At 35.3% G+C, this 72089-nt stretch overlaps 2 protein-coding genes across 2 annotated transcripts; both read left to right on the top strand.

Moving 5' to 3' along the window:
• Nucleotides 1-27824: 27824 nt before the first annotated feature.
• On the top strand, nucleotides 27825-38282 carry LOC148167744 (uncharacterized). The gene is made up of 2 exons (XM_088045355.1): nucleotides 27825-27930; nucleotides 34187-38282. Exons 1-2 carry the CDS (start codon nucleotides 27922-27924, stop codon nucleotides 37649-37651), a joined length of 3474 nt encoding a protein of 1157 aa, XP_087901481.1. The 5' UTR covers nucleotides 27825-27921; the 3' UTR covers nucleotides 37652-38282.
• A 15281-nt stretch (nucleotides 38283-53563) lies between these two features.
• On the top strand, nucleotides 53564-61711 carry LOC148167743 (uncharacterized). The gene is made up of 2 exons (XM_088045354.1): nucleotides 53564-53667; nucleotides 57319-61711. Exons 1-2 carry the CDS (start codon nucleotides 53659-53661, stop codon nucleotides 61078-61080), a joined length of 3771 nt encoding a protein of 1256 aa, XP_087901480.1. The 5' UTR covers nucleotides 53564-53658; the 3' UTR covers nucleotides 61081-61711.
• Nucleotides 61712-72089: the final 10378 nt, after the last annotated feature.

Genomic DNA, 72089 nt, shown 5'->3' with positions numbered 1-72089 from the left:
GAAATTAAATGTAAAGATTGTGATCAGAAATATATTGGGCAAACAAGAAGGTCAATTTTAAAAAGGTTCAAAGAGCATCAAGCTCATCTCAAATTTGGAAGGTTTGAAAAATCAAGCGTTGCCCAACATGTTTTTGACAATGACCACCACATTGATGAAAGTTGTCTTCGTTTAATTAAAAAAGTAAATAATTGTAAATTTCTAGACATTTATGAATGGAACAAAAATGTAATAATGAACTCAGACAACGGCCCCATCCCCTCCTCCTCCCTCTAGTCCCTTCTACCTGCGCCAAAGGGTGCGCGTCGACAAGCTTTTAGTATTGTAAGGACGAATTATTTGTTAGTTTTTAGTTTAATCATCGCTCTGATGATGATAGCATTGCTATCGAAACGCGCGTCAGCATTTTTTGTCAAATTTGGTGTTTGGGGAATAAATTGTAATTTTTAACTTCTAGGTTGCAATTTCTAACTTTTAAAATAGCTTGTAGCTTCTAGATGGCGATCTGCAAATCTAAATTTTGGCTTGCAGCTTTTAGGTTCTAGTTTGTCCATTTTAGCTTGCTGAATTCCATTTAGAAGCTTCTAACTCTTTGTTTCAAAATTGTTGTTATTACCTCTAGCAACTAATTTGTAGCTTCTAGTTCTTGCCTTTAACATTGTAGGTTTTACCTTCCAGCTTGGAGCTCTGAACTTTATTTTCAGCATTGCTATCGAAACGCACGTCAGCATTTTTTGTCAAATTTGGTGTTTGGGGAATAAATTGTAATTTTGATAATTTGTCAACAACACCAAAGTTAGATGTACAAGCCACAAACAACCTAAAAACTATAAACAGCCAGCTAAAGAAATAAAAACACAAATTTAAAAATTAGATATGTACAAGAAGGTAGAAGCTAAAAAGCCCAAAAAAGAATTTTGATGTTATCGTATAAAATCTAGAAACTCCAAACCATCAGCTTCAACCTAGATTGCAGTGTCAGTGCTACAAGTCAGATGAAATACATTAAGAAAGACGATTAAAGAAACATAAATACAAACACGACAACGAAAAAACAGAATTCTTTTGAAAAAAAAATAAAAAACGAAGAGAAAGATGACCTTAAAAACGTGAAAAAAAAGAAGACATTGACGAAACAAAGAACGAAAGAACAAGAAGAAGGCAGCTGTCAATTGTCAACTTACTTTGTCATTTCTTTGAATTCGTTTGGAGTGGGCGCCAGTAAAACTTCCTTCAGACAATCCGAACAATACATATAACGGTACCCTGGCACAGGAACATTTTCGGTTTCATCCCCTTCATCAATTTGACGCAAATACGGATTCTTGAAAGTGGTCCAATCCCTGATCAGTTCCCAATTGACTTCACAAAGAAACTTATCATATTTTAACCAGGCAATGGCTCGGTCTCGCTTGTCATGAACATGCTTCATGCAATTCAACATGTTAATTTGTCTCGTGGTGGAAATTTTGTTAAGTTCTAAAAACTCCAACACTTTCCTGATGGTTCCGCCGTTGACGAGGTTGAAAATCATGTAAAGCCCGATTACGTAGAACTTGGCGATATTCCACTCCTTATCATTACTCATTTCGTTCATGTAAGTGATTAGAAGAACCCCATAGGAGCCCTTGAGCCCTCCCCACACGCAGAGAAGCATACTTTTTAGATCCATCCCGTACCCAAATTTGCTAATCAAAGGTGAAAATATCAGAAAGATGATGAAGCGCACACATGTGTACAAAAGGTACGTTCCTAAAAGTAACGCGTGGTTGCTGAAGCTCATAAACGGCGCCACGTAGCAGGAAGTTGACATGGCGTACATGGTGCAAACTATTACGTTCAATGTGAATCCCATGGTTTCCCAGAACTCCAAGAGGAAGTACTCGGTTTCCTTGGTGAGGAGGGGGCGTTCTTGACATAGCATCAGACCTACGATCATCACGCAAATGTCGCCACTAAACGAAATAAATTTTTCTGTAAGGCTGAAGGTGATGAAAGGGAACGTAGTCATCAAGACTAAGACGCTGAATTTGTTATTGCACATTTTTCGGACCAAGTAGCGGGCGACGTGTCCAAATAAGTACCCGCAGATGATGCCTACGAACAGAAATACATAGTTAAAGGCCATTTGAATCTAATTTTATTATTATTATTATTTATTATTATATGAAATTTCGGAACTGAGGCTATTGCTAGCCTATTGAGTTCCCAGTTGATATATCAGTAAGCGTACTAACATAATTTTTGTTTTTCAATCCCATGTAACTGCGCATTATTATTATACGCAAGGGAAGAAAAATATATTTTATTTGCTGAGGACTTTATTTTATTAGATTATTTATTATTTAGTTTTGAATTGTTTTAAAGAGCCTGCGCAGACTGTTTTATCTTCAAGTTTGTTCCAGCTGTCAAACACTCGGTTAACAAAAAAGGAGCCTCTAATTCTTCCTCTATGTTTCTGGTGGTGTAATTTAAACCTGTGACCTCTTTCTATTTTAGCGCTCAGCGTAAACATATTTTTCAGGGAGTCATAATTAGAATCCTTAAATATTTTATAAGTCCAAATTAAGTCGTTTCTTTTTCGCCGGATGTCCAGAGATTGCAAATTAAGTCGCTCAAGCCGGTTTTGGTAAGACAATCTCTGTAACCCACATACTTTTTTCGTAGCTCGCCTCTGTACTTTTTCTAGAAGTTCTTGATCTTTTTTCAAGTACGGACACCAAACAACGTTAGCAAATTCAAGAATTGGTCTTATATGCAGCTTTAATAATTGTGTAAATGTGGACGCTGTTAGATGTATGAAGGTTTTTTAAAAAGGTACCATCTTCTATTGGCTTTAGCCGCAGTTTTAGCGACATGTGGGGACCAGGGCAAATCTCTAGATATTAGGTGTGTATTCACCTTTTTTACTAGCGACGTGTTTAAGATATAGTATAACGTATTAGGATTTCTAGAACCAAGATGTACAACTTCACATTTTCCGGGATTTAGCGGGATTAGCCAATCTTTACACCAATCACTCAAATAATCTAAGTCGTTCTGAATCAGATCAGCTTCCAGCGGAATTCTTCCAAAAATTTTGGCATCATCCGCATAAAAGCAATGGTCCGATTTCAGGTTAAACATTAAATCGCATATGTAAATTATAAACAGCAACGGCCCGAGCACAGAACCCTGCAGAACACCAGAAGAAACAGAATAAAATTTTGAGACTGAATAGGGAGAATGCCAAAAATGTAACCTATATGTTTTGTACCAAATTTTGTAGAATATATGTCAAATACCGCAATGGAAGCAAAAATTTTTGAAAAATACAAGACGGTGTTGCCAAAATTGGCAAAAGAAATTTAAATATTCAGGCGGGAGTAAAACACTTTTTCATTGGTTTGACGTCACATCTCAACTGCACGCTCCGCCTACTGAATGCAGAACATTTGTTTAACCCCAGCGTTGCAATTTATGGTTGTTTTTGCAAAAGAATTTATACACAATGGAAAAAAGCCGACACACAAAATTTTTTATCAAGAAATCCTAACTTTGCGGTGAAAGTGTCGCGGTAACTACATCTTTCTTTAACTTGATATGTCAGTTTACAATAAATGGTTGGGTTTTTATTATCCAAGAGAAATTCAATTATAATTATTATGTTGATGTTTCTTATTCAACCGGTATACTTTTACACGTTTATTCACATTTTTGCCTTGCATCATTCTCGGTCGGCGGTGGCATTTATCGCATTTACCGCATTTAACGATAATTTCTACGAATACACAGTCAGATTTATTATTTTTTTCTCTCTTATAACACCTTTGTAGAAAAAATATGGTTTTTACATTTTGATCTATTCTGATTTGATTGAATTTTATTTATGTACGATATAATAACCATCTATTTTTTTCTATATTCGGAAATGATTCGTATGAAGAATACGCTCTCCGTATTCGCAAGAAAATTTATAATTCAATAATTTGGTAGAAATTAAATAGGTGGTTTACTGTATTGGATTTTTTATAAAAAGACCAAATTAATAACAATAACTGATCCAAAGCTTTTGTTGTTTTTTTAATTTTTAATTTCTATACAATTCACTATACAGTATGTCCCCGGATTGAGTTCACAAGAGAGAAAAAAAAAAGTTATTTTACATTTTACAAAAAAATGACAGCGAAATAACATTTTTGCTTAATTCAAAACAGATAAATCTGCAATTAAAATTTCAAAATTATTAGTTTGTATACTCTTAAGAGCGGTCGCTACCTAAAATCCTTATGGGCAATGCAATGTAAACTAGAGCCATCATAACTCAAAAACGGTTTGGACTAGAAAACTGAAATTTAGAATATATACTGTCCTTGTAGTTATCTACAAACTGCATGCGTTTTTTTATTGATATCGCCCCTGGAACGGTAATTACACTGCATCAATTTTGGCTGAAGACTGTAACTTTGGTTTGCGTTGTTGTATCAAAAATGAATCCAATCGGATTGTAAAGCAAGTCGTTCTGAATACAACGGTCCTAAGTTTTATAAAATATTCTAATAATTAAGCGAGTATTCGTAGCGTAAAATTTTAGATTCTAAACCGAAGCAGAAATTTTGTAATTTACAACCAGCAATTGCCGGCAAACCACAGAAATTAGTACTTCTCCAACAAGCACAAAATTTATGGTGGGGTCAGGTAGTTTGACGAAACCAAGAGGTCCAGCTGTTTGTGAAATAATAGCTCTTTCTTAGAAATAGCAATAGGAAAATAATAGAACGGTATTTTCATCTTTGCACTGCATTATTGGACCACAGGAAAAGTGTTAAAAAAAAAACTCTTTATTAATAAGGATTTCTGTACTAGGATCAACAGCCTATTTCACGTTCCTATGCATTTGTGATACAGAACCGGAAGCCAAAATTTGTTTTTTATCACCAATAATTTTGTCGTCGCGACGCTTTAAAAATGTAGTTTGTAAGTTTTAGCGATTTTTGAGGCATAGTAGAACCAAACACCCACTCCCATTTTTCAAAATAATGCTCACATGGCGTAAGTTTTTTATTGTAATCAAAAAAAGTACCTTAAAAATCATTCGCAATACATTAGTCTATAATATTTAGTAACATTTTTTTGTTAATTTCCATTATTTTAGAATGCGTGACTAATTGATTGTTAAGTTTTCCACTATGCCCCCCCCCCCCCTCTCCTAGATATAAATGTGTTAAACATACCTTTTGTCATTTCAGATTTGATTCAAATTGTTTTTAAAATATAAGAAAAAAAGCTTTTTTATCAAATTAGTCAAAATTGGACACGAATACACCAAACGATCCTTTAGTTCGCTTTAGATTGTAACAAAAGCCGTACTATTTCAAATGCAAATGACCTCGACGAATAAATGAAATGATTTGTGAAATTTGGAATAAATTTTGTTTGCAAGTGTTTCGTCATGACATTGAAAACTAGCGTTTTTTCTCAAATTTAAAACACAATTTGCATAAAATTAAGTTATGTTAAGTTATGTTAAAAAAAAGAGTTAGGGAAAGTTTCCACTAAAACTCGAAATTTCACTTCTTGGACGTCGCGACGCCAAACTGACAGTAATAAAAAAGCGTTACATTCTGGAACTTAATCAACCACAAGCCGTAAGCATTTGAACAAAAGGCGCATATTTGTTTTCCAACTAATTTTGATTTTTTTTTAAATTTAAAAAATATAAATTAGGCAATTTTGTGCTCTCATGTTACTTCAATCAGTTAGTTGCGGTTTTGATCACTTCTTTCATTATTAAATATATAATATACCTCGAATATATGACGCACCTTACTTTATAAAATGCATCTTACTTTATAAAAAATTCCGCTATTTTTAAATGGCATAGAAACAAATCGGCGTCTAAGCAGTAACATCCGCAAACTCAGTTGTGAAAATATTTTGTTACTACTTTTTCTCAGATAATTTTTTTGTTGGAAATTTACTAGTGGAAATTATTTTTTGCATTTTTGAATAGATCTAACCTTAAGCGAAGATTTGATACCAATTAATCATTGATGAAAATTACTTACACTGCCAAAAAGCAGTTTTTTTGCGCTCCCGTATGATTTTGTAAAAATTGAGATTGCGGTAGTTGCCGCTTAGACGACGAAATAAGAAAGTGCATCTCTAGGTTCTACAATTTGCTTTGAAAAATTTATTATGTTAAGCTGATTGTTTTATGGCGGTTATTAGACCCAAGCTCTGGCCTGGTCATTTTTGTGACAGCTCACTGCCGAAACCGAAATCTGAAGAGCGGGCTGGGTAGCGACCGCTCTTAAGGCGAGTGCCAAGACTCGTCGCTGGTCAGAATTCGAGCTGAGCTGTCACATCGGGAAGGTTGTCGAGCGGTACCTCTGTTTATAGTTCAGCCAAGTTGGTCTGAACCACCATAAAATCATAAAAATTAGACGGCAACCGCAATCGGACAATTTGCGGTATTTTGTCATTTATGACGAGACATCTGGCCTGTTTAGGGATGCTGTTCTTATCGCAGGGTGCAAATTTGAGCAAATAAACCCTCATTATGTGCACTTGAGAATCTTTTGAAGCTGTCCCGTTGCGGTAACCCGCAAATTTTTATGCTTTTATGGTGGCTCAGACCAACTTGGCCGAACTATACAACACCCCTTACTGTGCTATCGTAAAGTGATTGTAAAATAATAAATGCTTATTTTGTCTCTGCCTGGTAGAAATACTTTTTCATGGGTAAAATAATATGAATAAAAAACTTTTATTTTAAAATTGTAAGTACATCAGTACGTTGTTCAAAAATTAATTAGTCAAATAATAAATAGATCAAAGTATTATTTAATATTAGAATGACAAACAGAAATTTTCTAAAAAAAACTAAACTTATCTGTTTTATGTTTAATTTTATTTGTTTCCAAATAGATACGTATTTGGTATGAAGGTATACTCAAAAGATACAAAATACATAGTATAATAATGTGTATAATATGTACATGTTAGTAAGTATTTATAAGAAAAGTGGTATTTACATAATAGGTACTTATTTACAATATTGACAATTAACTAGTACATGGGTAATACAAACTCAATGACGGCGGATCGGAATAGACAATCTTTGTTTCCTAGAGTCAATTAATTCCAGCAACATGTGATCAAAATAAAACTTAATCAATTTTGGTTCCATTTTTTTTCCAAAAAGTTGTGTTTTCATAAATATATTCATATTTCATATCACTTTCTTGTCCAAACCAAACACCCAGAATACACATTTTTTTTCGTGTTATTCTTAACTGCCCTTGGATTTGGTAATACCAATTATGATTTGAATTTACAATGTATGTTCCATTTTTTTCTAGTTACCAGAAGTCAACCTTTTTATTCTCCCAAAAAAAATTTATATTGTTCTCAAAGGAACAAAATTTAGTGGGTTTTTCAGTAAAAGTTGAACCGGCCGGCGGCAAAATGAAAGAAATTGTCATCACCTAGTAAAACTCCGGTCAGTTTCTTAGATAAACTCTAATCCAATATTGCAAACATCAGGTAAATTGCATCCGGTCAGGTCAAGCTCCATAGAGTCATACCATTTAAAACAATTTTGTTTCATTCAACATTTTTTATTCATTGATGAACTTTTAAATTCTAGTGAAATAAGAAAAAAATAAACATAAATAATAAAATATGTAATAAGAAAAATAATAATAAATTACTATTTTATTAAATTTCATTTTCTAAATTTTACGTCCAACACCGTGAAGTAGTCGAGAAATTAATTCGTGTGTCATTGAAAGACTTTAGTTGAAAACATGACTATAAATTAAATGAATTTTCATACTACATAGTTGTTTCTATAATTTCATACATCAAGCATTATGAAACTTCGATGTGTTTGTACTTATTAGCACTTTTAATAACGCTCTTCTAATTGTAACCATTTTATTATCCTCTGTGCGAAACAAGCAGGTAAAAATTGTAGAAGAAATCCCTTGATTTACAACTTCCAAAGCTGGTCAAGAAACCGCAAATGAGGGTACGCTTATAAATCAACCTAGTCGTAAATTATCTGCAAAGCTCAGAGCTTCGATTGAAAAATTTTTAGTTTATCTCACTCATAACTAGACCAATTTTAATGATATCGATTTAAATTTAGCGGGAAAGTGATTTTGAAAGTATTCTTTACTAATTCTAAGTTTAAACATTCACAAAAATCGGACATAAACTTCTATTTGTAAAACTACCCCTAAATTATCGAATTTTCAAGTCCTTTAACTTTTAAATTAAATGTTTTTTTCCAATGTTTGATTCTTAGTTTTAGAAGAAAATATGAATACAAGCAGTTGAGAATAAGAACGAAACTGATACATGAAAAAATAAGCGAAATATTTAGACGATACTTTACATGGGATTCTCCATAAGAAAAATGTCTTGGCACTCGCCTTAAGGGGATTCTTCCGGGGTAGGCGAAACGTTTTTTCCATATTTTAGCCACATTTTTTTGTACCCTGTCTTGAATTTTTAATACGGTGTCCTTAAAATACACTTAATTGGAGTTACAAGAAGAAACGTTTAAAAAAATGTATCTAACTATTTTAAAATATTTTTTTATTAAAATGGAAATACAAAATTATTGCTTTTTGTAAATTTTGACTCTGCTACCCGAAAGAACTTATTTTTTAAAAAGATTTTTATAAATCGAGTTAAACAAAATTTGTATAAATAAATGAAAGAAATGGAAAATAAATTAAATCAATATCTCCCAAGTTTACGGAATTAAATTCTGGTATGGTACAACACGACTTGTGTCGGGCGGAGCATAAAAGGGCCCCACAAACCTCGTTCTTGCACGACGTGTTTGGACGACGGTTTCGACTGTTGGAACGAAACGGTCGGAAAAACCGAGGTCTGTGGGCAAAAACCGTCGTGTTGAACCGACGATTTTATACCCACAGACCTCGGTTTTTCCGACCGTTTCGTTCCAACCGTCGAAACCGTCGTTCAGAAACGTCGTGCAAGAACGAGGTTTGTGGGGCCCTATTATTATAACGGCACATGTGTCCATCAGCATCCTTGTCTTTTTGCTTGCTATTCTCTTTACATTTGGGTCTCTTTTATTTAGAGATGAAAGAAATAGTCTATAACACTCAATCCTGAGTCATAAGCTAATAACACTACTGTACCGGGCCAAAATCGCTATTAATTATGAAGCTACAAATTATTTTTTTTTGTACATGTAGAGAAAACGGGGCGCTTTAAATTGAGGTAACCAGTTTTAATCTAGTGCTAACCATATGTTATTTAAACGCCAAAAACGACGGTTTTTTTTTAAATAAAAATTGACAAATCGGTGGCAAACTTAACCTATTATGATTCTTTTATTGCCAAAAGTATGAAAATGAAATCAAAATGTGAATTAAAGATGTAACGAGATATTTAATAATTCTTAAAAATATTTTTAATTTGCGACAATTGCAAACTGCTCCTTCGGTGATTTATGATGGGCAATATTTTTACCCACCTTGGTACAAAAAAGCGTTGAAGTACCCATAAGATTAGCAAGAGTCGGGCCAGGATAAAAGTGTTACCTATCATAAATCGCTTATTAGGGGTTAGTTTGCGGGTCAGAAGCAATTGTTGTAAATTAAAATTATTTTTAAGAATTATTAAATGTCTCGTTACCACATCTTTTAATTCACATTTTGATTTCATTTTATTTCATTTATTTTAGCTTCATAATTAATACCGATTTGGGGTCGTTACATGAGTGTTGATGGACCCCTAAATGTTTGTTTTACTTTCTTTTTCTTACATACTGGTTGCACCATTGCTTATTCACAGTGATTTCTGCCAAATTACAGTGCCCTGCCCACAAAAAATCTGAATACTGTTCGACTGCGAAGATCCCCTTAAGGGGATATCGAACAAATTTCAGTATAGGGCAAATTCAATGTATTTTTCCAAACACGATTACTCGAAAACTATTTGAGTAAATTGCTTTCTGTTTTTTGGATATGAATCTGTTCAACGTGCACTATGTTGAATGCTATATATAATTTTTGTAAAATGATTCTTTAATGACTTTTTGATTAATTAAATATGAAAACTTGACTAAAAGCGAAATAATTTAGCATTCCACATGCGTAGCCTAATTTTACACAATGTCGACCAAACAGATTTTTTTTAAAGTTAATACTTTTTGAGAGATCGTGTTTCGAAAATTTCATATTCAAAACATGTTATCCTTGTCTAGCAGTGACATCTCTTTTCTCTGTACCATAGAGGTCTGTATGGTAGGTAAAAATGCGGGTACCATAAATCAATTTTGTAGCCGAAGGGATAGTTTACAACTGAAGCTTTTCCATAAACACACAAAATCTTAAATTTGCCTGAAACAAGATTTTTCTCTTTCATTCAAACTGAACGTAGCTTTGAGGACAATCATTTCAAAATTTTGAACTTTATATCCGATGAATTAGGATTTTAAATTGTTTTAGAATAGTTTAGGTGATAAATATTTGCCTTTATCTTTATTTTTTAAAGAGATCTCGAACAAATTTCAATAAGGCAAGTTCAATGTATTTTTCCAAACACGATTACTCGAAAACTACTTGAGAAAATTGGTTTCTGTTTTTTTCATATAAATTGTTAAATGCTGTATACAATTTTGTATTTGTATTTTGTATAGTGAATATTTAATGACTTTTTGATTAATTAAATACAAAAACTTGGCTGAAAGCGAAATAATTTTTAGCATTTCACATGCGTAGACTTTTCAAAATTCACACATAACGTCTTGTTGTCAAAATTATGACTTTGGGGTGGTAAAAAAACTGAAAAATTTCTCGTAATTTAAAGGTTTTAAAAGATAGATCAATCACTAAAACAACAGAATATATAATTATTATTTATAATTTAATTATTTATAATTTAATTATTTATAATTATGTTCACCATTTTTTGTTACATTTACAAAAATCTTGAACAAAATTCGAAGATCTCAGTGCATCTATCAATTCTTCAATTTTTGCAATTACACAAACCCCACCTTTTCAGGAAAAATTTAATTTATTTATGAAGATAAACTTTAAATAATAATAATGAGATATTGTAAATATTAAGTTTTATGGGTGAAATTTGTAAAGTATCGGACTCTACTATCAAAGTATTTAAGATTTACTGGCCATGGGCAATAATAATTTGGCCATCAGTGCAGTCAAAACTATTAGTTATTGTCCTGACCACAAGATGATGGTAATACTAATCTAAACTACTCGGGCTGGGGTTTTAAGAAGTAGTTATTATTTATGGTTTTATTACCGTAGTAAGAAGACTGACCGTGGGTAACTCACTAAAAGAGTGCCGTCTACAAATAATAAGGGTTGAAGGGAGATGCTACATTTGACGATTGGATGTTTAAAATGTTTCATATAATTTTTCCTTTACGCAGAATTTTGAAGCAGAATTTACCGTTACAGTTTGTTAAATATCCCCTTAAAAGGATTTAATTTTGAGGAAAAGAAGAAATTCATCCGACCAATTCAAAGTAGCACCTGCAGTATGGGCTGTAGCGCGATCTGTTAAATTTAACAATTCATCATCTTGCAGTTTATTTTGGAACCAGTTGCAGTATTCTACTCGAGCAGGGGGGTCAATAGGTAACAACTCATGCATAATGCTAATCTTGTATGGATGTAAGTGCAAGTTCTTTTTAAGAATCTTTTGGCATGTGCTAAGTGGTACATCTGACTGCCGAGATAAATTTCTTAAGGAAATTCGTGGATTTTCTTCAACGCGTTGACGCAAATCCTCAACTACTTCATCCGCCACTGGAGGTCTACCAGTTGCCTTTCCTTTGTTTACATTGCCAGTTAGATTAAACATCCCGAATATGAGCTATCAGACATCTTTCCTGAACTTGAATGTCAGGGAATTTAGCCAAAAACTGATCTTTGCATGCCACAAGCGAGTATTGCCATTCGCCATTTACCAAAATACCAGATCGATAGTAGGACATTATGATGAAAGTGTTCTGCTCCAACATTGCTTATTAACTAATTCACTGGTGAATACCAAGTCCAATAATGACGGAATTTGACCCTCAGGATATCGTGTTGGCTCTTGGCACCGCTAAATTTTACTAACATAGAACTAGAGCATGCCAATTTCAGGAAAATAGATCTGATAAAGGAAATTTAGAAAAAGGGATTTCCGATTTCACAAATCATCCCGAGAGTGCCATCTAGGTCGAAAGGGCCGAAACACTTATCTCAATTTCTTAATCAGAGTTAAATTAGGTTTACGCATAATTGTAATAAACGAAACAGGGCCGAAGACCACGTTTGTTGTTGATTTGGTCAGGTATAAAATAATTAAATAATTTTCAACAAATTAACAAAAACATTTAACAGCAAACGGGTCAACTTTATCGTAGAACTTTCATTCTTTTTTGATATCGGTGATGCCTAGTTGAATACAACATAAAGGTGCCTTGCGATGGCTTCAATTACCGATATGAACGTAATAATTAAATAATGGGTAATTAATTTGCATATGTGCTAAGAGAGTGGAGGATGAGCGCGAACCGAAACCACCCTCAAGCGTCCAATAGGGAAACACAAGACAAAATTAAAATGCGCGAGCAAATCCGGCTGAGCCGTTTCTTAAAAACCGAAAATTAGGGAAGAAGAATCAGTCATTAGACGATCTTTGATTACTTCAGTCGTACTTTCGGGTGACGATCTGTTTTATCGAAGTAATTCCGTGCTAGTGAATTTTCTTGTGCCGTGCACTTAAATTTAAATTGTTTCATTTAGATTTCTGTGTGTTTGTGCTGTATTAATCGTTTCTAGTTTTTTTGTAAATTTTTTTGTTTGTGCGTAACAAACTTTAAACGCGTTAACCTTACCGAGTGGTAAAGAGTGCAGTGGGTGTCCCCATCCCTTAGTCGGAGTTACCGGGTGCCCAGCGCCAAGGTAAGATTTTGATTACAAATTGCGCGGGTTTGAGGTGTGGGTTCGCGGTTAGGAAATAACGAAATTACTACATCGGTCGAGAGAAGTCGGGGAACCACGCTAAAATTCGAATATATACAGGATCGTGGATTTGACGAAATCCCCAACGTAATTAACGATTTAACGAATTTTACACTAAACAAAAAAATATCGAAAAACCGAAAATTTGAAAAACCATAAAACCACCAGCAAAAGAATTTCGTTATCGTTCTTGAACGGCTTTAGCTAACGCAAACGTTGTTTGGAATAGGGGATACGGGGGGGGGACCTGAAAGTGCAGTTCTGAGATGAAAAAAACTTATTTATATGGGGGCTCGTGTCGTGAATCGTACGGGTCCTCGCTCTTACGAGAGCAACCTTTACTTTAACATCGTGGGAGGAAACAAGAACATTTAAGCAAAGAAACGGATCCCTCAGTTAACTGTAATCCACTGGTCATTTGTTCGCAAAGTCAGTTTGCATATTCCGAGCTTCGTTTGTCGTTCATTCGGTGTATTTTGCTACGAGTCGAATTCTAGACTTTGCTCGCGTGGGGCGTTCTTGCCAATCTTAGACCGGACTTGGACCGTCTAGCTAGAGCGTAATCTAAAAACCCGCGATGTAAACCAACCGTTAACTAAACACTTATTGCCTAAAATCCGCGGCGCCCATGTCTAAGTACGGTGTAAGTTCGAAGTGTCAAAATTTGTCTGGAAATCGAAGCGCATCAAGAGACCCGAAGTTAGGGGTAGTTGAAAAAGGTATTAATTTTGGGAAATCTCTTCAAGGTGCCCAGAACTCTGTTTAGTTAGCGGAAATCTCTTCTAGATTTCCGAAGAGGAAGTCCGCAAATGAATTTACTTGCGCCACCCCGTGTCGTAAAGGAATTAACGTAGACGCGTTGCTTGAGTTAGGCGACATAACCCCCTCTGCTCTGGCCCATATTATTGTCATTTGTATTGTTATGTTGCATGTTATTGTCTTCCGGATCTAGAATTTCGGACTTAAGATTTGGCCCTGTAAATTTAATTGATGTGTGTCAATAAACGCTTTGATATGTATTGCTGCGTTTAAATGGGTGAACCCCCTCCTTTGGTGTGTGGTGCTACTTTGCGGGAACGCTGAGGGTCCTGAATTTCGACCCCAAGCATCTTTCGGAGTCGGGAATAAAAAAGAAAAGGGGTAATTAGCTACCCCTAATCAAAATACACAACGTAGGGTAAGTGAAGGTTTGATTTACCTTCGGTGACGATCACGCGAGCGCATCCGCCAACACGGCGGGGACTAAAACGTACCCCTTTAGGGAACAACAACGGGAAAAAGGGGTTGTCTCACTACAGTATCAAAGCTTGTATGTGGAGGCCTATATAGGGTGTCCCACAACTCGCGCCCCAGAGAGCAAGGGAGGGTGCCAACAGCAATACAGATGGTAAATTTCAAAACAAAAATTGACCAAGTTTAATATTATTCGAGAACTAATAAAAAGTTAACAACCAATCTCGAAAGCTGATTCGAGAAGTGGAGTAAATGGCCATCCCAATTTCCTAGGCAACGAGAGTCTAATGTTTAACTGACCAATAGATGATAGTTTGTGTCCATAGTTACCAATTTTCAAATTCTGTTCAGCTTCGGGATTGGCTACAGTTTTTTTGTCTTATCTCGGTTATTTTTTGAGTTAAAAATTATGGTTTCAAAATTTTGGTTTAGAATTGTTGCCTTCATAAGCCATTTTTCTCTGGGGCGCGAGTTCTGGGACACCCTGTATAGACAGCCAAGTGTAAATGAGAAATCACGTAAGATATGTAAGAAAATTGACTCAATGTTACAAATTGATATTTTTAGTTTCGAAATTTTAAAATTATGAAAAAAGGACTTTCTTAACAGTATGCAAACCCCACCGCCCCTAGTTTCCCTGTCATCTCTAAAAGTAATGTAGTCGCTCAAACCCGAATTGCAATAATTGATTGAAGAATTTAACCAAGATTCAGTAAGACATATGCACGTAGGATTATTGCATTGAATATAAAGTTCTAAGGATTGAAGTTTTGACATAAGCGAGGCTATGTTTGTATACATAAACGATATGATTTTGAGATTGTTTGTTCCTGTTGGACCTTGCAAAGTTGTGTTAGCATGAATTGGTTGCTAAGATAAGATCTGATCTTTTAGGTTTTTAACAGCGGAAGCATACACTGGACACTGAGAGTCCCAGGCCGCATGACCAAATGGGCTTGCCTCAACGCCTTCGTCTTTTGGACGACTACAGTTAATACATTGAAGCTCTTGAGATGCGCGGACAGGCAAGACTGTTTTTACAGACTCTGGAAGAGTGCCCAAAACCACAACATTTAAAGCAGCGGTTAACGTCAAAAGCTTCGAAAGAATTACAAAAATCATAGCCAATTAATACTCCACCTTGAGACATAACAAGTTCGTAAGACTGCCTGTCCAACTGAATTGAAGCTTGATGTACATTTGGATTTTTTTTAGTCGGCCAGAATTTTAAAACCTCACAGTGTAAACCCAGGTTTATTGAATCGCTAATTCTCTTGAATTACGTCCTCGCAGGTTCTCACTAGAGTTTTGAGATGTGTCTTTAGGCTCAATGACAATGACCGATTTCGTCCTGTTTTTAATTTTGTCTACATACGTAACAGTTTTCTTGGTATTATTGCAAACAGATGTTAGTTTTGTTTCAGCGGTGTTAATAAACGCAGATTTTAGATGGCCGAACATATTTCGTAGCTCCTTAAGGGTCTACGAGCCTGCCCGAAAATTTCGTGTTTGAAAAGTATGCAACTTTAACAACACCTTTGATTGACAGCTGCCAAAAGGGATTACCGAGAATTTGGTAATGAGCGGATCATAAACTTTATGGAAACGGTCGCTTGACCTGCACATTTCCTAAGAAACCCAGCGGTTGGAACAATAAATTCGTGTTGGACCAAAGATGAGTTAAAATATCCGGATTTGAGTTTCTCTGCGTTTTGAGCTTGTGAAATTTCTGGTTCTAGTAGACAAAAATTTTACGGGTGTAATTTTTTTTCAATTAATGGAAAATGTATGTATAAAATCCCCAAATTTCCAGTTCCCATAGTACGTAATGGAAGAATGTTTTTTTAATTGAAAAATGTAATTTTCGTAAATGTGATCCAAAATTTTTCCTCACTGGTCGCCGGGGAAATTTTAAAATTACTTATTATTTTAATATTTTTATTTGAGAAAAACGCATTTAATTTTTTTTAACCAAACCTTTTACCTGACACATGAGTTTTTGGACCTTTTAGACTCTGTTGTTTTCTGTGATTTAAAAGTTAACTCTTCATAATAATACATCCCACTAATCAATAAAAATACTTCCCTAATTAATATTTTTTAAGCCAGAACCACTCAGGAAAAGCAAAATTGGCGTTTAATGTTATTATGCAAAAAAACTATTTTTAAAAAAATCTGAATCCACTTGTGTCTTTAATTGTACGAATTTTACACAATAATCCTTGTCTCTAATCTTACCTGCTACCGGTGGATTTTATAGGTTACCAATAAGACAATTAGCTTTCAAATATGTCGAAGCTAACACCATAATTTTCATTTCAAGAAAAGACTGTAAAACCCAAAACCTATAAATAAATACCTTGAAAAAATATTTAAATTCTTTCAATTTTTGGATACTTGTGTTTTTGACTGGGCTCGACTTGTAAATCAATGTACTTTTTTAAATTTCTAGAGTTTTATCGATTAAAGTTCAATGTTGTTTTTTGATGTTTTTGATGCTAGAAATACGGGTTTTTGTTGAAAAAAATGCATAGAAAATAGGAAAATGACTAAGAAAACTAGGCATAATAATCTGAGTTAGAATATATCATATATTTAACTACTTATTGTTTCAACATATAGTGTATTAACTTAAAAAAATGTATGTTTGAATAAAAAATAAGTACCTTCAACTTTTAACTTTTTTAAAAACAAGGGAAAGTCTGAAAAATATACTTGAAAAGGTAAAATCTCTAATTTTGAGTGTTTTTGAAAGGGAAATTCGCTTCGCTCATGGAGATTTTGTCCGAAATTTGTTTGAACGAAACCGTATTCATTTTTGTTCTGAAGTAGCCCAACAGAAAAAACAGGGTAAAAAGACGAATTTTAAGTATTTTTAAATGGTAACTTTTCTTGGCCGAAACCGTATTCACGTTTGATAAAACAAGATATATTTCTTAAAATTTTGACTTTTTTAAAAAGGGTGACTTCGAAAAACCGGGCGAATTCTTTAAAAATTTTAACTTTTTAAAAACTTTTGAAAACCAGACTAAAAGCATTAAAAACAAAGTGTTCTGAGAGGGCCTACTAGTACAAAATTCAAAACAGGGTAAAATCTTTGAAAACAGGACAAAAGACGAATTTTAAGTATATTTAAATTGTAACTTTTCTTGGCCGAAACCATATTCATATGTGTGCTGAAGTGGCTCCATAGAAAAACTGAGCAAAAAAGGCAAATTTTATCTTTTAATTAAGAAGACTGTTAAAATAGGACTAAACTGCTTAAAAAACAAAGTATTTCGAAAAACCGGACAAATTCTTTAAAAAATGTTAATTTTAAAATATACCTTAAAAACGGGAGTCTTTTCACGATTTTTCTGCTTTTCTGTTAACCCTTGAAAATCGGGGTGTTTTCCTTAAAAAGTAGCTGTGTTCTCAAGGGGCCATCTTAGTAGTTTAATTATACGAATTTTAAAAGCAATTAAAAATGTATTTCGAAAACCTATAAATAAATATCTTGAAAAAATATTTAAATTCTTTCAATCTTTGGATACTTGTGTTTTTGACTGTGCTCGACTTGTAAATCAATGTACCTACTTTTTTAAATTTCTAGAGTTTTGTCGATTAAAGTTGGTCAGTTGCTTTTATCAAACTTGCACGTCAGCAGTTTTTGACAAAATTTGGTGTTTGGGAATAAATTGTGTTTTTGATAATTTTTATCAACACCAAGATTTGAGCCAACAATTTTATTAAAAAACGGTGATGAAAAATATTAGGAATAGTTCCGAAAGTAAAAATGTAATTAGCGGTTTTAAGTCAGAATTATCGGATAAAGTTTTTGAAATAGAAAATGTTCCCAATAATACACATTTTATAATTGCGGAAAAAAGGTCTTCTAATTTAAAACTGGAAAATACGAAATGTAAAATTAATGCGTAAATAACAAAATTTTGTGTGAAAAACAGTGAATTATACCGAGTCCGGCAACATAATAATCACCCTCAAAATCGTTTTTAGTTTCAAAAATAAATATTTGCAATTTTGCATTCGCTTTATCAAGCTTAACAATCTAAAGCAAAAATTTGCGATGCGTTAGAAGAGTAATTTTTAGCGATGTTTGAGTTTTTGCGTAAATACTCGCGAATTGTTTTTTTAACATAACTGTGACCAGCTTCATCTTAAATTTAATGTAACTGAGCATAAATTGCTGTTTTAACAAGTTAGTTTTCAAAACTATGACGGACAGTGGCAAACTACATCAATTTTTTACAAGTCACTTCAATTTTGATTAACGTTGATTGTTGCACTTTTTGGATACTAAATAGAAATAGTTAATTATTTACATTGAAAAATAAGAACTTAGGGCCCGATTTTAAATCAGTGGCGTAAAATTGCGTTGTCGCAGTTGAAGATACCTTTGCTCCCTACCATCGCTAAAGAATTATTTACAATGTCAGGATTAATATGAAGGTTTACTGCCTTAATTACTTAAATATTTTTAACACATTTATATTAAAATATATATATATATTGAATGGTTCCAAAAACCCTCACAAATAGATAAAAATTACACTTTTAAGGCGTCGCGACGCCAAAACTATCGGTGATAAAGAACAAGTTTTTGCGTCATCTTCTAGAGCTTCTTCGATTATTCATTAGCGAATGTAAATTTTTAAAATTTTACCTCTGTAAGACAATTTTGGGGGTGACCACAAATGTTGCCGGACCCTGTATCAGAGATAATAAAATATTATTTCTCAATACACTAGCTACAAGTACCTTCGATATTTGTTGCCGAGAGCGACCAGTTGGGTCTTTACCTGCTTTTACCCGATAGCAGTTTATTACAATTGGGCGGAACGTCAGTGACCCCCTAGTGAGCGGTCGTAAATCATGAGATTTGCATAAGATGATTTGCGTTAGTTGTACTGTTGGTTGCCTATTTTTGATTTGTTTTTTTATTAATAACTTCAAAATTATAGCATAATGACAAAAACAAAAATGTCACCTCCATAGAGGTTTTAATTCTCCACATGTTGGTATTTTTTTTAACTTCCTAGGTTGCTTCATATTCCTTAAAAACGAAAAATGGGAATTTCAGTTTTTAATTAATTAAAGTCAAATTTTTCACTTTTTCAAAATTCGAAGATGTCACCTCCATAGCTCTACCTGAGACGCATACATACAGAGGTCGAGCGATTTTTCAAAGTCCAAAATGCGCTTCAAAAACGAAAAATCGTAAGCCATATACGGGTATATGCGTAGCGTAGACCCTTAACCACTCTTCATTCTTTCTAAATTCCCTAGCTTCTTCCTTCAATCTCTTTAGTTACTTTCCATATTTTTTCATATCAGACTTTCTAGATTTTCTCAATAAATTATTATTATTCATTTTATTTAGTTTCTTTTTAAATTTTTTTAGTTCTGCAGTCTTTAAATTTGAGCTCTTTCTAACTCCTATCTACTTTTTGCTTTGGATTTTTTTCACTGAAGATTCAATATTTAGATTGTTCTTCAATATTCTGTAGAATCTGTTCTTCTTAGCTTTTATAGATTCTCTTGACAGTTTTCCTAAATTCTCTTGAAATTTTCTTAGTTTTATTGAAATACTTTTCCGCATATTGTTCTCAATATTTTTATTTTAAAATAAATTTAGGCTCTTTCTAATTTCTTTACATCTGCTGAAAGTTAAATTCTCCTTAGATTCTGTAGAGTACTTAAGACTTTCTGAATCTTAGGGTTTCCTCTGACTCTTTTAAAGTCCGTAGATTTTATAGATCTTTAGATTTTACACAACTTCTCTCAATTCTCGTTGGATTTTTAAGATTCCTGTTATGTATTTTTATAAGATCATTTATTTTACACTCTAGTTCGGGTACAGCTTATGGATTGTTTTTAATTTCCATCTGATTTTTCTTAAATATTTGAAATGTTCTTCAAAACGTGTTTAAATTTTCTGTATTGTAAATTTTATGTTCTAAATTATGCATCATGTTCCTCTTAAATCCATGTTGGTCTATGCAGTTTTTAAAATTTTTCTTTGATTCTTCCATTCTCAAACTTTATTAATATTTTCCTACTCTTTAGATTCTGTCAAAATTCTCGAAATTTTCTATAGAAATTCTGATTCTCGTTGTTTTTGCCACAAAGTTTCTCATCCAGATCTTATTTTGATTTTCTCTGGACTGTACATAAATCTTTGACTTTTTTAGATTCTCTTTAGATTTTCAGACTCTATCCATGGCGTTATGCCACGATCTGTAAACTTTTAATACTTTGATACTTACTGAAGGCTGTGGTGCGGATGAAGAGGCCCACGTATTGATACCAGTGTACAACATATTCACAAGTGAGTATGTCTTGGTACAAGAAGATCAAATTGACCACGTTGAAACTAAACAGTGCTTCGGCTTCTAACAAAACTCCGACCTGTCGAGATCGAAAGCACTGTTGCCTCAGCAATTGGGTAATGGTCTTGGGGAAAATAGGTTGACAAGCCATTCCAAAGGTCATTCCAAAAAGTAAATTCCAAGACTTATTAAGAACCAATCTGCACAATCCACCAAAGATGACTGCCGTGAGCAAACTGACTACAATGATTGTAAGACGAATTGAAGGTATTTTTATATCACGATTGTACCTGGGATGCCTATGATGACAGCTTGAGGAAGAATCTTCAAAAAGAAGGTAATGTCTAAACAAAACGCAAGATTGAAAATGACAGCAGGAGCGAAGATGTGGTACAACTTAAACGGAGAGAAATTGACTATATTCGTCGCCAGTCGAAGGACGTCGTTCCTATGCATAATGATGCCCCATAAATGCCCGATTATTACCATGATGGCACCAGGAGGAATCGTCGATTTGATGTTCTAAAAAAAGAACAGTAGTGTCTTGTTGAAACAACCGGAACGTGGCTACTTTTAAGAACCATTCAACACCAAAGGAGATCATTACTATCAATGACAACGTCACCAAAGGGGCGTAAGGGGGGACAGCAGGATGGTACGTTAGGTTGTCGTTCACTTCGTCGTTGGCTGTGCTTTGGTGGGATACTATTAGTCCGCATCCAAAGAGGATAAAAGCAGTTAACAACAACTTCTTGCAGAGGGCTTTCATTATTGATGCTTGCAGAAACGTTGACAGTCGATTGACAATTTATAAATAGATACGCTCCATTCGCTTGTTTATGTTGTTTTTGGTACATCTTGGTTGTGTGGTTGAAATTTAAAAGACCACGTAAAATTAAAAAAGAATCTGAATAGAATAAGTTATTTATTCTATTTTAGGTTATAATCTTGTTGATAAGCACCGAAATGCGGGCATAATTTGAGCTTTATTGCATAGATTAATCAAAATTCGCCAAGCAATTTAATTTGTATGGTGTTCAAACAAGCTTTGTAATCGAACATTTCTTGTTAAAGAAAATCATATCATCATTTTGTCGGTGGCACCTTTTTCGTGGTCTCACGATTTTCGTGTTCTTCCACAGTCTTGGTTCCTTTTCTTCAGTGGTTTTCTTCTTTCTTCTTGTTTTCTTCGGTGGCCTTTTGTTTCGGTGGTTTTCTTCTTTCTTCTTCGGTGGGTTTTGTGTTTCCAGTGTGGGACCTTTTCTTCTTCTTCTTCTTTCTTCTATTCTTCTTGGTCTCTTGAATCTTCTCGTGGTGGTTTCCTCTGTTTGTTTCCGAATTGTTGGATTGTCATGTTTTGCTGCCTTCTCGAAGTGCCTCCTGGCGATCTTCTGGATGACATCTTCAATGGGTGGAATCTTCAGTTCGTTGTGGATTTGTTCGTTGGTCATGAACCATGGGGCGTCGATGGCGTTCCTCAGGGTCCTGTTCTGCACGATTTGGAGTTTCTTCTTTCTTCTTTCGTCTGCTTGGTTCCAGGTTGGTGCTCCGTACGTCATGGTGGGCCTAATAACAGATGTGTAAATACGTATTTTGTTTTCAATACTTACCTTACTCCTCCGGTTGAGGAGTGGGTAGAGTTCCTGATTGATCCTTTTTGCCTTGATTTCCGCTTCGTTGATGTGCTTCTGGAAGTCAAGTTTTTGGTCCAGGGTGATTCCAAGATACTTGACTTCCGTCTTCCATGGGATGTCTTCGTCACTGAACTTGATGCTTCTTATTGGTTTGTGCTTCTTTGGTCTCTTTGTGAAAATGATTCCGTTGCTCTTCTTCCCGTTGACTTTGATCTTCCATTTTTCTGTCCATTTTTTGATTTCCTCCAGGTGGGTGTTGATCTTCTTGGCGAGTCCTGCTCTGTGTCTTCTTTGGGCCAGAACGTTGCGATGACGGTGTCCTCCGTCGTTGGAACGTCCGCGGTATAGAGCAAATACAGGAGCGGCCCTAGGACAGAACCCTGAGGGACTCCTGCTTTGCTCCACTTCTTGGTGGATTCCTCTTCATTGACTTTGACCTGAAAACAGCGATTCGAATCGATAAGTTTCCGGACGAGTCCTTGGTGCCAGACTCTGTCGAAGGCCTTTTCGATGTCCAAAAAGACTCCTGTTGTCACTTTTGAGACGTTGAATCCTTGGATGATGAAGTCTGTGATCCTTGTCGTTTGGTGGATGGTTCCGTGTCTTCTTCTGAATCCGTGTTGTTCTTCCGGGATGATTTTTCTTTCTTCAATTACTTCCAGAATTCTTGTTTGGATGACTCGTTCGGCTACCCTGCTCAGACTGGAGAGCAGACTGATGGGTCGGTAGCTGGCGGGGTCCTTCTTCTTCTTTCCTGGTTTGTGGATCATGATGATTCTTGCTTCCTTCCATGCTTCCGGAAACTTCCGGAGACCTAAAATTGGATTGATTATTCTCAGTAGTGCTTGTTTACCTACCTGTGGCAATTTTTGGATTGCCGTGTTGGTGATTCCGTCCTTTCCTGGAGCTTTCTTCGGGTTGAGGTCCTTGATGATTCTTTCGATTTCTTCTTCGGTTGCTTCATCCATCCTGTACCCTCCGGTACCTGGAGGTGATGTTGGACGTTGTGGTCGGTTTCCATCTCGAAGTTCCTGTCCTTTGAGGGGTTGTTGGTGAATTGTTCTTCCATCTTATCCGCGAAAACTTCTGCCTTCTCCCTGTCTTCGTACGCCGTTCCGGTTTCCGTTTCGAGGGGGGGGGGTTTCTTCTCTTTTCTTCCTCAGTGCTCTTGCCATTCTCGTTCGAGTTCGTGGTTCCATCTGTTGAGTTCACTCTTGTCCTGCGGTGCGAGGATTCTCTGAAACACTTTTTTAGCTTTTCTTTTTTTCTTGACGATCTCTTTGATCTCGTCGCGAACTTTCTCTGGTATTCATATTGAATCTTACTCGTTTTGGATTTTTCCATCGCTGATTGATTCTTCTCCGTTGTTGATGCCGAATTCTTCGATGGTGAAGTTTTCTTCGTATTTGTTCCAGTTGACCTTCTCGATGATCCTTGGTTCTCGCGTTCGGCTTCCGTCCAGTGTCAGCACGATCGGGTTGTGATCGGAACTGAGCTCGTCTTCCACTTCCAGCTTGAACCTTTTGTTGATGTCCTTGATGATTCCGATGTCCAGGATGTCCGGCTGTCCATGGTTTCCAGGCGGATATCTTGTCGGCTCATCTGTGGAAATAACGGTGAGTATTCGATTTTCTACGTACCTTTGAAGTTTTTTCCTTTCGTGTTGGTGGTTTTGCTGTTCCAGACGATGTGTTTGGCGTTGAAGTCGCCCATTGCGATCGTCGGTTCCCTCCTTTTGAAGATTTCCTCGAGTTCCTCTTCGTCGAGTGGTGCTCCTGGTGGCGAGTAAACCGCGAACAACGCGAGTTTACCGCTCTTCGTGGAGACCACGATTCCAGTTTGTTCCACGTTTTCATTGGCGACTGTGTTGTTGAGTGGGTGGTGCTGGATGTTCTTCCTGATGAGAATGGCCACGCCCCCTCCTTGTCTGTTTTTTCTGTCCTTTCTAAAACAATAAAAATGTTGAAATTTTAGACTGTCCTTACCTGTTAGATGGGTCTCATTTAAGAGGACCACATCTATTTCCTTTTCCTTGAGGAAGATCTCCAGCTCTTGCTTCTTGTTTTTGATTCCATCTGCGTTCCAGGCGGCGATTTTCAAACCGTCCGCCAATTGTTTCTTCATTTTTCTTTTTTTTTTCTTACTCCCACTCGAGGTGCTCTTGTTAGTTCGCGGTCATCCTGATGATGCGACCGATGGTTTTGTGGAATTGGAGGATTTCCTCATCCGTTGGGTTTTTAGCCTGAAATTGAATTAATAGTGAGGACAGTTCCTCAGCTATCTTACCTGCGTCCGTTTTTGGGGCGGACTTTGTTTCCGATTTTTTTGAGGTGTGTGGTTTCTCCTCTTCTTTTTTCTTCCTCTCTTCTTGTTGAATTTCCTTCAGTGTTGGCTGCGGTTTCTTTGGGATTTCGGCCCACTTCTTCGGTTCTCTTGGCTTCTCCATTCCTGGCCGCTCGGGACACCTCCTCCAGGCGGAGATGTGCTCTCCCCCGCAGTTTGCGCACTTCGCGGCCGTTGTTCGTTGTTTCGTGCACTCGTGAGTGCTGTGTTTGCCGGCGCACTTCATGCAGCGGTATTCTGCAAAGCAGTTCCGCTGCACGTGACACTGCAGTGCCTCCGTGCGCGCCCTCAGCGCCTTACCTATTTGTATGCCTTACCTATTTCCACGATGACACACTGTCGTGGTTTCCCTTCTCGGTTTTTCATCCGACGGACCATTTCCGCCGGATATCCTTCTTGCTCCAGTTCTTCTTTGACTTCTTCCTCGGTGACTTCGTGTGGGATTCCTTTCATCACCACCTTCAGTCGCCTTTCTTCACGGAGTTGGTGGGTGTGGAACTCGTGGCCTTCTTCTTTCAGGAACCGGTACATTGCCCGGTAATCCTGCACTGTTTCCGGCTGGATTTTGATTCCTTCGCGGGTTGACGTTGCCTTCGTCCAGTTGATGTGCTTTCTTTTGAGAGCGGCGCAAACTCTCGTCCACTTGGTTCGGTCCCTTAAAATGATCGGAGTTGAATTTTGGCCCGAATTGTCACCTACCTTATTCTGGCGCGATTCGTCCTCCTTGGTTTCCTTTTCTTCAGTCTTCTCATTTTCCTGTTCTTGCTGGTCGTCGTCATCCTGGTGGAGTTTTTCGAAGATGTTCTTCGTCACCACGGGTTTGGGGATTTTTGGAGTCGATCTTTTCGACGTGCGCTTGGGGTTTTCATACCCTTCTTCTTTTTCTTCCTTGGACTGCCTCTTCTTTCCCTTCTTCTTTGTTTCACCCTCTTCGTGGACTTCCACGTCCATTTCCGGGTCGGAGTCGATGGGGGCCGAATTGGGTTTGGGCTCTGCCGTTGTGGGGGCACCCGATGCGACGAGGAATTCCCGTCGCATGGCGATCACTTCGATCAAGCGATCCAGAGTGTCCATCGACATGGCGTTGAGGTGCCAGCTTCCAGTTCCGGCCATTTCGAGAATGCGTTGGAGTTTGTGGCTTCGAATGCGAATTCACAGGTGATGTTCTCAGCACGACAAGTCGTCAGAGAATAGAAAATCATATAATCATGTTATTTATTTATAGAAATTAAAAGTACAATTACTAGGATTTGCAATTGTAAGATTACATGAACCAACACCTAAACTAACAGACCCTTCAGTTGTCTGTGGTATGTTAATTGAAGCTCCCCTGCAGATGTTCTGAGCAATTTTGATTTTGTTCTGCAGAGAATTTTCTACGTAAAATTCGGCTACCTTGTCAGATCGCCATCCACCCAATTGCTTCAAAGATCAGGAGGCCTGTTTCATAACGCTACTATAGTAATTTACTATGGTATTTTACTGCTGTAGTTTTACTACACACCATACCAGCGTCCTAGAAATTGTACCCATCTAGAACGCTACTTGGAAATTGTGCCCATCCAAGTCAATACACCAACGCTCTGGAAATTATGCCCATCCAGAGCGCCACTTGGAAATTGTGCCCATCCAAGTTATTACACCAGCGTTCTGGAAATTGTTCCCATCCAGAACACCTTCACGCACGACACTCATTCTACCCTTCACTTTCACCGCCCAATCCTTACTGACTTAAGCCACACATTCTGGCGTCGTCTCCCCCTACTGAGGGTGCGCATAAGTTACTGAGCCAATCCAAGGGCTCTTAATTACAACATTAATGACTCCCAGTTACGTCATCATCATTATTACAAATACCACATTTTTATCGTCTTACAAATGTACTGTTTAAACAATTTATTTCCATGTTTTTAAAGATGCGGCTCAACCACATCAATAGACAGTTTCATTTTAAATTGTCTGGGGAAAGTTTTAGACAAAAATTAACCAAAATAGATTTATTTAAATACCAGTAATAATAAATTCAATCAATTTGATATCACTTTTATTCATTCTATTGAGAGCGGTTCAAATTTTATGCAAAGTTTTGGTCTACAGCATGTACAAATTAAACAATAAAATATTAAGACAGGAAGAGCGCTTCATGTAACAAACAAGATTGACGATTAGTCTGTAAATTTGTGGAAAATCATAATTAATTTCTGGTTTCTTGTGGCAGGTTGACGTATTTGTCAAAAACGTCAGATATCAACAACAAACCCAACAAAAGTAAAAATGTAACAAGGTGATACAGTCCTATACACAATTTCGTGTACAGTCCCAAAATTTGGGCATGTGTTGAAGTTTGGACCACAGATTCAGATGAAATATGGTGTACTTTTTGGGCCAATTGAATTTTAGCTAGAAGTCTGATTTACTCTGCAACATTTTGATAGTTCGTTGATATTTGCCGAGGTAGAAATGTCTATTCATTAGAAGACGAAACAAGATCAAAATCGACAAAGGTTTCACAATTAATTAAATTCCCGCAAAACTGCAAATCTTCTTGGCTAGTGTGACACTGTCAAAATTTTTATTATGTTGTTTAAAGGAGGCTAGCCATGATTCGACAAATTCAAATCGTCATTTGTCCATGTGGGCGGGGTTAAACCAAAGTTACAAAATTTCGACTATAATAGCGGTACCTTATAAAACAGAAACTTTGATCTAGTGACCTTATATGCCAAACGTAAACATTTTTGCCAAGAGTAAATGGCACGGCCATATTACTTGTAATAAATGTCGTTGGTCATGGTACGATATAGTGGGAAAAATGCGCATCAGACAGAGACATAAGATTGGTTTAAAATGGGACAAACTCTGCCATAAGCCATAAGACTTGACGATCTCGAAATTATCTCTGCCTCTAGTAATATTAGTTTCAACTCTCTGGCTCAGACCTATATATTTAGGGACTTTGATTATGTTTATAAAGTCATAAGTCATAAGTCAGTAAATGAAGTAAATGATAATTGCTAGTTTAAGCGGCAATAGGCGGTTTTCACAAGGTCACACGAGAATGCAAAGAACTGTTTTTTTAGGCATTTTAAGTAATTTTTCTGAATGATCGGTTCGTATCTAATTTTAGCTTCGGGCTGCGTAAATTCAGTTCGATAAAAAGTGATAGCGAAATATTTTTTTATGTAGTCATTTTGACGACCATACAGTTATCTATAAGTAGGTTCGACAGTAAGTAATCAATTTTTTATCAATCCCTTCTAAGTGGTATTGAAACGTTGACTTGATTTTAGTATTCACGCGTGAATGTGCGCAAATTAGCTACCCTTCCAGGGTAGTACTAAAGTGATTTGAGTTTAAGCTCTTTCCAAGATGTCTGAGGTGAGTTCTCACACTTATTCCAATAACTTAAGTTTGTCACAATGAACTACTTGCGCTAGTTTTACCACAATTATGAAACTTTAGCTTTGGTTAATATTTTTTTTCGAATTTGCCGCATTAATAGGTCCATTAAAGTACTCAATTTGGAGTCGTTTATAGGTATCTATAAGAGAACTCAAAGTAGTAAATTTTGTTTTTCAAGAATTGGCAGAACTGATTAGTCTGGCTGTCACCTGTTTCCTGTCAAGTTCTTGGTCAATTTGGATTTTACGATTCGTGTTTAATAAATTGCTACGTGAACAAAAAATGCATCAATATAATTGAATTGTCCTTTGCGGCCAACAATAATTGTACCTAAATATAGTAGATAGGAATACTGGCTGTGAGGTTAGGTTACGTTATGTCAAAATTCAGAGACAGTGAACTCAATAAATGTCAAATTTTAAATTGAATTCGAAAATCAAGTGGCAAGTCGGGGTTACAAAACCATTACCAATCGTGTAAAACGAAAAGTCTTAGAATTGGAATATTTAAATTGTTTATTAAAAAAAGGGTGCAAATTCGAAAAAATAGTATAAAGGACTTGTTTTATAATGGCATTGGTGCACTCGCCCCATACAAAACTCGTGCATCAAATTGGCCGTTATAAAACACGTTCTTTAATATACTATATGCGCTTCTTAGCAATTGTGGAAAATGCGGTTTTTTTAACAGAAAATTAATTATACATATACAGGGTATTTTTGAAATATCCTACACTACTAAACAAAAGACGGTAATAAGTGAAAACTAGTAGAATCAATTGACAAAAAATGCTGTATGTAAAAACATTTGAATTAATTTTAGAACCACTAGAATCTGTCAAAGTGACAATTTCGGTTCATAGCAAGGTTACTAAAATTAACAGGTTTGCTACAAACTTTTAGCCAATAGGAGCACTTAAATTGGTGCGAATACGTCACTAGAAAGTTATTTTAAACGCAGATCTTCAGCTTTTAATGTTAGTGGGCCGGTTTACACAATAAGAGAATTGAAATTAAAGTAATCTCGCAACTAATTTGAGAATTGCTAACATTTGATTGGCGGAAGAAGGATTACATGTCACTTTAACATGATGTTAAGTATTTAATCGAAATCAAAGATTTAACTTAGCTTCTGTAAACCGGCCCAATAACTTTTAATTTCTAAACGCAATTACTTCTAACAACGATAAATAGGTGAAAAAGATTTCGTTCGATAATTTTAATGATCTGAATTTGAATTTATCGTAGAAATAAATTTAACAAGATCTTATCAAAATTACAATTTATTCCCCAAACACTAAATTTGACAAAAAATGCTCACGCGCGTTTCGATAGCAATGCTATCATCATCAGAGCGATGATTAAACTTATTTTAGTATACCTTTCTTTCCTGCCATACTTCTTGAGGAACTTTTGTTCATTCCTGATGATTTTATAGCTGATGATCGTACCTAAACCTGATGTACGTAATGTATAATATTGATGTCCTGTGGCTTCAATTTGTGTTAAATCAATTCTTAGGCTGGGATTTACAACTGATTTCAACGTTGTGAAGAATGATAGTGTGACAACACCACACATTTGTCTGCACAGTTTGTATGTTTGTAACAACCATAACAACTCAATGCTCCTAGCAACCAGTTCGGCCAATCAGAATCACTCGAATCATTCACGTGGCATTTGCAGCGACCGCAGCTCTATCTCACAATTGTGGAAGAAAGTTTTAGCAAAGTTTCAAACCTTCCAAATTTAGTCCCGGTCCTCTTAGGGGAACTTTCTCATCTAAAGTGTTTGATTAATGGCTGCCACTACTTCTGTCACTTTTGACATTTTTATTAATCTGAACATTTGGTGTAAGTGCGACAAAAGAAAGCAGCACAACGGCAAATATAGCAGTAAAGTCCGTTTTTTTTTTTAAACCACCAACACGGCAATCTTCCCCTGCGTTACAACCGGCAACGTTGCCTAGGGAGATTTTTGGTGAAAAATAATTGTCAAATTTTTAACATTTCTGAAAAATGACACAGTGTTTACGTTAAAAACGTTTCTTTTACAGCCTGTTGGATTGCAAATCAAATGATTTAATAGTGAAAAGACTCGGCACAGTCTGAAAGGCCGTTTTGTGTAATCAAATTGTCAATTAGGCAGCTAACCTATTTGATTTTATCACCAAAAAGTCAGGTCAGGAGAATGGAGAGTGCGGTGTTGGTGGTTTTTTAATAAAAAAATGGACTTTACAAACACTACGAACAAAAACTTTTGGAGCGACTAGAACAGATCAACGTCAGCTGACAAGTGCAAACTATTTGAGGTTAGTTTTTTCCAGAGATTTGGAAAATAATAGATCCGGTTACCATATGGAAATTTGGACATACGTTACACAAAACATGTGCAACAACAATTTTTATTTCCGTCTCTATCTATTGCATTGATTCCTATCGCTGATACGCTTATGCAGTAGTGTCTCTCTCGTCAGGATGGAACCAATCAGGGAGATCGTTACTCGAATTTCAAATGGCAAATCCAAATTGTCATAGCTAATGTCAATAAAGAACTTTGAATGCAAAGATTTGTGAATTTAAAGGTTCTAGACGTTATTTCTCTTGTATGTTGCTAAATTTTGTGACAAAGTTCTTTCATCACTAGTTTGATTTCGTTTTGCTGTATTCTACAATGGTGGACACAGAATCTTGGACAGAATTGTCATTTGATTGTCAAAGTTTCTAAACCGGGCTTTACGGAGGACGTTTGTTCATAACCAAACTTTTAATTTTTGATTCAATTGTCATTTTGACAGTTTAGCAATAATAAAACCACTCAACTCCTAAACTCTTCGCCCATGACCAAGTGTTGTAGCGCAAAACCAATTCTAGCTTCCTTGTGGCGGCACATTAATTGTTATTGGTGGCATATCGCAGAAATACGTTTTCAAAATTTGTTTGACTTTTGTATTAACGTCAATCATAATGACAATAAAGCTAGGATTACATCGAGACTTTTTGAAATGACAGGAAAGTACTGTCCAAGATTCTGTGTCCACCATAGTATTGTTAAAACTTTCATTCTTTAACAGGCCGAAGCTCTTCTACATCAAGTGCAGACTCACACAATATGAATGCGGTAAAACCGATCATTTATAGCTCCACAATTAAATGATATTGATATAATTCTCAATGTGCATAACATAGTTTTCAATAAGTTTAAGGTCAAACACTAATGACAAAATCAGAATTACCAACGTGTGACTAACACTTTTCTAGTCTGACATTAGAAATCTGGCAAAATGGAGAAGCTAATTCAAACAGCCTAGACTAATTGTAAGAACATAGAAAACTTCACATTAGACCCAGACTTCCGAAGAAGAAAATGCAGTAGGTGACTTTTAAGATGTATTTGCAACTATTTACATCAATTTGATTTTGTTCCTCGTCAGAGTGTAAGAAAAGAGCGCAGTCTTCTCTCGGATTGTCAACCTTTTTGCTTGTGTCCAAATCTTAAACATAATCTTATTTGCTACAATGCCACAGGTTTCCTTGCGTGTTCCTCTTTCTGTCCATATTTTGTTAACCAGTTCTGAGCTTCATATTCTTTTGGTGTTTTCAACAATCTAATTGTCCCTTTTTGATGTATTTTTCTATTGCTTCCATTTATGTTTCTTCAATACTTTGAACATTTCTCTATTCATCCAATTTAGTTAGGTACACCTTGGATTTTTATTAACTAGGATATTTCTTTCACTTGAATTTTGCTCTTTTCTCTTTTTGTCAAAATCCACGCTTTTCTTCCTCTCCGTATGTTTGGTGACTTCCGCTTCAATTATAAATCTTTTGGTAATCGCATAATAATACACTTTCTTTGCACTTTGTAGTCTGTGGTTGATTTTCATATCTTGCTTCTCAATTTCTCCACAGATGACGACTTGGTTCAGAAACATGCCAATTGTAATATTCCATCGATTTATATTTCACTAGTTAGCCCCTAATTTGTACCTTTTTTATTTTTTGCTTATGACAAAATCTGTTTCGACAATTCTCGCACAAATTTGTTCAAATGCGTCTTGAGCCAAAAATTCCTCTTTAAACTCACTTTCTGTCATCTGTAGTATGCGACGTCGGTAGTTTTATGGTGCTGAGAGAACTTGTTGTGTTACACTACGTTGGATGACTCATTTTGTTGTCACACATTACAATTGTTGTCAATCTGTTGTCAAGTTTTAAAATTAGCCAATCAAAAACTCTCCATCCTGGCGAGAGAGATGGGTATACACTGTATCCAGTGAATGCGAGCCACAGACAAGGACGAAAGTTGTAAAGCTAGTGACTTTTGACTATGTCCCCCCATCTATTAATTCCCAAATCTCTGTTTTTTTCTTCGAATGCAGCGCCATGCGGGAATCAGTTGCAAATGCCGAATGCACAGGCCATGCAAAATACATCAACAATTTGTGCGTGCCTTCTAAAACTTTCTTGTGACGTCATTTATGGTCGCGAGTCCCTAGCAACCAAAAGGGGGTGGAGTTTCAGCCTTAGTAACGAGCAAACCTGTTAAATTTAGGAACCTTGGGTGCTACCCAAAGTCCCTAAATCTATAGGTCTGAGCGAGTTTCCAAGTATGGGTGGGTGCCGTTACGGGGGGCGAGAGGGAATGTGACGTCATAACGGTTCGTGTCATTTAATTCCACAGGGTTTCTACAGAGAGCAGTAGCAAATTTGTATGATTGGTCCTCTACCCAAAAAAATTTTCAGTTTCTTTTTGGCTCTTATGCCTGCTTATTATCATCGTATTTACCTTCTATTTGAAGAAAAACACATCAGAAATATCCTAGGATCTTAAGACACTCAGTCCTGGGACACAAATAATGCAATGACAAAAACTTTATTCATTGAAAGATCGGAAGTTGTATTGTCAAAAATTTTGTGTTCCTCTCACCATTTCCTGGCAGAAATTGCTATATGGCAGACCATTTCAAAATGTGCGAAATCTTGAGGTTTTCTTGGTGCTCCCCACGTGGTTGTGGAAGAACATGGTGAGGTTAGAGGTGACAGTGCAGCTTCCGATCTTACATTTGAAAGCATTTTGATACTGATTAGCCAAGTGCGAATTACTATTCTCATTAGAGACACTTGGGTCAATCAGCGATTGGGGCAGTGACATGTTATAATATACCTAGACGGTGAAAAGCTAGTGGTGGGGGTAGAAATCCGTGTTCCTAGCATGGGCCATCTTGGAAATAGCATTTGTGTATGCAATGATATAAATCTGATACACCGGCGTATCAAATGTTGCCTATATTGCAAAATTTGTTTTACATTTTAAAAGGTAAAAAAATGTTATTATAACTTTTCTAAGATGTTTATTCAACGATGGCATTAAAATAAGTTGACAAGCGTCGTTATTGATTAAATAATGAGTTAAATAATAATTTATTTGTAAGAAGTCAATGGTAGTCTGTTTTCTTTTCTTTGTTGTAGAATTCTCAGTGATTTTTGATAAATTAGTTCCATTTTATCGTAATCCAATGATAATGAGTGTAAATACTAAATGGTCTGTAGTTTTTATAATGTATAATGTATAATTTTAATGTATAAAAATAGTTTAAAATTGTGGGAGTGATCAGTTTTGAAAATTTTTAAAATGGTTAAATAAAACCTAGTTATTAATTAAAGCTCTTGTTTATAATTTTGGTCGTTTGGTTTTATACAACTTTAGTCATAATTTATCAAATTTTGCATGTTTCTTTAGACTTTTTTCGGTGGTTTATTTAAACTTAGAGTAAAACATTACACTTGAAAATTGCGGGTTGCCTAAAAATTTGAATCCACTATTTCCAATATGGCTGGTGAGTAGGAACATCATGGCGGGTACTTTGCACCATCTAGGTTATTTAGTTAAAGTCAATGGATTGGGGACACCACTTGTGCTCGTCATGAAACCTTAAAAAAAGCTTGTTTGGTCGAATTAGTTTATGACTGAATTGAGTGTCAAAAGTGAAAAAACATTCACGCAAAAATACACCGGTGTACTGCAGTTTGCTTGCTGACCAATGTATTCAAACTTCCCGCCAAAAGGCGAATCGTTTTGACGTCATCAACATGGAAACGCGATTTGTAGATTCGCTCAGACCTATAGATATAGGGACTTTGGGTGCTACCAACCTATTGTAGGTTAAATCGGGTGGAAATGTCAATGCAATGCAGAAGGACGGTTGGACGACTATAATGTTTGCTTTTCAGAACGGACACAAGAAAATGGTGGAGTTGTTGGTTAAATCAAGTGGAGATGTCAATGCAGTGGACAAACACGGTCAGACGGCGATGATGATTGCTTCTCTGAACGGACACGACAAAGTGGTGGAGCTGTTGGTTAAATTGGGGGGAGATGTCAATGCAGTGGACATGGAGGGTTGGACGGCGATGACGATTGCTTCTCAAAAAGGACACGAAAAAGTGATGAAATTGTTGGTTAAATCGGGTGGAGATGTCAATGCAGTGGACATGGACGGTTGGACGGCGATGATGTTTGCTTCTGTGAACGGACACGAGAAAGTGGTGGAGCTATTGGTTAAATCGGGGGGAGATGTCAATGCAGTGGACATGGAGGGTTGGACGGCGATGATGTTTGCTTCTCTATACGGATACAAGAAAGTGGTGGAGTTGTTGGTTAAATCGGGTGGAGATGTCAATGCAGTGTACAAAAACGGTCGGACGGTGATGATGATTACTTCTCAGAAAGGACAAGAGAAAGTTGTGGAGTTGTTGGTTAAATCGGGTGGAGATGTCAATGCAGTGGACATGGACGGTTGGACGGCGATTATGTTTGCTTCTCTGAACGGACACGACAAAGTGGTGGAGCTATTGGTTAAATCGGGGGGAGATGTCAATGCAGTGGACATGAATGGTTGGACGGCGATGATGTTTGCTTCCCAGAAGGGACACGAGAAAGTGGTGAAATTGTTGGTTAAATCGGGAGGAAATGTCAATGCAGTGAACAAAAACGGTCGGACGGTGATGATGATTGCTTCCCAGAAGGGACAAGAGAAAGTGGTGATATTGTTGGTTAAATCGGGTGGAAATGTCAATGCAGTGAACAAAAACGGTCGGACGGTGATGATGATTGCTTCTCAGCAGGGACAAGAGAAAGTGGTGGAGCTGTTGGTTAAATCGGGGGGAGATGTCAATGCAGTGGACATGGACGGTTGGTCTCCGATGATGTTTGCTTCCCAGAAGGGACAAGAGAAAGTGGTGGAGTTGTTGGTTAAATCGGGTGGAAATGTCAATGCAGTGAACAAAAACGGTCAGACAGCGATGATGATTGCTTCTCAGAAGGGACAACAGAAAGTGGTGGAGCTGTTGGTTAAATCGGGTGGAGATGTCAATGCAGTGGACATGGACGGTTGGACGGTGATGATGTTTGCTTCTCTGAACGGACACAAGAAAGTGGTGGAGTTGTTGGTTATATCGGGTGGAGATGTCAATGCAGTGCAGAAGGACGGTTGGACGTCGATGATGGCTGCTTCTCAAAACGGACAAGAGAAAGTGGTGGAGTTGTTGATTAAATCAGGTGGAGATGTCAATGCAGTGGACATGGACGGTTGGACGGCGATGATGTTTGCTTCTGTGAACGGACACGAGAAATTGGTGAAATTGTTGGTTAAATCGGGTGGAAATGTCAATGGAGTGAACAAAAACGGTCGGACGGTGATGATGATTGCTTCTCAAAATGGACATGAGACGGTGGTGGAGCTGTTGGTTAAATCAGGTGGAGATGTCAATGCAGTGCAGAAGGACGGTTGGTCTCCGATGATGTTTGCTTCTCAGAAGGGACAAGAGAAAGTGGTGGAGTTGTTGGTTAAATCGGGTGGAGATGTCAATGCAGTGAACACAAACGGTCGGACGGCGATGATGATTGCTTCTCAGAAAGGACAAGAGAAAGTGGTAGAGTTGCTAGTTAAATTGGGTGGAGTTTTCAATGCAGTGGACATGGACGGTTGGACGGCTATGATGTTTGCTTCTCAAAACGGACACGAAAAAATGGTGAAATTGTTGGTTAAATTGGGTGGAAATGTCAATGCAGTGAACAAAAACGGTCAGACAGCGATGATGATTGCTTCTCAGAAGGGACAAGAGAAAGTGGTGGAGCTGTTGGTTAAATCGGGGGGGGAAGTCAATGCAGTGGACATGGAGGGTTGGACAGCAATGATGTTTGCTTCTCAGAAGGGACAAGAGAAAGTGGTGAAATTGTTGGTTAAATCGGGTGGAGATGTCAATGCAGTGCAGAAGGACGGTTGGACGTCGATGATGGCTGCTTCTCAGAACGGACACGAGAAAGTTGTGGAGTTGTTGGTTAAACCAGGTGGAGATGTCAATGCAGTGGACATGGACGGTTGGACGGCGATGATGTTTGCTTCTCAAAACGGGCACGAGAAAGTGGTGAAATTGTTGGTTAAATCGGGTGGAAATGTCAATGCAGTGAACAAAAACGGTCGGACAGCGATGATGATTGCTTCCAAGAAGGGACAAGAGAAAGTGGTGGAGTTGTTGGTTAAATCGGGTGGAAATGTCAATGGTGTGAACAAAAACGGTCGGACGGCGATGATGATTGCTTCTCAGAAGGGACAAGAAAAAGTGGTGGAGCTGTTGGTTAAATCGGGGGGAGATGTCAATCTAGTGGACATGGAGGGTTGGACGGCAATGATGTTTGCTTGTCTGAACGGACACGAGAAAGTGGTGGAGTTGTTGGTTAAATCGGGTGGAGATGTCAATGCAGTGCAGAAGGACGGTTGGACGTCGATGATGGTTGCTTCTCAAAACGGACAAGAGAAAGTGGTGGAGTTGTTGATTAAATCAGGTGGAGATGTCAATGTAGTGGACATGGACGGTTGGACGGCGATGATGTTTGCTTCTCAAAACGGACACGAGAAAGCGGTGAAATTGTTGGTTAAATCGGGTGGAGATGTCAATGCAGTGGACATGGACGGTGGGACGGTGATAATGTTTGCTTCTCAGAACGGACACGAGCAAATGGTGGAGTTGTTGGTTAAATCGGGTGGAGATGTCAACGCAGTGCACAAGGATGGTTGGACGCCGATGATGTCTGCTTCTCAGAACGGACATGACAAAGTGGTGGAGTTGTTGGTTAAATCAGGTGGAGATGTCAATGGAGTGTACAAGGACGGTCGAACGGCGATAATGGTAGCTTCTCAGAACGGACATAAGAAAGTAGTGGAATTGTTGGTTAAATCGGGTGGAGATATACATGTAGTCTACAAGGACGGTCGAACGGCGATGATGTTTGCTTCTCAGAAAGGACACGAGAAAGTGGTGGAGCTGTTGGTTAAATCGGGGGGAGATGTCAATACAGTGGACATGGAGGGTTGGACGGCGATGATGTTTGCTTCCCTGAGCGGACACAAGAAAGTGGTGGAGTTGTTGATTAAATCGGGTGGAGATGTCAATGCAGTGCATAAGGACGGTTGGACGCCGATGATGTCTGCTTCTCAAAACGGACACGAGAAAGTGGTGGAGTTGTTGGTTAAATCGGGTGGAGATATCAGTGCAGTGTACAAAGACGGTCGAACGGCGATGATGTTTGCTTCTCAGAACGGACACAAGAAAGTAGTGGAGTTGTTGGTTAAATCGGGTGCGGAAAAATTAAATGTATCGATTGTTGGTTCATTAGTGACACAATATTCCAGCTAATCGCCACCACTCAATGCTAAGCATAATTTGGTTAACGGATCTTTCGCGAGTTCTGACACCCTTTGGCTATTTCACAAAATTACTTGGTTTTATAATTTTACGAAGCATTATTTGCCGTCCAAACCGCAGGTGAAGGTAACATTTTGCTAGATAGTTGTAAAACCGTTGCAGAAACGTTTTTTGCAAAAGTGTCTGTTTTCAATAAAGAGGAATTCAAATGTGTCCCCTGAAAAATTTAACGACAGCACATGTATTGTCAAAAAAAATTCAAATAACTATCATCGTTGATCACAATAATGTATCCGGGCAGCTGCTTAAATTGTAGGAGTATTTTGGGTTCCATTTTGGTCTCGCCAGGCTCGTGATCTTATAGTAATTAACTCTGTATACTCGTATCTAACAGCTTATTGAAAGATTTTGTAGCAGGCGCATACTTCTTATCTAATGAGAACATGAATTGATCTGAATATTTTGCTTTTTTGATATTTCTTTATCATTATAATTAATTAGTTTATTCCATTCGAAACTAAGTTTTTCTGGGTCAATACAAAAAATGCATTAATTCTGCAAAGCAAGAATTTTGAACAAAACCATTGCTTTGAATTTTCAAAGATATCGAAAATTCTTTTTCCTGGCGTTTGATGTTTACTAGTTTCTAGTATTAGTCCTATTGTAATTGTTTAGTCTATCAAAAAATTATTAATCTTTTCAAATTATCTTTGGTTTAATTTGTATTTTATTATCTGTAAATACATTATTATTATTAAATAGGTAAGTGTGTATGTAAAAAGACAATAAAATTGTAATAAACAACAACTTTTAGCGCTATTTTCAAATATATGTTTTGTGTGCATGTTAATGTTTTTTTGGCGAGTCTTCTGGGTTATTACTATTATTATTACTATTAATACATTTTTGTTTTAATTTCTATTTATTTTTGTTGAGTAATTGCATTAAGTGGTTTCGGCGCGGACGGGCTAGAACTGCATTCAAAATGACAACAAACAAAGCGCCGCTGAAAATATATTATACAGAATTGAAGTTTTAATTCTAATCTTTAGCACACTCACGTCATTTGTTTCGCAAGATGTCCCCACAATGCAGAAATAAATAACAGGTCTTTCTGAAAATGTGTGCTCTTGCCATCCAGTATAGAAAGCACCGGTTTTATTGACAGCAGTTTCCCATTGCGATTTATCAATTGAAGTTTGTATACTATATGTGTAGTTATATCGCTCATCTAACCACAACTTGACTGCAGAAATCAAGTACGGCTGAGCTAAAAAACAACGCTTCATATCGATTGTTAAATAGTTCTAGTCTACCTAGTTGTACCACAATGCTTCCTTTTCCGATTTCATGGTAACTCCAACCATACATTGGATCACCATTTAGTATACCATTGCCAAAACTAGCCCTAGAAGTGAGTTAAAGACATTATTTTTCACACAAACTCTCACCCTTCAATGCAGAAAGCTCCATTTAGTAATGTGGCCACGTTGCTTCTAGGACGAATGATACCTTTTACAGTGGTGGGAATTTCATTAGTCCATAATGCTTCAAGAGACGCCAGCTCAAAATTCTACGGACAAAATAGTTATTTATGTCTTACCAATAGGAAATTTTGATTTTTCGAAAATAAATAATTTCTCCACAAATACAAATTTCTGTTCTTGAATCTACATAAAGACTTTAATCGTTTTAATTACTAATTTCTAATTTAATTCCTAACTTCAAAAAAACACGCGCGCACAGTGGAACATGGCTAACTATGCAAGGCAGCGAACTGCAAAGCATGAATGTGTTGACAAAAAAAAAAGTTTATTTATTCAGTTACCTTTTGAATTTGACTGTTTGGTGATAATTAAGTTTAAATGCAATTTGAATATTGAGGGCAAAGAAAGCAAGTCGATTCGTAGCCAGTCGCTGTTTGTTGTGAGGTTGCTATGACAGCTTAATGCCCTAGGGCGTAATTGTACCTCTAAAGCCGCGATTCCACTTACTTATTCTAGCCCAGACTAGACCAGACATCCAAAATTTGAGTGACGTTTTTATAATTCTTCAGCCCCTTTCTGTGTTTAAAACATAAGATAAAACATTAAGATGCAACTGCACCCCTGACTACGCAGAAAGCGACTGAAGAATTATAAAAACGTTTCTCAAAATCTTGGATGTCTGGTCTGGTCTGGGCTAGACCAAGCAAGTGGAATCGCTCCTTAACCTACGGCAAATCCGAGCCATAAAGAGCCAATAATTAAACGGTAAGACATAAATGTATATTGCGATATTCTTTTATGGGATATTCAAATACTTATTTTTTCTATTTCGCGTTCATAATGAAGATATTTCGATACGCGTTTGAGCGTATTTCGGTATAATTTTAATTTTTCTTAGGTTTGCAGCAGACAAACTGTCAACCTGCCGTCAACGTTGACAATTTAGATTTTGGTTTTGAAAAATCATGATAAATCGATCAATAAACTATTATTTCTTGTTGTACTTGGCTTAATAATTCATAGGAGAAAAACTCTTTGGATGCAAGAGAACCATCATGATCATGATCGACATCTTCGCTCTCTTGGCTCCCGTCAGAGAGTTGAAACTAATATTACTAGAGGATGAAAAGATGGTAGAGGGGCTAACCAAAACTGTTTATGGAAAGGCGCCATATTGGAAATAGCCAAATTCTGTGTTTTGGGCATAGTGTAAATAGCCTACTAATACAAGATAAGTAAATAAAACTGTTGTTTTATGAAAAGAAACATGTCTATAAATCATTAAATTCATTATTATTTTTTATCAACAATTGATAAACAGTTCAATATTTTGTTTAACTTAAATAAACTTAAAAATATAAATATTTTACTAATTATGACACTGCCCGATAAATTCAAACTTTAATATCTGCCCTTTTTGAAAGTTAATGTTTTGTGATTTAAACAAAGTACAAAACAATTTTTTTACCTTTTACCTTCGTATCACGTACAACCATAATATGTCAATTTGAAAAATAGTTAAAAAATATAGAAAAGAGGTTGTTTTTGCAGGTTAATGTATTAAATTTATTGTAATAAATATTTAAACTACAGTATGTCCCCGGATTGAGTTCACAAGAAGAAGAAAAAACGTTATTTTTCATTTTACAAAAAAAATGACAAATAATATTTTTTGCTTAATTTAAAATAAATAAATCTTTAATTAAAACTTTAATATTTATTATGAAGCTGTGTTCTTAAAATCGAAAAAAACAAAAAATTACGAAGAAGTTTTTTATTTTTAATTTTGCAAAAAATGTCAAAGGAATAAAATTTGTTCCTTAACTCAAACCAATTTCCACTATTTGATTGACCCATTACCTGTTTTAGCACATAGTTCAATTCACTCGTAATTCTTTAAGACTGTTTCGAATTTTCTCAATTATTGTTAAAGATACAATTGCATTTTTTTTCCAATTTTTTAATACTTACACATTATTGGATAATTTTTTCGTTAATCTTTAACGCACTATTTGATATTGTAAATTCACAGCCTGCTATTATTTAAGGGGATATCTAACAAACTGTAACGGTAAATTCTGCTTCAAAATTCTGCGTAAAGGAAAAATTATACAATGAAACATTTTAAACATCCAATCGTCAAATGTAGCATCTCCCTTCAACCCTTATTATTTGTAGACGGCACTCTTTTAGTGAGTTACCCACGGTCAGTCTGCTTACTACGGTAATAAAACCATAAATAAAAACTACTTCTTAAAACCCCAGCTCAAGTGGTTTAGATTATTATTCCCATCATCTTGTGGTCAGGACAATAGCTAATAGTTTTGACTGCATTGATGGCCAAATTATTATTGCCCATGGCCAGTAAATCTTAAATACTTTGATAGTAGAGTCAGATACTTTACAAATTACACCCATGAAACTTAATAATTACAATATCTCATTATTATTATTTAATGTTTATCTTCATAAATAAATTAAATTTTTCCCGAAAAGGTGGGATTTGTGTAATTGCAAGAATTGAAGAATTAATAGATGCACTGAAATCTTCGAATTTTGTCCAAGATTTTTGTAAATGTAACAAAAAATAGTAAACATAATTAGAAATAATTAAATTATAAATAATATGTAATTATATTCTGTTGTTTTAGTGATTGATCTATCCTTTAAAATCTTTAAATTACGAGAAATTTTTCAGTCTTTTCACTACCCCAAAGTCATAATTTTGACAACAAGACGTTATACTACTGTCTGGTTGTTCTCAAAATACGTATGTGTGAATTTTGAAAAGTCTACGCATGTGAAATGCTAAAAATTATTTCACTTTCAGCCAAGTTTTCGTATTTAATTAATCAAAAATCATTAAATATTCACTTTACAAAAATTGTATACAGCATTTAACATAGTGCACGTTAAACAGATTCATATGCAAAAAACAGAAACCAATTTACTCAAGTAGTTTTCGAGTAATCGTGTTTGGAAAAATACATTGAATTTGCCTTATATTGAAATTTGTTCGAGATCTTAAAAAATAAAGATAAAGGCAAATATTTATCACCTAAACTATTCTAAAACAATATAAAATCCTAATTCATCAGATATAAAGTTCACAATTTTGAAATGATTGTCCTCAAAGCTACGTTCAGTTTGAATGAAAGAGAAAAATCTTGTTTCAGGCAAATTTAAGATTTTGTGTGTTTATGGAAAACCTTCAGTTGTAAACTATCCCTTCGGCTACAAAATTGATTTATTTCTACCTACCAGACAGACCTCTCTGGTACAGAGAAAAGAGATGTCACTGCTAGACAAGGATAACATGCTTCGAATATGAAATTTTCCAAACACGATTTCTCAAAAACTATTAACTTTAAAAAAAATCGGTTTGGTCGACATTATGTAAAATTAGTCTACGCATGTGGAGTGCTAAAAATTATTTCGCTTTTAGCCAAGTTTTCATATTTAATTAATCAAAAAGTCATTAAAGAATCATTTTACAAAAATTATATATAGCATTCAACATAGTGCACGTTGAACAGATTCATATGCAAAAAACAGAAAGCAATTTACTCAAATAGTTTTCGAGTAATCGTGTTTGGAAAAATACATTGAATTTGCCCTATACTGAAATTTGTTTGATATCCCCTTAAGGCTCTGTCCTACCCCGGCCGAAGTGCATAGGAAATAGCGCAAAACGCCATTACTTTTTACGGCCACAAATTAAGAGTTGGAGTTTTGATTTTTTTTGTACGTGTAGACAATATCGAAATGTACACGGGAAACTCTGCGATTTTCAAAAATTCTTAATAGATTTATTTAAAAAAAATAAAAACTGAAAAAACGCCATGTCGTTTTACGGGCACAGTTTTAGGAATTTTTGCTTGAACTACGACTTGATAGATAGAGAATTGTATTCTACACCCGGGAAACTCCTTGATTTTTTTCAATTATGAATAGTTTTTTTAGAAAAAAATAAAATGTAATGTAAAAATGATTCCAAATTTTCTAAAAGTCGGCAACCAACACTTCAAAATACAAATGATTTACAACCCCTCACAGCAGGGGTCTCTAATCCTAATGACGGTTCGACGACTACGGCTCGACCGAGTCGGGATTGACCATTGGAACCCCAACCAGATACCTACTCACTACCGAGAGCTAAAGCTCATGAATACCATAACATTTTAATCTCATTCTTATCAAGAATATTATTACTAAATTTTCTTGCCAGGCATAAAGTTGGCCCAATTACCAACGAACGAAAATTGTAATTATCAATTAAATTACACGCAATTAATAATAAAGAAAATGAATTATAATACCCCTCTTTTTTTAAATAACCTAGTTTATACTTTTCCAAGTTGAGACTCGTTATTATGGCCCTGCAATAACGATTACCGCAAACATTAGCAGTGGTTTCGAGGTTGTAAAAAACCCTGTCATAAATTAGTTCTTAGGTAGTCCGAGAGGTCTCAAACCAGGACCGGGCCGCAATTTTTTTTTTCTTTTCTCCTTTCATTTTAAAATTTAGTAAATAAAATAAATCCCTGATTGGTATAATTTGTATATGAAAAAAAAAAACAAAACAAACAATTAATCGGAATCATAATAATGATTTCTTTAGCATCTGATGAAAGATTCTTTGAAATCTGTTAAAACAAAATGATTGAGTAACGAATATATATTAGAACATAATTACTTACTCAACCAAACTTGAAAGGGTGTTAAAGGAGTCTTGAAAAAGACTGTTTTAGTAAAATCACAACCAGAAAAACAAACAAACAAACAGAACGCAACTGAACACCTTACTGCTTAAGACTACCTGATTAACCCTTAAAACCTGCCCTTATTAGGATTTACCAACGGATTGAGGGTATTATGGAATTATCTCTAAATTTTCCAACAAGACGAGAGGAGACAGTTTTTCTAAAACTATTTGAATAGAGTTTAAGCAAACTTTTGTACCTGGCAGACGTCATTCAATTATCATCTGTACAAGATCTTTTTTTCCAAATTTTTCACCAAATGTTGCTCTTGTGCTTGGCTACAGAAATTGAGATAAACTAACTCTTGTAATAGTATAGTTTCAGATACAGAAAATTGTTGGATCAAATCTTGGTGTTGACAAAAATTGTTTCATCAAAAATACAATTTACATATTTCCAAACACCAAATTTCGCAAAAAATGTTGACGCCTGTTTTGATAGCAATCCTACCATTATCAGAGCGATGATTAAACAGTTTAATCTAATTTAAAACTAATTTTATCCTTATCCAATGTACAGCATCATTACGCTAATTAGCAAACTTTTATCAAATTATCATTAGACACATCAACAGCATTTAAATCATGAGAAAAAAAGTTTTGATCGAATTGGCTTATGATAGGTATGTATGGTTTACTATTACGAACAGAGTTGGCACCAAAAGCACTGTTGTGTCCGGTGCGGTCCTGGTCGAACCCTAGTGATGAGTTGCAACCACAATTTATGGTCTGCATTGTAGAGCCATTTAACTTTTTCACAAAGACGTACCCTCATAAAAACGAGTCTCAACTTGGAAAAGTATACCCCTTCGGATTGACACATTTCTAAGAAGTAAAATTCTGGCTTGCTAATGTTATTTGCAATCAGTGTTTACAAATATTTAATACTTTTAAAATAAAAATTTTTAAAAGAAAAGACCTTATCTTTCGTATAATTGAGATGCACTTTTGTTTTGAGACGTCAAATTTTGAATTAACTATTGGATCTCAAAATCTATCCTTTGGATTTCAAAAATATGTACTTAACAAGTAATTCAGTAATCGCTATGCTTTTTCCAAATGTTAGACTTGATCTTTATTGATTTATCGACTATAAATTTGAACTCGAACATAAAATACAATGCAATTTTCGAGATGCAAAAATAGTAAGGTAGTAAGGCTAAGTATTTTTTTACCCAAGATTTTTATTGTTTTTTAGTTTGTTGCGAATTAATCTCATATTTTCCAAAGCGATGAAAATAAAAAATAAATAAAAAAATAAATAACAACACATACAGCCGCGGACACAAAATCTTAGACGTCATTTTTCTGACGTTTCAAAAATTTAAGTGTAATCTGTGCTTTACTGTCATTGCCATTTAAAACATCAAAGTATTGACAAGTTGACAATTAAGAATTATCAAGACTGAAACGAATAAAATTAGAATATTATCTTTAGTACAGAGCGGTATGATCTACAGTCAGTTCCTTGCAATATTGAAAACCCTGAAAATTTTGAAATTAAAAAATTATAACTCAAAATTGATGTACAAAGTTTTAAGTGGGGTTTTACACCATGCGACAATTAAATGACATTGACGTCTAAGATTTTTTGTCCGCGACTGTATAATGTACAGGTGTCCGGGAAGTAGCACACCATCTTGAAAGGAGGTAATTGGGTGGTCCGCCAGAATACTAAAAAATTTAAAAAAAAGTGCACTCTCTATTTTTGCAGGAGGACTAAACGAAAATTAGGAAAATGGCAACATTGCTGAACTGTTCCCCCAATAATTTAAATTTCTAGTATTCAAAGCCATAGTAACGTCGGTGTTGTATTGTTGGCGTTAGTCAGGTCGGTTCATGAACGAGTAATGAAATTATGGTTTCATGTGAACAATGTCACACTGATAGAGATTGTTGATTACAAAATTTTATAAACAGTTTTCTGGCATTTCTAACAAGATTTTTTCAATTTTTTTTTGCACCATGCCTTTGCGTAAAATGTCCTTTAGGTACCTAAAATTACTGCACAGAAATCGTTAATTTTGGCATTAAACTTTTCCTCTTTACTCCATCAAAACTCGAAAAATTGAAGACATGATTTTTTTTAACATTTTTCCGGTGATCTATGGCATTATGATACAGTATTACAGTGGTGCGCGACTTTCCGGACACCTGTATGGATCGAGAGATCAAATAAAAACTCACCCTCAGTTGGGTTTGTTTTTTTTGATTCTGTCATGTGAAGTGTCGGTTAATCACATTTTAAAGACAATTTAATATAATACTTGGAATTCTTCTAGAACGATGGATTAGCTTTCTTGCTTTTAGGACTCTACCTGAAAACTGGTAATGACTATGCTTTCTTCGCAAACCCCACTCTAATTTCTCTATCTGTCAAAGCACATTTACACAGATTTTAAAACTAATTTTGTTTTCCAAAATAGTTTACCTGAAATATTTTGTTTTATTTGAAAGTGCTCAAAACACACATGCGCCAGATTTTTAAATTTGTTGCAATGGATTTTATTAATAACAGCGTAAACATTGAAGCAAAAGAAATAACAAGATGGGAAAACATCTTTATTTTATTCATTTCAATTTATTATCATTAATGATAATTTTCCAATACATTAAATTAATTTCGAGGGACATCGTATTTCGAAATAAGAAAAATCTATGAAACAAACTCTGAACCAAGGCAAACTTATCTGCCTGGTTTATTGCTTTACTGCGGTAGAAAATATGCTAATTTTACAGACGATTTTCACCCTTATGGATGATTGGCATGTGTCAAATGGTTAGTATGTTGGGTTGCATATTTTTCAAAACACGAATTTTAGTTGAGGGGTAGAACAGCCTTAAGGCGGCGATTTACCTCCAGAAAAATGTATGTTTTCAGGCCTCACAAAATTCGATATTACTCCATTGTCTGTGAAAAAAATCAGTTGAAATTTTGTGAAACTGCAGTTAAGATAGTAATTAATGTCGGGACGTTGAGTTTTTTTGAAAAAAAGTAATGACAGTATGATAAAAAAAATGTTGAAAATCGTTAAATTTGGCCAAGTTTAGAACTAAATATCTCAGGAAATAACATTCTTTTTGTAAAAAGCTCTTCGTCCCGACACAGAACCATTCTTTAACAAGAAGAATATCATGTTCGTTCCACTGTTAATTCTTTTATATTCATGTAGGATCTAATTTACATGAAGCCTGCATCGCCCAAATTGTGGATAAATTGCGTACATCTTAGGTTGAAACCAACCCTCTGTGACCATAATGGTGGGGGAAAAAATAACATGTGTCCGAGAAGTGAGCTGAACGAAATTGTTCGATAATAAACGACTAACTTTCTTTTCTTTGCCCATTTGGTCTCGAAATCGACTAGATGTCCATTCAAATTTAAAGACTTGACATACCTAAATAACGGGCTCAGCGGCAAGTTACATATTTTGAGAAATTATTTAAACTACGAATAGACATTGTCACATTAACCTGACTGCAAAAACTATATTATTAAGCTTTGTTAATAAACTTGCAATTTGATATTGAGAGTTCTTAAATATTGTCTTCTTGACAAATGAGAAAAAAATTATTGACGTTGAAATTCAAAAATTGTTCTAAGCGCCATGATATTAATTAAAAATAATGAGATATTCACCAATACAAATTAGTCAATAATTTTATTAAATTTTATTAAAAAATCGTAAAAATAATAACTAATTTTTTAAAAGTTTATTTATAAAACTCTTTGTTGGCAGATTTAAAAAATGGTAAAATCTGCTGAAGATTGTTATTTTGCTTGCATTTTTATTGGTTGTTTATATTTAATTGTGCTAATGCTAGCGCACATTTACAATACACCTATAACACTTTTAACAATTAGAATAAATTAAAACAGATGTGATAGGATAACTTTCACGTTGTGTTAAAATTTGAAGAGATTACTTACTAAAAATGTCTTTATTGAAGGTTGACCATTGGCCAAAGTGTCAGGAACAACAAAAATGATTTGTGTCTTGGCTTTATTTCTGATTTACTACGAATTTAGACAACATCAAGTTTTTCTGTTTGTTGTTCGGTTCATTCACAGTCCAGTTAGATAAGAAGCAAATTTTTATTTACAGATTGGATTCTTTAGAACGAAGGCATACAGCACTTGACAAATACATCGCACATTCCACTTAGTTTTTCTTCTTTTACCTTCTTTCCGGTATTCGTAACATATTTCTTGCCTTGCAATTTTAATTTATTAAGGGATTGAAAGTTTTTTTTATCAAATATGGACGATATTATTTAGAATTAATTTATTACATTATCTAATTTTTCAAATTTTTGGCTCTTAGATCGGTCTCTATGTTAAGTCTGTATTTACTATAACTTAATTTTATAATTTTAAATATTTATTCTAAAATTGTTTGGATTTTTACAAAATTGACTATTTTAAAGACCTGAAACCTTTGAAAAACAGCAGAATTTACGCAAACACGGAAGCCAAAAAACGGACTATTGCATATTTAAAAGGGAAATTTTTTGTTTACACTTTCAAATTTTCTTAGAAACAATTGGGAATTGTTTAGAAAACAAGTTACACGCCGACTGTCTTGTTTATATTGTTTACAAGTTACACCGAGTTCAAGATTTTTTATTTAAATATAAAAAAAAAATCAGTTTAACGAAAAGAACGAAGAAGTAATTAAACGAGTTATATGTATCAGGTCTACTTTTATAATCGCAAATCAAATTTATCGCCGAACGTTTTGAACATCAAAATTTGAAAGCTTCAAATTGTTGGCTGGAAATTTTTTGCGGAAGACATGACAATGCTTTCAAAAAAATTGTATAAAACGGAAAACTGTTAAAACGTAAACATCGGATTGCAATTCCTTTTTATACAGGTTTCACTGTAGTTTGGATCATTACTTGAACAAATTTGGTACCCGAGCTTGTGAATTCGCGTTGCGACAAAGGAATGCCTTGGTTTTAATAATTTCGGCTAATTTTATGTTTGTTTGTTTTTTGTTTTATTAAATAATTGGTTTGTTTTTGCTTTTATATTTTTTGTTTTTATTTTTATATTATGTATTATTTTTTATCATAATTTTATATATCGCTGCCTTCAATGTCTACTCTTTCTGAGCTGTAGTCCAACTAATAAAATGCTATGCTAAAAACGCTTCGTTTGCCGAGTCTGAAATGGTTAGTGTACTGCCGATGTGTCCGAAAGCATCACCCTGTCCTTGAATTTCGTCGAAGGGATGGATGTGTGTGTAACACTATAAGACTACAGCAGAGAAACGACACAGCAAACCTAGAATGCTCTGGGTAAATCGCCGCCTTAAGGTTGAACTGCTAAAATCCTAACGGTAAATTTCAGTTTCGAAGCAACTATGCATCGGTCTCACTCGTCTCACTTCTGAGGAGGTAAAGTTTGGGCTATTGTCAAATCGAGGGTCAGATCATAAAATAGTAAATAAACCATAAATCTAACGGAGAAGAAATGCAGCATTAGTTTGAAAGTTCTTTGCACAAATATTTCACAAACAAAAAAGGGACACATTTTGAAAACAAATGTTGTTTTTTTATAAATAAGTTTTGCTTACATAATAAGCAAAATTAGTTTCAGGTGTACGATCAAAAGGAATTTGAAATAGTAATAAAACTTATAAAAACAAATAATATAATGAAAAAAAAACAAAAAAACACAAAAAAAACTGCAAAACCAAAAAAAAAACTACTAAAACAAAAAGAAAATACAAAGAAAAAATAAAAATATACAGAAAAAAACATGAAATGTTTACTCAAACATAAAAACAAAAAGAAAAAACAAAAAATATGTGAAAAGCCCACTAAAGGCATTTCTTTACCATTTCGGGTAACATACATGACATATAAAAGTCTTTTAGTTTGATTAACATTGCATCACAAAATTCTTCATCCTTGAAAATAATATCATATAAACACCCCTTTGGAGTCCAAACTATGAAAAAACAGTATCTTCTTCTCGTAACTAGCAATTGTCTTTGGACTTGATAAAAAATACTGTTGGTTTTTGTTTAGTGAAATCGTGTTTGCTCCAGTGATCAAACAAAATTTTATTTTTTTGCAACAATTCTTTCCTGCGGTGTCAAATTTTCGAGCCTATTGTCGCCTATCAGCCCATCTGGTGAGGCTGCCAAAAATGGATTGTTCTGACATATGAAGAGTCCTCCCGGGAGAAATTATGGTTCATGCGGGGGTGAATCTCCACAGTGAATGTCCAGGTTCATAATTTTTAGTTGTTCTGGACAACATCCTTTCTCCTTTTCTTCTAATAACTTATACGCGCAAGTCACAGCTTTAAGTTCGTTTTCAATGCCACAAAACGTGTATTTGTTACCCGAAAATTTGATTACTATTATTCATGCTGCCACCTTCGCTCTACTTGTACTTGGTCGTAGTTTATAAATTCTACCAAAATTACTAGCCGTCAGTCTTTGTTCTCGTTTGCAGTGCCACAAAACACTGTTTCTTTGATCCGTTGTGGCCAATGAAATATTTAAAACTTTTTCCGGTGTTTTCCGCAAGTCATTTAAAAATTTTATCTTCGTTTCCTCAAAATTAAATCCTTTTAATACCCAAAAAGGTAGAATTATAGTTTTCTATCCACGCCGACGGGTCAAAAACTTACCACTTTTGTTATCAAATTTGGAATCAAGAATGGATCAAGAGTGGCGATGATTTTCTTGATTTTTAATTTGATAATGCACCCGCCTTCGCCCGGAAATTGAACTGCATTCATTAATAAAGTTAGTTAAAAGTTAGTTGACCATAACTATGTTGTAAATCAACAAATCGCCACACAAAAGAAAATAATTACGTAGCAATAACCTTTATTGAGGGTTTTACACTGAGGGTCGTCTTTGCCTGAGGCGAAAGAAAAAGACAGACATCATTCCGAAATCGCTAAAATTTCAAAAGTTTAACGAAAACTACAGCCGCCCTAATTAATAAATTGACTTTTTTCTTGCGCCAATCGATTTGTTTTGAAAATGTGTAGCGTTGTTACTAGTCAAATTTTAATAAAGAAAAATGTAACTTTCCAAAATCGAAAAAAAATATTTATAAAACCAAGATATAAATCTCATAGGGTAACGTAACTACAACTTTTTGTGCTCTTTCAAACGCAAAAAACTGCATCTAAATGGCTCTTTTCGTTTTCGTGCAATTTTGTACGAACTTTTACATTGAAACGCCCTATCTTCAAATATGGATAGTTCAACCTTAACGGCTTTTTTCAAATACGGGAAACGGTTTTAATTATTACCGGGCGGCGAGATTACAACCCTCTCACGGCTATTTTTTGGAACTAATGCCATTGGGGTACATTTTCGATTTTTCACATTTTTAGAAGGAGAATTAAAATGGAGCGAGATTACAACCCTCTGACGGCTGGTGGAGACAAACTTGATATGGGAGATTTATCAGTGAATTTTTCTCTATCTTTTGGGATCACTGCGACCGGGGTAGATGCTGGATTTTTACGATAACGGTGATGAAAAAGGCGACAGCACAACCCCCTTTGATTATCTCTTTTCTGTATATTTTACTCCAAAGTATTGATTGTCACAATGGGAGGTTATTATACCAAAGTCAAATTGCCATAAATTTGTAAGAAAAGTACGCGAAAACATGAAAATACCCATGAAATTCAAGTATTTGTCTGGTCTACTGTAAAAACAGCCGAGTGCACGTTGTGTTGCCTATGCTACGGCGCAACCCAAAAGCCAATCCCAAGCTAACTTCAACCACATGTGGGGAACACCAAGAAAACCTCAAGATTTCGCACATTTTGAAATGGTCTGTCATGTAGCAATTTCTGCCAGGAAATGGTGAGGAACACAAAACTTTTTGACAACTTCCGATCTTTCAATGAACAAAGTTTTTGTCATCGTATTATTTGTGTCCCAGGACTGAGTGTCTTAACACCGTGGGATATTTATGATGTGTTTTTCTTCAAATAGGGGTAAATACGATGATAATAAGCAGGCATAAGAGCCAAAAAGAGACTGACAATTTTTTTGAGTAGAGGACCAATCATACAAATGCGCCACTGCTCTCTGTAGGAACCATGTCGAATTAAATGACACGAACCGTTATGACGTCACATCCCCTCTCGCCCCCCGTAACAGCACCCTCCTATACTTGGCAACTCGCTCAGACCAGAGAGTTGAGACTATTATTACTAGAGGATGAAAAGGTGGTGGTGGGGATGTTTTAACAAGGGCGCCATGTTGGAAATAGTCTTTCTTGAAATGTATGCAAGCAAATTTGATTCAATGTACTGATTAAACAATTTATTTCCATGTTTTTAAAGATGCGGCTCAACCACATCAATAGACAGTTTCATTTTAAATTGTCTGGGGAAAGTTTTAGACAAAAATTAACCAAAATAATAAAAAATAAATTCAATCAATTTGATATCACTTTTATTCATTCTATTGAGAGCGGTTCAAATTTTATGCAAAGTTTTGGTCTACAGCATGTACAAATTAAACAATAAAATATTAAGACAGGAAGAGCGCTTCATGTAACAAACAAGATTGACGATTAGTCTGTAAATTTGTGGAAAATCATAATTAATTTCTGGTTTCTTGTGGCAGGTTGACGTATTTGTCAAAAACGTCAGATATCAACAACAAACCCAACAAAAGTAAAAATGTAACAAGGTGATACAGTCCTATACACAATTTCGTGTACAGTCCCAAAATTTGGGCATGTGTTGAAGTTTGGACCACAGATTCAGATGAAATATGGTGTACTTTTTGGGCCAATTGAATTTTAGCTAGAAGTCTGATTTACTCTGCAACATTTTGATAGTTCGTTGATATTTGCCGAGGTAGAAATGTCTATTCATTAGAAGACGAAACAAGATCAAAATCGACAAAGGTTTCACAATTAATTAAATTCCCGCAAAACTGCAAATCTTCTTGGCTAGTGTGACACTGTCAAAATTTTTATTATGTTGTTTAAAGGAGGCTAGCCATGATTCGACAAATTCAAATCGTCATTTGTCCATGTGGGCGGGGTTAAACCAAAGTTACAAAATTTCGACTATAATAGCGGTACCTTATAAAACAGAAACTTTGATCTAGTGACCTTATATGCCAAACGAAAACATTTTTGCCAAGAGTAAATGGCACGGCCATATTACTTGTAATAAATGCAGTTGGTCATGGTACGATATAGTGGGAAAAATGCGCATCAGACAGAGACATAAGATTGGTTTAAAATGGGACAAACTCTGCCATAAGACTTGACGATCTCGAAGTTATCTCTGCCTCTAGTAATATTAGTTTCAACTCTCTGGCTCAGACCTATATATTTAGGGACTTTGATTATGTTTATAAAGTCATAAGTCAGTAAATGAAGTACATGAGAATTGCTAGTTTAAGCGGCAACAGGCGGTTTTCACAAGGTCACACGAGAATGCAAAGAACTGTTTTTTTAGGCATTTTAAGTAATTTTTCTGAATGATCGGTTCGTATCTAATATCTAATTTTAGCTTTAGATAAAAAGTGAAATATTTGTTTAATTGAGATATGTAGTCATTTTGACGACCATACAGTTATCTATAAGTAGGTTCGACAGTAAGTAATCAATTTTTTATCAATCCCTTCTAAATGGTATTGAAACGTTGACTTGATTTTAGTATTCACGCATGAATGTGCGCAAATTAGCTACCCTTCCAGGGTAGTACTAAAGTGATTTGAGTTTAAGCTCTTTCCAAAATGCCTGAGGTGAGTTCTTCACACTTATTCCAATAACTTAAGTTTTTACCACAATTATGGAACTTTCGCTTCTTAGCAATTGTGGAAAATACGTTTTTTTTTAACAGAAAATTAATTATACATATACAGGGTATTTTTGAAATAACCTAAACTACTAACTTGGTGTAAGTGCGACAAAAGAAAGCAGCACAACGGAAAATATAGCAGTACAGACCGTCCAAACTAAATGTGAACAAACACGCGCATAGAAAAGGATAGTCGCTACCATAGGTGTCGAGAATAGGAAATTTGAAGTCATAATAAAGTTGCAGTTGCAGGCTTTCGCAGACAACAAGAAAAAAACTCTTAAGATGATTAGTTTTGATTGTGCGTTTTATAATTTATAATTTAAAGGTGCCATTAGTAAAGGTTTGAAAACGTGTAAATGAAAAATTATACTGTTATGCTCCTCATGACACGACGCCACTGCCACTACTTACCGCGGCGAACAGCTGATTTGCGAGGCTGCGTATTGTGAAATTTGTTGGTGCGCATCCGTTTGTTTGTTCACATTTAGTTTGGATGGGCAATACCAATGATGTCATAAATAAATAGATGCACTGTAGAGAGAGAGGTAGCGTCCTCAACACTAGAGCGAGATAGCAATAGAAAAATCAGCTGATATCGGGAGACGTCAGTTGCTATTAGAGTTGTTAGATTTGGAATTTTTGAAAGGTATTCTCAACGTTTAATACCACAATGTTAAACTAAGCAAAGTCCTAATTGAAGACCAAAGAAACATACCTAGTGTTCCTTTACAAATACAGATGTTTAGCAAACGATGAAAAATTATTCTGTTCTACGTGAGCCGCAAACTTAACAGCTACAACAAATTATTGTTTCAGATATTGTCAAGCTATGTAAACAAGATAAGTTCAATTCATTCTAATAGGATCTGTATGGAACGAAAAAATGTCATAATCAAACTTATATGAGCTTTGGTGGCAAAGAGGCAAAGCAGGAATTCATATTTATACCATATGAGCAAAAAAACTTTAGATAAAGGGTGGCTGTCTACAAACTTTTGTTTTGGAAACGTATGTCGGCTTTTGTTGTCATACCCAATCATATGTGCTTGAATCTTTGATGTCTTCGGCTCTTTGAACTTCTTCTGCCAGAACCATTGCTACGATGCACGCTCCCGATTTTTTCAAATAACTGCACACCAATCCATACCATAATAAAATAATCACCATCCAAAGATGCCATGCCGAGAACTGTCAAATTTTGACGGCTTAGTTTAGACAATCAACGACAAATTCATTTGTTTTTCATGGCCTCCTATTATCTAAAATTTTGTTGCTCATACGGTACTTGTATTAAATTGATTGTAATGTAAAAATACAGGCTCCAATCTTTCACTTGATTCCAATTCCATTTTGATCCAAATTACTCAAATGTTAATTACTATCCTCGGTACTTCGGTCAAGCTACGATTAGCACACCAACGGATCTGAATGTTCGCACTACAAAACCTTAAAAAAAGTTTTTAATCAAGTTAGTTTATGACCCAGGATTTAGTTTAATAGAATCTCAGACTATCTACATCTTAGCCATATTTAATAAAACTACTACAAATCTAATTTGAATTTGACACATAACCTTAAAACGCTAGAGCCAAACAGTTGTCAGTCGTCACCAAAGACAGGCTAGTATGCACTTTTGTTTCTGGTTTCTAAGAAAAATGACGTCTCCCGATATCTCGTGACATTTTCTCTACCTTTCTTTGTCTCACTTATGAAATTCCTAAATAGACTTTCTCTCTCTAGTGTTGAGGACGCTTCCACGTTAGCAACATGGGCTTAAGGTGCATCTAGTATAGTGTGTCCAACGAATAAATAGATGACAGTTTTCGAACCAAATCTGCGCGATAAAAACTAGTACCAACAACCGCCAAATTTAAAATAGTTGTCTTGATACTAATTTTAAAATTCATTATTTTTACTAAATTTACTGCTATAAAAATGGTTCCTATTACTTGATTATAGAAAGGGAATCAACAAACTGACTAATTCGGTGTTTTGTCATTAATTTGCTAACGTAGGAAAACCTCAAAAACCCTCATTTTTTACACACTTTAAAGCTGTGTGCCAGGTAAGTCCTTTTCTACCAGGAAATTGAGAGGCACACAAAACTAGCAGTCCAGTTGTAACAAATCTTTCATTATCAACATTCTAATTAGGAAACTTCGGTGAAGTTGACCAACAGATCTTGAATCTACTCATCATGAAACTTGCAAAAGACAATTTGTACAAGAGAAAAAGCGAAAAACTAGTAATTAGACACTATTTTACCAACAAAACTCAAGGAACAGTGCAAACAGTGGATCTTAAAGTGGTCAAGAATGACGAATGTCAGTGAATGTCAAATCATTGACAAATTTCTAAAAAAGGCGGGAAGGCGTAGTTGCATAACCAACTTAAATCAAGATTAATATCCCCAAAAAGACGGAAAATTCTAGAGTATTTCAAGTTGCCATGTTTCATGCCATACAATTCAAATCATCCTATTTACTCGCTGGATTTACTATAGTAAATTACACTGGTCTGCAACAAAATCCTTCTTCAAAAAATTATGTCATAAATACCAAGATTTTGATGCTCTGAATCTGTTCCCAGTGGTCGATTTGCTCTATCACGTCTACATTTTCAAAAAATATTTTTCTGATTTTTTTTCCAAAATATAATGTCAGGATTTTTTTTAATCTTCTTATGCGTTAACATTATAAACAATGTATATACATATATATGTGTCATAACTTTCTTGATAATACAAAAGCTGACAACTACCGACAAATGATTCACGAGCTTCTTTCTCCTTACAAAGGTTTAGGATGCAATATGTCACTCAAAATCCATTTTTTGGATTCGCATGTAGATTTCTTTCCGGAAAATCTCGGTGCCGTATCAGATGAGCATGGTGAAAGATTTCATCAGGATATTATGCATACTCAAAGACGCTACAATGGAAAATGGTCACCAGCAATGCTTGCTGATTTTTGTTGGTCGAGTTGCCGAGAAACCTCCATGGAAATCGATGAAAAGAAAAAAATCTACAAAATAACTTGAATTATATTACCATCCTGAAATAAATATACTCTTTCTATAACTTGTGACTGTAAAATTAGCATATTTCGCTGTAAAACTAAAGACCGCAGTCTATTTTCGCTTTTATGTAATTGTTGTTATTTTCATAATATCATATATTAAATTAAATTGACATAATTTTTAAAGTATATCTGCTGTATTTATTTGCATGTTAAATTCCGTGTTTAGAATACCGACAATAATGTTATTATGCATGAAAACATGAAGGAGAAAAAAAAATATTTTTTTTGCAGACCAGTGTTATTAGATCATTGTTTCAGACACAATTCGTAACCAAAAAAAAAGTGGCAACTCCAATCGACAGAACGAATGTCAATTACTTTTAAGAAACTTTAGCTCACAGAGGTTGACTACCAACCAAGTTACTAGATTTCCATGGCTAGCCGCGGTCCAAAAAGATCGTGAATGCATTATAATTTTAGTAACCTTGGGTGCTACCAACCTATTGTTGGTGGCGAAGTCAATGCAATGCAGAAAGAAGGACGGTTGGACGACTATAATGTTTGCTTTTCAGAACGGACACGAGAAAATGGTGGAGTTGTTGGTTAAATCAAGTAGAGATGTCAATGCAGTGGACAAACACGGTCAGACGTCGATGATGATTGCTTCTCAGAAGGGACAAGAGAAACTGGTGGAGCTGTTGGTTAAATCGGGTGGAGATGTCAATGCAGTGGACATGGACGGTTGGACGGTGATGATGTTTGCTTCTCTGAACGGACACAAGAAAGTGGTGGAGTTGTTGGTTATATCGGGTGGAGATGTCAATGCAGTGCAAAAGGACGGTTGGACGCCGATGATGGCTGCTTCTCAGAACGGACACGAGAAAGTTGTGGAGCTGTTGGTTAAATCGGGGGGAGATGTCAATCTAGTGGACATGGACGGTTGGACGGCAATGATGTTTGCTTGTCTGAACGGACACGAGAAAGTGGTGAAATTGTTGGTTAAATCGGGTGGACATGTCAATGCAGTGCAAAAGGACGGTTGGACAGCGATGATGATTGCTTCCCAGAAGGGACAAGAGAAAGTGGTGGAGTTGTTGGTTAAATCGGGTGGAGATGTCAATGCAGTGAACACAAACGGTCGGACGGCGATGATGATTGCTTCTCAGAAAGGACAAGAGAAAGTGGTGGAGCTGTTGGTTAAATCGGGGGGAGATGTCAATCTAGTGGACATGGACGGTTGGACGGCAATGATGTTTGCTTGTCTGAACGGACACGAGAAAGTGGTGGAGTTGTTGGTTAAATCGGGTGGAAATGTCAATGCAGTGAACAAAAACGGTCAGACAGCGATGATGATTGCTTCTCAGAAGGGACAAGAAAAAATGGTGGAGCTGTTGGTTAAATCGGGGGGAGATGTCAATCTAGTGGACATGGACGGTTGGACGGCAATGATGTTTGCTTGTCTGAACGGACACGAGAAAGTGGTGGAGTTGTTGGTTAAATCGGGTGGAGATGTCAATGCAGTGGACAAAAACGGTCGGACAGCGATGATGATTGCTTCTCAGAAGGGTCAAGAGAAAGTGGTGGAGTTGCTAGTTAAAACGGGTGGAGATGTCAATGGAGTGTACAAAGACGGTCGAACGGCGATGATGTTTGCTTCTCAGAACGGACACGAGAAAGTGGTGGAGTTGTTGGTTAAATCGGGTGGAGATGTCAATGCAGTGGACATGGACGGTTGGACGGCGATTATGTTTGCTTCTCTGAACGGACACGAACAAATGGTGGAGTTGTTGGTTAAATCAGGTGGAGATGTCAATGCAGTGTACAAGGACGGTCGAACGGCGATGATGGTAGCTTCTCAGAACGGACATGAGAAAGTGGTGGAATTGTTGGTTAAATCGGGTGGTGATATCAGTGCAGTGTACAAAGACGGTCGAACGGCGATGATGTTTGCTTCTCAGAAAGGACACGACAAAGTGGTGCAGCTGTTGGTTATATCGGGTGGAGATGTCAATGCAGTGCGAAAGGACGGTTGGACGCCGATGATGGCTGCTTCTCAGAACGGACACGAGAAAGTTGTGGAGTTGTTGGTTAAATCAGGTGGAGATGTCAATGCATTGCAAAAGGACGGTTGGACGCCGATGATGGCTGCTTCTCAGAACGGACACGAGAAAGTTGTGGAGTTGTTGGTTAAATCAGGTGGAGATGTCAATGCAATGCAGAAGGACGGTTGGACGCCGATGATGGCTGCTTTTCAAAACGGACACAAGAAAGTGGTGGAGTGTTTGGTTAAATCGGGTGGAAATGTCAATAGAGTGAACAAAAATTGTCGGACGGCGATGATGATTGCTTCTCAGAAAGGACAAGAGAAAGTGGTAGAGTTGCTAGTTAAATTGGGTGGAGTTTTCAATGCAGTGGACATGGACGGTTGGACGGCGATGATGTTTGCTTCTCAAAACGGACACGAGAAAGTGGTGAAATTGTTGGTTAAATCGGGTGGACATGTCAATGCAGTGCAAAAGGACGGTTGGACAGCGATGATGATTGCTTCCCAGAAGGGACAAGAGAAAGTGGTGGAGTTGTTGGTTAAATCGGGTGGAGATGTCAATAGAGTGAACAAAAATGGTCGGACGGCGATGATGATTGCTTCTCAGAAAGGACAAGAGAAAGTGGTAGAGTTGCTAGTTAAATTGGGTGGAGTTTTCAATGCAGTGGACATGGACGGTTGGACGGCGATGATGTTTGCTTCTCAAAACGGACACGAGAAAGTGGTGAAATTGTTGGTTAAATCGGGTGGACATGTCAATGCAGTGCAAAAGGACGGTTGGACAGCGATGATGATTGCTTCCCAGAAGGGACACGAGAAAGTGGTGGAGTTGTTGATTAAATCGGGTGGAGATGTCAATGCAGTGCAGAAGGACGGTTGGACGCCGATGATGTCTGCTTCTCAAAACGGACACGAGAAAGTGGTGAAATTGTTGGTTAAATCGGGTGGAAATGTCAATGGTGTGAACAAAAACGGTCGGACGGCGATGATGATTGCTTCTCAGAAAGGACAAGAGGAAGTGGTAGAGTTGCTAGTTAAATCAGGTGGAGATGTCAATGCAGTGGACATGGACGGTTGGACGGCGATGAAGTTTGCTTCTCAAAACGGACACGAGAAAGTGGTGAAATTGTTGGTTAAGTCGGGTGGAAATGTCAATGCAGTGAACAAAAACGGTCGGACGGTGATGATGATTGCTTCTCAGAAGGGACAAGAAAATGTGGTGGAGCTGTTGGTTAAATCGGGGGGAGATGTCAATCCAGTGGACATGGAAGGTTGGACGGCAATGATGTTTGCTTGTCTGAACGGACACGAGAAAGTGGTGGAGTTGTTGGTTAAATCGGGTGGAGATGTCAATGCAGTGGACAAAAACGGTCGGACAGCGATGATGATTGCTTCTCAGAAGGGTCAAGAGAAAGTGGTGGAGTTGCTAGTTAAATCGGGTGGAGATGTCAATGCAGTGGACATGGACGGTTGGACGGCGATGATGACTGCTTTTCAAAACGGACACGAGAAAGTGGAGGAGTTGTTGCTTAAATCGGGTGGAGATGTCAATGCAGTGGACATGGACGGGGGGACGGTGATAATGTTTGCTTCTCAGAACGGACACGAGCAAATGGTGGAGTTGTTGGTTAAATCGGGTGGAGATGTCAATGCAGTGCAGAAGGATGGTTGGACGCCGATGATGTCTGCTTCTCAGAACGGACATGACAAAGTGGTGGAGTTGTTGGTTAAATCAGGTGGAGATGTCAATGCAGTGTACAAGGACGGTCGAACGGCGATGATGGTAGCTTCTCAGAACGGACATGAGAAAGTGGTAGAATTGTTGGTTAAATCGGGTGGTGATATCAGTGCAGTGTACAAAGACGGTCGAACGGCGATGATGTTTGCTTCTCAGAAAGGACACGACAAAGTGGTGCAGCTGTTGGTTAAATCGGGTGGAAATGTCAATGCAGTGGATATGGAGGGTTGGACAGCGATGATGTTTGCTTCTCTGAACGGACACAAGAAAGTGGTGGAGTTGTTGATTAAATCGGGTGGAGATGTCAATGCAGTGCAGAAGGACGGTTGGACGCCAATGATGTCTGCTTCTCAAAACGGACACGAGAAAGTGGTGGAATTGTTGGTTAAATCGGGTGGAGATATCAGTGCAGTGTACAAAGACGGTCGAACGGCAATTATGTTTGCTTCTCAGAACGGACACAAGAAAGTAGTGGAGTTGTTGGTTAAATTGGCTGCGAAACAAGTAAATGTATCGATTTTTGGTTCATTAGTGACACAATTTTCCAGCTAATTGCCATCACTCAATGCTAAGCATAATTTGGTTAACGGATCTTTCGCGAGTTCTGACACCCTTTGGCTATTTCACAAAATTACTTGGTTTTATAATTTTACGAAGCATTATTTGCCGTCCAAACCGCAGGTGAAGGTAACATTTTGCTAGATAGTTGTAAAACCGTTGCAGAAACGTTTTTTGCAAAAGTGTCTGTTTTCAATAAAGAGGAATTCAAATGTGTCCCCTGAAAAATTTAACGACAGCACATGTATTGTCAAAAAAAATTCAAATAACTATCATCGTTGATCACAATAATGTATCCGGGCAGCTGCTTAAATTGTAGGAGTATTTTGGGTTCCATTTTGGTCTCGCCAGGCTCGTGATCTTATAGTAATTAACTCTGTATACTCGTATCTAACAGCTTATTGAAAGATTTTGTAGCAGGCGCATACTTCTTATCTAATGAGAACATGAATTGATCTGAATATTTTGCTTTTTTGATATTTCTTTATCATTATAATTAATTAGTTTATTCCATTCGAAACTAAGTTTTTCTGGGTCAATACAAAAAATGCATTAATTCTGCAAAGCAAGAATTTTGAACAAAACCATTGCTTTGAATTTTCAAAGATATCGAAAATTCTTTTTCCTGGCGTTTGATGTTTACTAGTTTCTAGTATTAGTCCTATTGTAATTGTTTAGTCTATCAAAAAATTATTAATCTTTTCAAATTATGTTTGGTTTAATTTGTATTTTATTATCTGTAAATACATTATTATTATTAAATAGGTAAGTGTGTATGTAAAAAGACAATAAAATTGTAATAAACAACAACTTTTAGCGCTATTTTCAAATATATGTTTTGTGTGCATGTTAATGTTTTTTTGGCGGGCCTTTTGGGTTATTACTATTATTATTACTATTAATACATTTTTGTTTTAATTTTTATTTATTTTTGTTGAGTAATTGCATTAAGTGGTTTCGGCGCGGACGGGTTAGAACTGCATTCAAAATGACAACAAACAAAGCGCCGCTGAAAATATATTATATAGAATTGAAGTTTTAATTCTAATATTTAGCACACTCACTTCATTTGTTTCGCAAGATGTCCCCACAATGCAGAAATAAATAACAGGTCTTTCTGAAAATGTGTGCTCTTGCCATCCAGTACAGAAAGCACCAGTTATATGGACAGCAGTTTCCCATTGCGATTTATCAATTGAAGTTTGTATACTATATGTATAGTTATATCGCTCATCTAACCACAACTTGACTGCAGAAATCAAGTACGGCTGAGCTAAAAAAAAAAAACGCTTCATATCGATTTTTAAATAGTACTAGTCTACCTACTTGTACCACAACGCTTCCTTTTCCGATTTCATGGTAACTCCAACCATACATTGGATCACCATTTAGTATACCATTGCCAAAACTAGCCCTAGAAGTGAGTTAAAGACATTATTTTTCACACAAACTCTCACCCTTCAATGCAGAAAGCTCCATTTAGTAATGTGGCCACGTTGCTTCTAGGACGAATGATACCTTTTACAGTGGTGGGAATTTCATTAGTCCATAATGCTTCAAGAGACGCCAGCTCAAAATTCTACGGACAAAATAGTTATTTATGTCTTACCAATAGGAAATTTTGATTTTTCGAAAATAAATAATTTCTCCACAAATACAAATTTCTGTTCTTGAATCTACATAAAGACTTTAATCGTTTTAATTACTAATTTCTAATTTAATTCCTAACTTCAAAAAAACACGCGCGCACAGTGGAACATGGCTAACTATGCAAGGCAGCGAACTGCAAAGCATGAATGTGTTGACAAAAAAAAAAGTTTATTTATTCAGTTACCTTTTGAATTTGACTGTTTGGTGATAATTAAGTTTAAATGCAATTTGAATATTGAGGGCAAAGAAAGCAAGTCGATTCGTAGCCAGTCGCTGTTTGTTGTGAGGTTGCTATGACAGCTTAATGCCCTAGGGCGTAATTGTACCTCTAAAGCCGCGATTCCACTTACTTATTCTAGCCCAGACTAGACCAGACATCCAAAATTTGAGTGACGTTTTTATAATTCTTCAGCCCCTTTCTGTGTTTAAAACATAAGATAAAACATTAAGATGCAACTGCACCCCTGACTACGCAGAAAGCGACTGAAGAATTATAAAAACGTTTCTCAAAATCTTGGATGTCTGGTCTGGTCTGGGCTAGACCAAGCAAGTGGAATCGCTCCTTAACCTACGGCAAATCCGAGCCATAAAGAGCCAATAATTAAACGGTAAGACATAAATGTATATTGCGATATTCTTTTATGGGATATTCAAATACTTATTTTTTCTATTTCGCGTTCATAATGAAGATATTTCGATACGCGTTTGAGCGTATTTCGGTATAATTTTAATTTTTCTTAGGTTTGCAGCAGACAAACTGTCAACCTGCCGTCAACGTTGACAATTTAGATTTTGGTTTTGAAAAATCATGATAAATCGATCAATAAACTATTATTTCTTGTTGTACTTGGCTTAATAATTCATAGGAGAAAAACTCTTTGGATGCAAGAGAACCATCATGATCATGATCGACATCTTCGCTCTCTTGGCTCCCGTCAGAGAGTTGAAACTAATATTACTAGAGGATGAAAAGATGGTAGAGGGGCTAACCAAAACTGTTTATGGAAAGGCGCCATATTGGAAATAGCCAAATTCTGTGTTTTGGGCATAGTGTAAATAGCCTACTAATACAAGATAAGTAAATAAAACTGTTGTTTTATGAAAAGAAACATGTCTATAAATCATTAAATTCATTATTATTTTTTATCAACAATTGATAAACAGTTCAATATTTTGTTTAACTTAAATAAACTTAAAAATATAAATATTTTACTAATTATGACACTGCCCGATAAATTCAAACTTTAATATCTGCCCTTTTTGAAAGTTAATGTTTTGTGATTTAAACAAAGTACAAAACAATTTTTTTACCTTTTACCTTCGTATCACGTACAACCATAATATGTCAATTTGAAAAATAGTTAAAAAATATAGAAAAGAGGTTGTTTTTGCAGGTTAATGTATTAAATTTATTGTAATAAATATTTAAACTACAGTATGTCCCCGGATTGAGTTCACAAGAAGAAGAAAAAACGTTATTTTTCATTTTACAAAAAAAATGACAAATAATATTTTTTGCTTAATTTAAAATAAATAAATCTTTAATTAAAACTTTAATATTTATTATGAAGCTGTGTTCTTAAAATCGAAAAAAACAAAAAATTACGAAGAAGTTTTTTATTTTTAATTTTGCAAAAAATGTCAAAGGAATAAAATTTGTTCCTTAACTCAAACCAATTTCCACTATTTGATTGACCCATTACCTGTTTTAGCACATAGTTCAATTCACTCGTAATTCTTTAAGACTGTTTCGAATTTTCTCAATTATTGTTAAAGATACAATTGCATTTTTTTTCCAATTTTTTAATACTTACACATTATTGGATAATTTTTTCGTTAATCTTTAACGCACTATTTGATATTGTAAATTCACAGCCTGCTATTATTTAAGGGGATATCTAACAAACTGTAACGGTAAATTCTGCTTCAAAATTCTGCGTAAAGGAAAAATTATACAATGAAACATTTTAAACATCCAATCGTCAAATGTAGCATCTCCCTTCAACCCTTATTATTTGTAGACGGCACTCTTTTAGTGAGTTACCCACGGTCAGTCTGCTTACTACGGTAATAAAACCATAAATAAAAACTACTTCTTAAAACCCCAGCCCAAGTGGTTTAGATTATTATTCCCATCATCTTGTGGTCAGGACAATAGCTAATAGTTTTGACTGCATTGATGGCCAAATTATTATTGCCCATGGCCAGTAAATCTTAAATACTTTGATAGTAGAGTCAGATACTTTACAAATTACACCCATGAAACTTAATAATTACAATATCTCATTATTATTATTTAATGTTTATCTTCATAAATAAATTAAATTTTTCCCGAAAAGGTGGGATTTGTGTAATTGCAAGAATTGAAGAATTAATAGATGCACTGAAATCTTCGAATTTTGTCCAAGATTTTTGTAAATGTAACAAAAAATAGTAAACATAATTAGAAATAATTAAATTATAAATAATATGTAATTATATTCTGTTGTTTTAGTGATTGATCTATCCTTTAAAATCTTTAAATTACGAGAAATTTTTCAGTCTTTTCACTACCCCAAAGTCATAATTTTGACAACAAGACGTTATACTACTGTCTGGTTGTTCTCAAAATACGTATGTGTGAATTTTGAAAAGTCTACGCATGTGAAATGCTAAAAATTATTTCACTTTCAGCCAAGTTTTCGTATTTAATTAATCAAAAATCATTAAATATTCACTTTACAAAAATTGTATACAGCATTTAACATAGTGCACGTTAAACAGATTCATATGCAAAAAACAGAAACCAATTTACTCAAGTAGTTTTCGAGTAATCGTGTTTGGAAAAATACATTGAATTTGCCTTATATTGAAATTTGTTCGAGATCTTAAAAAATAAAGATAAAGGCAAATATTTATCACCTAAACTATTCTAAAACAATATAAAATCCTAATTCATCAGATATAAAGTTCACAATTTTGAAATGATTGTCCTCAAAGCTACGTTCAGTTTGAATGAAAGAGAAAAATCTTGTTTCAGGCAAATTTAAGATTTTGTGTGTTTATGGAAAACCTTCAGTTGTAAACTATCCCTTCGGCTACAAAATTGATTTATTTCTACCTACCAGACAGACCTCTCTGGTACAGAGAAAAGAGATGTCACTGCTAGACAAGGATAACATGCTTCGAATATGAAATTTTCCAAACACGATTTCTCAAAAACTATTAACTTTAAAAAAAATCGGTTTGGTCGACATTATGTAAAATTAGTCTACGCATGTGGAGTGCTAAAAATTATTTCGCTTTTAGCCAAGTTTTCATATTTAATTAATCAAAAAGTCATTAAAGAATCATTTTACAAAAATTATATATAGCATTCAACATAGTGCACGTTGAACAGATTCATATGCAAAAAACAGAAAGCAATTTACTCAAATAGTTTTCGAGTAATCGTGTTTGGAAAAATACATTGAATTTGCCCTATACTGAAATTTGTTTGATATCCCCTTAAGGCTCTGTCCTACCCCGGCCGAAGTGCATAGGAAATAGCGCAAAACGCCATTACTTTTTACGGCCACAAATTAAGAGTTGGAGTTTTGATTTTTTTTGTACGTGTAGACAATATCGAAATGTACACGGGAAACTCTGCGATTTTCAAAAATTCTTAATAGATTTATTTAAAAAAAATAAAAACTGAAAAAACGCCATGTCGTTTTACGGGCACAGTTTTAGGAATTTTTGCTTGAACTACGACTTGATAGATAGAGAATTGTATTCTACACCCGGGAAACTCCTTGATTTTTTTCAATTATGAATAGTTTTTTTAGAAAAAAATAAAATGTAATGTAAAAATGATTCCAAATTTTCTAAAAGTCGGCAACCAACACTTCAAAATACAAATGATTTACAACCCCTCACAGCAGGGGTCTCTAATCCTAATGACGGTTCGACGACTACGGCTCGACCGAGTCGGGATTGACCATTGGAACCCCAACCAGATACCTACTCACTACCGAGAGCTAAAGCTCATGAATACCATAACATTTTAATCTCATTCTTATCAAGAATATTATTACTAAATTTTCTTGCCAGGCATAAAGTTGGCCCAATTACCAACGAACGAAAATTGTAATTATCAATTAAATTACACGCAATTAATAATAAAGAAAATGAATTATAATACCCCTCTTTTTTTAAATAACCTAGTTTATACTTTTCCAAGTTGAGACTCGTTATTATGGCCCTGCAATAACGATTACCGCAAACATTAGCAGTGGTTTCGAGGTTGTAAAAAACCCTGTCATAAATTAGTTCTTAGGTAGTCCGAGAGGTCTCAAACCAGGACCGGGCCGCAATTTTTTTTTTCTTTTCTCCTTTCATTTTAAAATTTAGTAAATAAAATAAATCCCTGATTGGTATAATTTGTATATGAAAAAAAAAAACAAAACAAACAATTAATCGGAATCATAATAATGATTTCTTTAGCATCTGATGAAAGATTCTTTGAAATCTGTTAAAACAAAATGATTGAGTAACGAATATATATTAGAACATAATTACTTACTCAACCAAACTTGAAAGGGTGTTAAAGGAGTCTTGAAAAAGACTGTTTTAGTAAAATCACAACCAGAAAAACAAACAAACAAACAGAACGCAACTGAACACCTTACTGCTTAAGACTACCTGATTAACCCTTAAAACCTGCCCTTATTAGGATTTACCAACGGATTGAGGGTATTATGGAATTATCTCTAAATTTTCCAACAAGACGAGAGGAGACAGTTTTTCTAAAACTATTTGAATAGAGTTTAAGCAAACTTTTGTACCTGGCAGACGTCATTCAATTATCATCTGTACAAGATCTTTTTTTCCAAATTTTTCACCAAATGTTGCTCTTGTGCTTGGCTACAGAAATTGAGATAAACTAACTCTTGTAATAGTATAGTTTCAGATACAGAAAATTGTTGGATCAAATCTTGGTGTTGACAAAAATTGTTTCATCAAAAATACAATTTACATATTTCCAAACACCAAATTTCGCAAAAAATGTTGACGCCTGTTTTGATAGCAATCCTACCATTATCAGAGCGATGATTAAACAGTTTAATCTAATTTAAAACTAATTTTATCCTTATCCAATGTACAGCATCATTACGCTAATTAGCAAACTTTTATCAAATTATCATTAGACACATCAACAGCATTTAAATCATGAGAAAAAAAGTTTTGATCGAATTGGCTTATGATAGGTATGTATGGTTTACGAACAGAGTTGGCACCAAAAGCACTGTTGTGTCCGGTGCGGTCCTGGTCGAACCCTAGTGATGAGTTGCAACCACAATTTATGGTCTGCATTGTAGAGCCATTTAACTTTTTCACAAAGACGTACCCTCATAAAAACGAGTCTCAACTTGGAAAAGTATACCCCTTCGGATTGACACATTTCTAAGAAGTAAAATTCTGGCTTGCTAATGTTATTTGCAATCAGTGTTTACAAATATTTAATACTTTTAAAATAAAAATTTTTAAAAGAAAAGACCTTATCTTTCGTATAATTGAGATGCACTTTTGTTTTGAGACGTCAAATTTTGAATTAACTATTGGATCTCAAAATCTATCCTTTGGATTTCAAAAATATGTACTTAACAAGTAATTCAGTAATCGCTATGCTTTTTCCAAATGTTAGACTTGATCTTTATTGATTTATCGACTATAAATTTGAACTCGAACATAAAATACAATGCAATTTTCGAGATGCAAAAATAGTAAGGTAGTAAGGCTAAGTATTTTTTTACCCAAGATTTTTATTGTTTGTTAGTTTGTTGCGAATTAATCTCATATTTTCCAAAGCGATGAAAATAAAAAATAAATAAAAAAATAAATAACAACACATACAGCCGCGGACACAAAATCTTAGACGTCATTTTTCTGACGTTTCAAAAATTTAAGTGTAATCTGTGCTTTACTGTCATTGCCATTTAAAACATCAAAGTATTGACAAGTTGACAATTAAGAATTATCAAGACTGAAACGAATAAAATTAGAATATTATCTTTAGTACAGAGCGGTATGATCTACAGTCAGTTCCTTGCAATATTGAAAACCCTGAAAATTTTGAAATTAAAAAATTATAACTCAAAATTGATGTACAAAGTTTTAAGTGGGGTTTTACACCATGCGACAATTAAATGACATTGACGTCTAAGATTTTTTGTCCGCGACTGTATAATGTACAGGTGTCCGGGAAGTAGCACACCATCTTGAAAGGAGGTAATTGGGTGGTCCGCCAGAATACTAAAAAATTTAAAAAAAAGTGCACTCTCTATTTTTGCAGGAGGACTAAACGAAAATTAGGAAAATGGCAACATTGCTGAACTGTTCCCCCAATAATTTAAATTTCTAGTATTCAAAGCCATAGTAACGTCGGTGTTGTATTGTTGGCGTTAGTCAGGTCGGTTCATGAACGAGTAATGAAATTATGGTTTCATGTGAACAATGTCACACTGATAGAGATTGTTGATTACAAAATTTTATAAACAGTTTTCTGGCATTTCTAACAAGATTTTTTCAATTTTTTTTTGCACCATGCCTTTGCGTAAAATGTCCTTTAGGTACCTAAAATTACTGCACAGAAATCGTTAATTTTGGCATTAAACTTTTCCTCTTTACTCCATCAAAACTCGAAAAATTGAAGACATGATTTTTTTTAACATTTTTCCGGTGATCTATGGCATTATGATACAGTATTACAGTGGTGCGCGACTTTCCGGACACCTGTATGGATCGAGAGATCAAATAAAAACTCACCCTCAGTTGGGTTTGTTTTTTTTGATTCTGTCATGTGAAGTGTCGGTTAATCACATTTTAAAGACAATTTAATATAATACTAGGAATTCTTCTAGAACGATGGATTAGCTTTCTTGCTTTTAGGACTCTACCTGAAAACTGGTAATGACTATGCTTTCTTCGCAAACCCCACTCTAATTTCTCTATCTGTCAAAGCACATTTACACAGATTTTAAAACTAATTTTGTTTTCCAAAATAGTTTACCTGAAATATTTTGTTTTATTTGAAAGTGCTCAAAACACACATGCGCCAGATTTTTAAATTTGTTGCAATGGATTTTATTAATAACAGCGTAAACATTGAAGCAAAAGAAATAACAAGATGGGAAAACATCTTTATTTTATTCATTTCAATTTATTATCATTAATGATAATTTTCCAATACATTAAATTAATTTCGAGGGACATCGTATTTCGAAATAAGAAAAATCTATGAAACAAACTCTGAACCAAGGCAAACTTATCTGCCTGGTTTATTGCTTTACTGCGGTAGAAAATATGCTAATTTTACAGACGATTTTCACCCTTATGGATGATTGGCATGTGTCAAATGGTTAGTATGTTGGGTTGCATATTTTTCAAAACACGAATTTTAGTTGAGGGGTAGAACAGCCTTAAGGCGGCGATTTACCTCCAGAAAAATGTATGTTTTCAGGCCTCACAAAATTCGATATTACTCCATTGTCTGTGAAAAAAATCAGTTGAAATTTTGTGAAACTGCAGTTAAGATAGTAATTAATGTCGGGACGTTGAGTTTTTTTGAAAAAAAGTAATGACAGTATGATAAAAAAAATGTTGAAAATCGTTAAATTTGGCCAAGTTTAGAACTAAATATCTCAGGAAATAACATTCTTTTTGTAAAAAGCTCTTCGTCCCGACACAGAACCATTCTTTAACAAGAAGAATATCATGTTCGTTCCACTGTTAATTCTTTTATATTCATGTAGGATCTAATTTACATGAAGCCTGCATCGCCCAAATTGTGGATAAATTGCGTACATCTTAGGTTGAAACCAACCCTCTGTGACCATAATGGTGGGGGAAAAAATAACATGTGTCCGAGAAGTGAGCTGAACGAAATTGTTCGATAATAAACGACTAACTTTCTTTTCTTTGCCCATTTGGTCTCGAAATCGACTAGATGTCCATTCAAATTTAAAGACTTGACATACCTAAATAACGGGCTCAGCGGCAAGTTACATATTTTGAGAAATTATTTAAACTACGAATAGACATTGTCACATTAACCTGACTGCAAAAACTATATTATTAAGCTTTGTTAATAAACTTGCAATTTGATATTGAGAGTTCTTAAATATTGTCTTCTTGACAAATGAGAAAAAAATTATTGACGTTGAAATTCAAAAATTGTTCTAAGCGCCATGATATTAATTAAAAATAATGAGATATTCACCAATACAAATTAGTCAATAATTTTATTAAATTTTATTAAAAAATCGTAAAAATAATAACTAATTTTTTAAAAGTTTATTTATAAAACTCTTTGTTGGCAGATTTAAAAAATGGTAAAATCTGCTGAAGATTGTTATTTTGCTTGCATTTTTATTGGTTGTTTATATTTAATTGTGCTAATGCTAGCGCACATTTACAATACACCTATAACACTTTTAACAATTAGAATAAATTAAAACAGATGTGATAGGATAACTTTCACGTTGTGTTAAAATTTGAAGAGATTACTTACTAAAAATGTCTTTATTGAAGGTTGACCATTGGCCAAAGTGTCAGGAACAACAAAAATGATTTGTGTCTTGGCTTTATTTCTGATTTACTACGAATTTAGACAACATCAAGTTTTTCTGTTTGTTGTTCGGTTCATTCACAGTCCAGTTAGATAAGAAGCAAATTTTTATTTACAGATTGGATTCTTTAGAACGAAGGCATACAGCACTTGACAAATACATCGCACATTCCACTTAGTTTTTCTTCTTTTACCTTCTTTCCGGTATTCGTAACATATTTCTTGCCTTGCAATTTTAATTTATTAAGGGATTGAAAGTTTTTTTTATCAAATATGGACGATATTATTTAGAATTAATTTATTACATTATCTAATTTTTCAAATTTTTGGCTCTTAGATCGGTCTCTATGTTAAGTCTGTATTTACTATAACTTAATTTTATAATTTTAAATATTTATTCTAAAATTGTTTGGATTTTTACAAAATTGACTATTTTAAAGACCTGAAACCTTTGAAAAACAGCAGAATTTACGCAAACACGGAAGCCAAAAAACGGACTATTGCATATTTAAAAGGGAAATTTTTTGTTTACACTTTCAAATTTTCTTAGAAACAATTGGGAATTGTTTAGAAAACAAGTTACACGCCGACTGTCTTGTTTATATTGTTTACAAGTTACACCGAGTTCAAGATTTTTTATTTAAATATAAAAAAAAAATCAGTTTAACGAAAAGAACGAAGAAGTAATTAAACGAGTTATATGTATCAGGTCTACTTTTATAATCGCAAATCAAATTTATCGCCGAACGTTTTGAACATCAAAATT

This window comes from Gnatocerus cornutus, chromosome 9 (genome assembly GCF_029298725.1).
Source record: "Gnatocerus cornutus isolate USDA-ARS CGAHR chromosome 9, icGnaCorn1.1, whole genome shotgun sequence".
In the NCBI taxonomy this organism is placed as follows: Eukaryota; Metazoa; Arthropoda; class Insecta; order Coleoptera; family Tenebrionidae; genus Gnatocerus; species Gnatocerus cornutus.
Note: the sequence above shows the minus strand (reverse complement) of the source record. Positions and strands in the feature narration are given on the sequence as shown.